Below are 72089 nucleotides of genomic sequence, written 5' to 3'. Positions count from 1 at the left end.
TCGGACTGCTTACGCCGAGTTGGAGGACTCTATTGCTGAGGGAGCCGAGGAGGCTTGGAGGATTTTTAAGGAGCAAGTCGGTGTCCTTGCTCCCGATTTGGATCTCTCTCCTTTGGACCCTAACAAAATTGTCATTAATGGGGCCATTGTGTCTCCTCCCCTACCTGTATCTGAGTCTGAGTTGAAGACTCGGGGTCAGAGAATCATAGAGTCTCCTCCCCATCCCGACAATGGTCCGAGTTCTTCCGAGACTCCCGAGACTTCTCTTCCAACTCCTGTAGGTGCCTCTCTCCCTGGTCCTGATGGCGCTCCGACTCCTCTTCCTGATTCTGGTGGTGATCCTACTACTCCCGGTGGTGATAGTTAAAAGTTTGTTGGCTATATGGGGGCCCGGCCTGTAGGTCCCCCTTTTTTTAAACTCTTTGTTGTTTATGGTGGTGGTGACTTGACTTTTTTTCTGGCCTTTTAAGGCCGTAAACAAAATATTTATAAATACCCTTTTTTGGATAAGGGTTTTATGTTTAGCAAAGAAATACCCTTTTTTGGATGAGGGTTTAAGTTACCTTTTGTGTGCATGCTTTTCTGTTTTTGTTTGATCTAGAAAATTTCTCCGACCTTTTGAAAAACCTTTTCTTTGGCTTGTCTGTCTTTATGAGCTTGACAGTCTTTTGGCCTTAGGTTTTTTTCGATCTCTCTTTTCCACTATTCCTTTATACTCAACTTTGTGGTTTATTGAGCTTCTATGTCTTAGGTTATTTTTGCGATGCATTTTTCTTCCACTCGGTTTTTCATTTCGATGTACGGGTCGAAGTGTTTCCGAGCTTTTCTACTCGGGTTTTCATTTCGACTTATGAGTCGGAGCGTTTCCGAGTTTCTTACGATCAACTCATATAACCTCTTTACACCGACTTGTACCTCGTCGTTTTATCCTGACGACCATCTAGGTCGATTCATGGGATTTTCACGTTTTGTCGAGTTTAAGTCGGCGCGTTTCGTAGAAAAGAAAGAGAAAACAGAAAGGAATTTATATGAGATATTTGTAAAATGAAAAGATCTTTATTTATTGGGGAGGTACTTTATTGCTACTAAGGGTTTTTGCCAACCTATTTCCCTTAACCCCTACTATGATGCCTCGTTAAAAACCCTTCTCCAGAAAAAACCCTTTGATTTTGGGAAAAAGTCATGAAGTTGGGAAAAGAGTACACCAGGGAGTAGAGTTCGCTTTTAACTGTAGTACCTTTTCATATTACAAGCATGCCACGACCTCGGTAACTCGGTGCCGTTCAAGTCGGTCACTTTATAATAACCTTTTCCTAATGCCTCATTGACTTTGTATGGTCCCTTCCAATTAGCAGCGAGCTTTCCTTCCCTCGATTTGTTGACTCCAATGTCGTTTCTAATCAAGATTAAGTCATTTGGGGTGAATGTTCTTCGAATGACTTTTTTGTTGTATCTTCTAGTCATCCTTTGCTTCAACCTGCTTCTCTTATCTAGGCTTGCTCTCGAACTTCGGGGAGCAGGTCGAGCTCCTCTTTGTGCCCCTGTATGTTCCCGATCTCGTCATGGAGAGTCACCCTTGGGCTTTGTTCATTGATTTCTATTGGTATCATGGCTTCTACGCCATAGACTAGTCGGAAGGGCGTTTCTCCAGTGGCGGATTGGGGGGTTGTCCTGTAAGCCCATAGCACTTGCGGGAGCTCTTCAGCCCAGGCTCCTTTTGCATCTTGTAATCTTTTCTTCAGTCCTGGCAGTATAATTTTGTTGGCTGCCTCGACTTGTCCATTGGCTTACGGATGTTCTACCGAGGTGAACTGGTGTTTGATTTTTATACTGGCTACTAGGCTTCTAAAGGTAGAGTCGGTGAACTGGGTTCCATTATCTGTAGTAATGGAATAAGTTATCCCATATCTTGTGATGATATTTTTGCAGAGGAACCTCCGACTTCTTTGAGCGGTAATGGTGGCTAATGGTTCTACTTCTATCCACTTTGTGAAGTAATTTATTCCCACGATCAGGTATTTGACTTGTCCTGGAGCTTGGGGAAAAGGACCTAACAAATCCATTCCCCATTTTGCGAAAGGCCATGGAGAAGTGATACTGATTAGCTCTTCCGGGGGAGCCACATGGAAATTTGCATGCATCTGACATGGTTGACACTTTTTCACAAATTTTGTGGCATCTTTCTGCAAGGTCGGCCAGTAGAATCCAGCTCGGATCACTTTCCTGGCTAGTGACCTTGCTCCGAGATGATTTTCGCAGATCCCACTGTGAACTTCTTCTAACACCTCGGTGATTCTTGAGGTCGGTACACACTTTAACAATGTCGTTGATATCCCCCTTCTGTAGAGAATATTTCTCACCAAAGTGTAATGTTGTGCTTCCCTCCGAATTTTCTTGGCTCTTTTTCCTCTTTGGGAAGGATGTCGAATTTCATGTATTCGACCAAGGGGTTCATTTATCCGAGGTTTAAACCGGCTACCTCAAGGACCTCTTGTTTGTCTTCTATTTTTACCACGGAGGGTTCCTGGAGAGTTTCCTGGATCAGGCTTCTGTTATTCCCTCCTGGCTTGGTACTTGCTAACTTGGATAGGGTGTCTGTTCTGCTATTCAGATCCCGAGCTATGTGTTTGACCTCAGTTTCCGCAAAGTGTCCCAGGTGTTCCAGAGTTTTTTCCAAGTACCTCTTCATATTTGGGTCCTTTGCCTGATACTCTCCACTTATCTGGGAGGTCACCACTTGTGAGTCGCTGTATATCATCACCTTTGTAGCACCGACTTCTTCTGCCAGCTTCAATCCAGCAATCAGGGCTTCATACTCGGCCTAATTATTTGAAGCTGGGAATTCAAATTTGAGGAAAATCTCTATTTGGGTTCCTCTTTCATCCACCAATATTATGCCTGCACCGCTTCCTGTTTTATTTGAGGATCCATCTACATAGAGTTTCCATGTAGTTGGCTTTTCCTCTTGATCTCCTGCGTATTCTGCGATGAAGTCGGTGAGGCACTGGGCTTTGATCGCCGTCCGAGTTTCATACCTCAAGTCAAACTCGGAGAGCTCTATTGCCCATTGAACCATTCTCCCTGCGACATCCGTTTTTTGGAGGATTTGCTTCATGGGTTGGTTCGTGCGAACTCTTACTGTATGAGCTTGAAAGTAAGGCCGTAGCCTTCGTGAGGCTACTACTAAGGAGTAGGCAAACTTTTCTAGTTTGTGGTATCTTAGCTCGGGTCCTTGTAGAACTTTGCTGATGAAAGACACTGGGTGCTGGCCGACCTCGTCTTCTCTTATTAGGGCTGACGCGACAGCCTTACCTGCTACAGATAAATATAGGACGAGGTCTTCTCCAGCTACAGGTCGGGTCAGAATCGGAGGTTGGCTCAAGAATCTTTTGAACTCCTGAAATGCCTCCTCGCATTCAGAAGTCCATTCGAATTGACATCCCTTTCTCAATAAGGAGAACAGTGGAAGGGATTTTAGTGCTGATCCTGCCAAGAATCTGGAGAGGGCTGCGAGTCGGCCATTTAGCTGCTGGACCTCTCTTAAACAGGTCAGGCTTTCCATTTCCAGGATAGCTCTACATTTATCAGGATTGGCTTCAATCCCTCTTTGTGTCAACATGAACCCTAGAAATTTTCCCGCCTCTACCGCGAAAGCACACTTTGCGGGATTTAGTCTCATCCCGTGTAACCTTATGGTGTCAAAGACTCGCGAGAGGTCTAACAAGAGGTCGACCTCTTTCTTAGTTTTCACCAACATGTCGTCGACGTATACTTCCATTAGGCTCCCAAGGTGGGGAGCAAACACTTTGTTCATCAGCCTTTGGTATGTGGCCCCTGCATTTTTTAATCCAAATGGCATGACCACATAGCAAAAATTTGCTCTGGGTGTGATGAAGGATGTCTTTTCCTGGTCTGGCTCATACATCGGGATTTGGTTATACCCCGAGTAGGCGTCCATGAACGACAAGTATTGATACTCCGAGCTGGAGTCTACTAGGATATCAATACTTGGTAGTGGATAAGGGTCCTTAGGACAGGCCTTATTTAAGTCGGTATAGTCGACACACATTCTCCATTTGCCATTTTGTTTTTTGACTAGCACTACATTGGCTAGCCATGTTGGGTACTTGACTTCTCTGATGAAGCCGGCTTCTAAGAGCGCCTGTACTTGTTCTTCTACTACTAGGGCTCGTTCTGGGCCGAGCTTGCGCCTTCTTTGTTGCATGGGTCGGGACCCGGGTAGACCGAGAGTTTGTGGGACATGAGCTCGGGGTCTATCCCGGGCATGTCGGAGGCCTTCCAGGCAAAGAGATCGGAGTTGTCTCTTAGAAGCTTAGTCAACCCTTGTTTCCCCTAGGTTGGCTCCTATGTGAGTATTTTTTCCTTCCTCTTCGCCTACCTGTATCTCCTCGGTTTTTCCTCCCGGCTGTGGTCGCAACTCTTCTCTAGCACTTGCACCACCGAGTTCTATTGTGTGAATCTCTCTGCCTTTTCCTCTCAAGTTTAGGCTTTCATTGTAGCATTTCCTTGCCAATTTCTGATCTCCCCTTACCGTTGCTATCCCGCTGGGGTCGGGAATTTCATACAAAGGTGGGGAGTGGATACCACCACTCCGAGTCGATTGAGGGTAGCTCTGCCGATTAAAGCATTATATGCTGACCCTACATCGATGACTATGAAGTCTACACTCAGAGTTTTTGATTTTTCCCCTTTTCCAAAAGTGGTGTGGAGGGGCAAAAATCCCAGTGGCTTTATTGGCGTGTCGCCTAGTCCGTATAAGGTGTCGGGGTAAGCTCTTAATTCTTTCTCCTCCAACCCTAGTTTGTCAAAAGCGGGCTTAAAAAGGATGTCCGCTGAGCTTCCTTGGTCTACTAGGGTTCTGTGGAGATGGGCATTTGCTAGGATCATAGTTATTACCACTGGATCATCGTGTCCAGGGATTATTCCCTGCCCATCTTCTTTTGTAAATGAAATGGTAGGGAGGTCGGATGATTCTCCTCCGACCTGGTAGACTCTCTTGAGATGCCTTTTACGAGAGGATTTGGTGAGTCCCCCTCCCGCGAACCCTCCTGAGATCATATGGATATGTCTCTCCGGAGTCTGTGGTGGTGGATCTCTTCTATCCATATCGTCTCGCTTTCTCTTCCCATGACTGTCCGACCTTTCTATGAGATATCTGTCAAGCCGACCTTCTCTAGCCAGTTTTTCTATCACATTTTTAAGGTCGTAACAATCATTTGTGGAGTGACCATATATTTTATGATACTCGTAGTAGTCGCTGCGGCTCCCCCCTTTTTTATTTTTAATGGGTCTGGGAGGTGGCAGCCTTTCGGTATTGCAAATTTCTCTGTATACATCCACTATAGAAACCTTTAGAGGAGTATAAGAGTGATATTTCTTTGGTCTATCGAGGCCGAGTTCTTCCTTTTTCCTGGGCTCCCTCTCCCTCTTTTTTGTTGAGGGAAGGTGTCCGGACCGCCAACTCGGATCTCTCAGCTTAACATTCTCTTCCATGTTGATGTACCTTTCAGCTCTTTCCTGTACATCACTTAAAGAGATGGGGTGTCTTTTGGATATGGACTGTGAGAAGGGACCTTCTCTAAACCCATTGACTAACCCCATTATGACTGCCTCGGTGGGCAGGTCTTGGATCTCTAAACATGCTTTGTTGAACCTTTCCATATAGGCTCGTAAGGATTCTCCGACCTCCTGTTTTATTCCCAGGAGGCTTGGCGCATGTTTCACTTTGTCTTTCTGGATAGAGAACCTCATCAAAAACTTCCTTGAGAGGTCTTCAAAACTGGTGACCGACCTCGGAGGGAGGCTGTCGAACCACTTCATCGCTGCTTTTGATAGGGTAGTCGGGAAAGCTTTGCATCGCGTAGCGTCGGAAGCATCAGCCAGGTACATCCGACTTTTGAAATTGCTTAGGTGATGCTTTGGATCCGTGGTTCCGTCATAGAGGTCCTCGCTGAAAGGGTCCTCCCCTCCTATGGGCGGCTCTTCTCGTTCGTCGCGGGAGTTCCAGCCTTTGAGGGAGGATTCCAACTTCAAGAGTTTTCTTTCTAACTCTTTTCGTCGTTCCATCTCCTCTTTTAGGTTCTTCTCAGTCTCCCTTTGTCGCTCTCGTTCCTATTCTAACTGTTCCAAGCGACTTTGGTGGACGTGGACTAATCCCATGAGTTCAGTCACGTGGGCTGGTCCATCTTTCTCCGAGTCGCGCCCTTCTGAAGAATTCGCCTTCAGATTTTTTACTCCGGAGGTACCTTCTCTGTGCTGATCGTTGGTTTCCTGGTGAAGGGTCAAATCTGCGTCATTGTTTCCGGTATCCAGATTCTCTTGTTCAGAATCCGATTCCACATGACCCTCTTCGGGGGATTTGTCCGCCATTACTAGTTGATCTCTCGGTTCCCCGGCAACGGCGCTAATGTTCCGGGGCTTACCTAGAACCGGACGGTGATTGGGCTTATTTGTGAGGCCCAAGCGTTGGAGGAGTGTGGTCTCCGGCTTTGTTTACGTCTGGGAGCCTCCTTCCGACTTGTGTGAGAGAGAATGGGGGTGGTACCTGCAAAGACACTCTGATGCCTAAGTCAGCAATGGTGTAAACAGGTCTAGAGAGTATTGGGCTTAGAGATACCTGAGGAATGTCAGTGTATTTATAATGGTGAACCAATAACCACCGCTGAAGTAGTTCTGCCTTTTAAGGTGGATAACTATTCCTTTATCTTAGGGAGGTTGAGATATGGCTCCTAGAAGTGGGTAGAGAGATTTTAGGGACAGTTACTCATTTGAATGAGTGATTATCTGCCAGCTAATCTTTGTCCCCGACTTCTTTAGGGTTAGTCGTGATAGGGACCGACTTTATAGGGAGGAAGTCGGTACAAGGCGAAGCTCAACCTTTTTGGATTGGGCCTTTTGTTGGGACTTGGGCCTTATCGTTGGGTCAGGGTATGAACAAAATGTATAAAACTCTACAATATTCACTTCACCGTTTATTATTCCTCTTAATGGTTAAAGAATTATTGTTTTGTTACCATTCTTACCGTCTATTAAAAAGCATGAACCTATGTATCTCCAATTTATAAGTATTGTAGTAAGCTTGAATGAGATAGCAAGAATTGAACCAAATGAGCTGCTATGAACAGCTGAGCATTCGGCAATGACATATTAACCATATGGCTTGTGTTCAAACCTCATTTTCTTGGTCATGTACAAAGCAATCTAAGTCAAGTGTATATCCAAAATCTTTCATATGCGTAATCAATACTTCCAAAACTTCAACAATCTGCTCATTTGAAGAAATAAATTCACCTCCAACAACAAAACTCTAAACCTGGTTTTTCAATTCAATCCAGCTCATCCCTGCCTCTTTCTTATTTTTAATACCTCTCATAAGCTTCCTTAAGCAGGAAACACCAGTCCAGTTACCTTCAGCAGCAAAAAAATTTGATAAAAGCACATAAGTTCCTGCGCTATTTGGCTTCATTTCCAACACCCTTGAAGCTGCCAGTTTGCCTATACTTCGTTGTTTATGAGCTTTACAAGCCCCAAGAAGGACAACCCATATAGATTCATCCGGCTTAAAAGGCATATTCTCTATTAGTTGATAAGCTTCCTTTACTCTACCAGCACGCCCAAGCAGATCGACTACACATCCATATATCTCTTGATCGGGTGCAACATTATAAAATCTTGTCAATAGTCTAAAATATCTCTGGCCTTCATCCACTAGTCCGGCATGGCTACAAGCACTCAGAACTGCCATGAACACTATCCTATTAGGTTTGATACCTGATCTGACCATCTCATTGAATAATTTAGTAGCTTCTTTTCCATGCCCATGATCCCGGTATCCAATCATCATGGAAGTCCAGGAGACCACATTTTTGCATGGCATTTGGCTAAATATTTTATGTGAATCTGTTATGTTTCCACACTTTCCATACATGTCAATAAGGGCATTGGATAATACCAAGTTGTTATTGAAGCCTCTACGAAAAATTCCCCCATGAAGCTGCTGCCCACAATACAGAAACGCTAACTTACCACATGCAGCTACCACACTGGTGAATGTGAAGCAATTTGGACTAAAACCTTCAGATACCATTTGAGAAAAGATGCAGAATGATTGTTTAGGATCCAATGTCTCAAAACCAGCTATCAAGGTATTCCATGTGATAGTATCTTTCTGACTCATTTCAAAGAATAATTGCTTTGCCTCGCATGCTGAACAAGACTTGAAATACATGTCCAGTATAGAATTCATGACAGGAAGATTGGACTCAAATCCATGATTAATCACTGCAGCATGTACCTGCTTGCCCAAATTAACCAAGCCAGTAGATGCACAAGCTCTAATAGCAATTGAAAAGCTGAAGGGGCACAGCTCTCCTTCCTCCTGTTTATCGCCAAGGAAATATGAAAACCCCATTATACTGAGCTAGTCTCTACCAAGAATTTTAATGTTTTCCTTGAAGTTGCTCTAAGGTGAGTTTATCTCGCAAATGAGAAAATTAGAGGTTACCTACCCTTAATCAATAAATGGTTAATGTTGTGGTTACCTCCTTAGTTTATCACCTTAGAGGAGCCTTAATCTTAAGAGAATACATGAGTTTTGTAGGATGGAACAAAGTGGTGGAAATCTCATAGCATCTGTTATATGAATACACAATTTAACATTTTGTTGAAAAGAAAAAAATGTGTTCTCTATTGATTTTCTTTGCTGCTATGAGACCCATCGTTTTGAGTAAAACAAACATGGATTTGGAACCAGAAAAGTTGAAGAAAAAGTGGGAACCTACCAGAAGCATTTGGCGGAAAGCTCGAAGGCCACCATAGGCATCTCCTCTATGAGTATATCCAGTTATCAAAGTTGTCCATGAGACAGCATTCTTGTTAAGGATACTCTCAAAAACCATTCTTGCACTGTCCATGCTACTACAGCAAGTGGCATACACATCCATTAGCGCATTATCAACATATATGGATGACCCTTGAGTACCATTCTTTATAGCCAACCCATGAACCAACTTCCCACACAAAAGTGTACTCAGCCCCTTACATGTCTTCAAAACTGCAGACAAGGTGAACTCGTTAGACCGCGTCCCGTATCTCAACATCTCACAGAACACGCTCCACGCACGACCATGGTGGTTGCAAGAATTGTAGCCAGTAATCATAGCAGTCCAAGTAACAACATCTCTATGTGACATTTCATCAAACAGCATGCGTGCTTCATCAATGGACCCCTTATCAAAATATGATTTGATGAGATCAGTGGCTAAACCGGAAATGTCTTTGGGGCAAAACGGTGCAAGAGAATTCAATTGGGTGTCATCAGCAAGAGAGTTATGGACAATGGTGGGGATGGGCCGGAAATGGGTTGGGGACAGTAACTTCCTAGTACCAGTCATCATCTTCGTCCTTGTTTATGAAGAGTGACCATAGAAAAAGTTGTTTATTTTTTCAGCATAAGATGATAGAAAAAGTTCTTCATTTTTTCCGCGTAAGATGAAGCAAATAATGACAAAATGTCAACAAAAATGGTTTAATTAATTGGGAGACTGACTTGAACCTGAAGAGCAGAAAGAAGCAGGTAGTTGTACAGACAGTACCTGTTTGTGAAAGCAGGTTTAATGGTTAGGGGTGTGTATAACAGCATAAGGAATATCTAAACTATAGTTATTAGAACTGAACCGGAATCGACACGATCAGAGTACTGTAGTTATCGGGTCACTAGTTCAACCGTTAGGTGATTAGTTGAATTGGTTGACCTAGTTATAACTTATAATTAAATAATTATAGATGATTTTTTTTTCATAGTAGGTAATTTTTATTTTATTTCTTTTAACATTGAATTAATACCACAAAACTAATTTAAACGTCTACCTGATCAACATAGTATAAACTAAAAAGTGTATATAAATGTTAATAAGATTTTAAATCAATATAGAAGAGTCAGACAGAAAAAACAACAGAAATTAGTTAATCATGAGATAAAACACAAAACTCCAATACACATCTTTAAATCTTTATTTCATTGCTTTCACCTATATCAACTTTCATTCATCGCATTGCCAAACTTCACTTAAGCTCTAACATAGTTAAGTTGAGGATTCGACCAAAGGCTGAAAAAGTACCTTACTATCTTATCATCCTCATACAGCACAATAAAAAGAATTTTCTTATTGATGATCTTGTCAAATCTGTCCATCACAAAATAAAAAAAGTAAGGATTTAAACACTTATAAATTAAAACCTCAAGCACAAAAATGGATCGATACAATGACATAATATCATAAAGTAACAGCAAAATGGTATACACAAGAAAGAAAAAAGATCAAAAAGAACAACAGATTAAATCAATTAATTTTACATACAAATACAATTCACGTAAACCTTATTACAAATGAAATTAGCCAGTTTCACATGCAAATACAATTAGCCTCAATACATTAAAACATCAAAAATTCAGTATAAAAAATTAATAACAATAGCTAAGAAAATCTCACCTACAGCAGAAGTAGAAAGCCAGAAACAGTCAGAGACGATTTTTCAATTTGGGAAAGTTGCTGTGTTGCACAACTGCAGAGTAAGCCGCCAACGAGAGAGAGCAGAGCTTCGGCGGAGGGAGAGCTTCGAAGAGGAGCAGAGCAGAATCTGCAGATGAGCCAACATGATGACGACGGAGGAAGCAGAGACAGACAAGGCACGAGGCGGAGGCATAGCAGAGCAAAGGCGGCCGGGGCGACACTGACGGAGGAGGCACAGTCGCGAAGGAAGCAGAGGCGAGCAAACACTGACAGCGCGAGGACGACGCAGAGGAGCCGGCGAGGAGAATGACGAGTGACGACCGGCAGTGAGCGTTCGGTGAGTGAGAGAGGTGAGAGCGAGTGTCTGAGTGAATTATTATTATTATTATTATTATGTTTGGATCAATTATTTACATTACCAATCCAATGCATCTACTAACAAAAAAGCCCAACGGTAACAAAAAGATTAATCCAACTCGTATAAATGATTAAAACCTCAAATTAATACACTACCTAGCATAATTACCTCTCTATATTTCGACCAACATTCTGCCCGCTGATGCTTCAGCTCAATTGATGTTTTTCCTGTCATATTAAAACCAACACGCGTCTTTTATATATTGTGTCCAATTCATTTCAGGAGGTGCTGAAAACAATCATTTACCCTTCTAATATAACTTTTTTATTTGAATCATCAGTTGTGATATATTAATACTCATGATTTTTTTCATTTATTATTTTAATATAATATCCATTTCAGCAAATATCTTTAAAATTTAATAAGTTTTTTAAAGACTTAGTAGACAATATTAATTATGTATTATAAATTTTGTTCTTCCAAAAAACAAAATTATAACTCTTCCAAAGCCTTCTATCACATTGCCTGGTCAATAATGGTACTAATACATTCTTCTTTTGGTACAAGATAAGTAAAATATATATATTACTTTTAAGAATAATATAAGAACTTGTCCTATCCGCAAAGTAAATATCTTCATTATATGTACTTGCTATTTTCTTCAAAGACAAATAATAATAATATGACCATAACATAAAATAAATAAAGGTATATGTGTAATAAAATTGTATTCCTTATTAGAACTATTTGTCTAAGTAGCACTGTACTTAAAAATAGTATCATATACTAAAATTATTATTGTTATTATTATTATTATAGAACTTGACATATTTATTGATTTTAAAATTTTTAAACAGAACAATAATATTTTATTAAATTTTATTTATAGATATCATACTTGAAATTTAAATATATAGAAGATAAAACTCAATAAGAAGTTTCTTACATTATTTATTGACATAAGTACTTAATAAACCAAAATATTAAACTTTTTTACTATTGGTGTAATTTTCATAACATTCTTTGAAACAAAATTTGTCTCATTTTTTTGGTCATTTTTTTTCAAGGATGCTTAATAAAGATCAATTAAATGCCTTTGAGTACGATAGGAACGTGACCAATGGTCCTTTCCACCGAAACGAAAATATTTATCCTCTGTTGATTTATTTTGCCAATTATTTCTTTCTTTATTACACTTCTAGTGAGATCATTTCTTGTGAACATATTTTTTCTTCCTTACATATTTTTCTTCTTATCAAAGCCTTGCCATTTATCTCTTCTCAGGTTATAATTTTCCGCATTTGCTTTAGATAATAGGGCGGCGCCAGTTGGGTGTGCTTCATAATTTATTAAAAGCAATTCATTATTTCATTCAACAAGAAGAAGGTAAAAAATTAGATCAAAATATTTTTTAAATTCTTTTTTCTCGATACTGCTGCCGCAAGAACAGTTTTGAGGCATGGAAGGTCGAGAAAGTTTTCTCTAACATGTCACTATTAGTTATCTTTTTCCACATCATTTTATTCGTGAGATGATTCGGAACATTGTTGAATTATATTCATTTATGGATTTAAAATCCTGTAGACGCAAATACGTCTATTCATATTGAGTTTTAAGAAGTATCACTATCTTTTGATGGTTACACATTTTTTTAAAATTCTTCCAAAGATACACAGGATCTTTTAATATGAAATACTTATTTTTCAATTCTTCGTCAATATGACCATAAAGGAAGATCATGACTTTAGTTTTGTCCTTCTTGGATGTTTTATTATCAATCTTGCTGGTATTTTCAAGATCTATTGAATCAAGATAGATTTCACCATCTAATATTCATGATAAATAGTTGTCTCCAGATATATTAAGAGTAATTTATTACTTGTATCTTTCTAAATTTTGATTAGAGTCTCGTGTTGATAACGTGTTGTAAAATAAATAAATAAAAAAATAAAATAAAAATAAAATAGAGAATTATAAATAAAAAACTCTAGTATTAATATACTCTAAAATTATTATCACAATATAACTGAGATAATTCATATGTTTCTTGATAATTTACTCTCTTTCATATGTCGTAGCATACATATATATAGAGAGAAGTATCTTATGCTAATTTTGTGTGTTCTATGTCAGACCATATATGCATACAAAATTTACTTTTTCAAATTTTATCAAGTTAATTCATTTTGGGAACTTGAGCCTTCTACTATTAAAAAATGAGTCGTCCATATTATAAAAATAGTCTCGTATCATTAAATGGGCATTCAAATTATAACATACCAATAATATAAATATATAATAACCATTTGACAAAAAAATATGATAAAATTTCATTTAATGTGAAATAATGTAATAGAAAGTAATAATGCATGTAATTAATATATATGACCAAGTAATTAATATAAGAGTAATTACCTTAATTAGTTACAAAAATTTTAAAAGCGGACATTTTAGGTTCCAAAAAAAATTAATACATAGATCTATCTCCAAGATTTTACTCCGGTAGACAAATCAATTTTCAGTTCATTTTTCGTCAAAGTAATTACCCAAATCAATCCCTAAGGATTTTAAAAACGGACATTTTAGTCCCCAAAAAAATTAATATACCGATTAATTCCCAACATTTTTCTCAGTCAGACATAACATTACTCTATCCAAAAAATAAAATAATAATAATAATAATAATAATAATAATAATAATAATAATATTATTATTATTATTATTATTATTATTATTATTATTATTAATTATACAATAATACTGTACCATAATTTTTTTATATTTTTTGGACAAAAATAATAATAAATTTATTAATAATAATAATAATAATAATAATAATAATAATAATAATAATAATAATAATAAAATTTTTTTCAGATGGAGGACTGTTATGTCTGAAGGAGAAAAATGTTGGGATTGATCTGTATATTAATTTTTTCGGGGACTAAAATGTCTATTTTTAAAATTCTTGGGGACTGATTTCGGTAATTATTCTGCCGAAAAATGTACTGGAAACTGATTTGTCTGTCGAAGTAAAATCTTGAGGATTGATCTGTGTATTAATTTTTCTTGAGAACTAAAATATCTATTTTTAAAATCCTTGGGGATTGATTTAGGTAACTACGCTTAATATAATTCAAACGATAAATCATCCTATCTCTTTCCAACTATCATCCTTGTTAGAAGTCACTTACAATAATATTAGGGTCAAGTACGATTCTAGTCTTTAAAATATAGGTTATAAAATTTTTTTCTCTCCAACCTTTTTTTGCATAAAAAATCGTCACTAAAATTTAATTTGATTTTAAAATCGTCTTTCAAACCAAAATACCATTCTCCTTTTTCACCAAAATACTCAATTTCTATTCTTTTTCTCCATCACAATAGCATTTCTTCTTCTTTTTTTTCTTCTTCAGTAATAACAACAATGAAGCAGAAATAATATAATAAACATAAAAAAATAGAAATATAAATAGAAGCAGCATCCAAAGCAAAAGAAATAAAAGAAGAAACAGAATTGAAAACAAAAGCAAAAAAAAAATTAAAAATAAAATAGGAACACAAACATAAGCAGAATCTGAAAAATAAAAATAGAAGCAAAAGAAACAGAACAATAGATTAACAAAATCAGAAATAGAATCAAAATTAGAAACATTGTGATTAACAATGTACTAATAAAATCAGAATTAGAAATAATGTGATTAACAAAATTAGAAACAGAAACAGAACTGGAACCTTAGGGCGGAGCAGCGGCACGGAGCAGTCGTCGTCGAGCAGCGTGAGGAAGACGAGAGAGCGCGAGCGAGAAAGGGTAGAGAGAGAGAGAACAGATCGAAGAAAGAGAAGGGGTCATTGCGTTATCGCCGAGCTTCTAACACCGTTGCCAAACCGCCGCCATTGAGTTCACCAAGAAGAAGGCCGACGAAGACAGTGAGTTCGGGAGAGAGCCATCGTCGAGCTTCTAACGCCGTTGCCAAACCGCCGCTATTGAGTTCACCAAGAAGAAGGACAACAAAGACAACGAGTTCGAAGAGAGGAAATGGGGGAAAAGACCACGCTGAAGTGGGAGCTGCCTCCATTTCTTCTTCTTTCTCCCTTTTGTCCGTTTTTGTTTTCTTTTTCTTTTTTTTATTTTATTATTTTTTAAATTTTGGGTAATTTGGTAATAAAATTTAAAATTTTAGTAAAAAAGACAATTTTAAACCAAGTTAAACTGAAAGAGACAATTTTGTATGAAAAAATGGTTGGGGACGAAAAATATTTTCGACTTATATCTTAGGGACTAAAATCGTACTTAATCCATATTGTTGCTATCTTTAACTTGTAACCATTACACAGTAATAGTATTATATATTTGATTTTTTACGGTATCTTTCAATTCAATAAGTTAAAAATTAATCTGTTGTGGATTGAAGCTCCATCTAAGAATTTGGAGTTGGCTAATGAATTATTGTATGTATAAGGTAGAATTCGAACTCTCAACACTTGTTTAAACAAACTAGTTTACTAAACTAAATTTAAAATCGGTAATATTAGAAAGACAAAAAACATCTAAATTTATCTTTTTTAACATTTATTAATTGTATCAACAAATAATAAATGCTAAATAAAATAAATTTAAGCTGTTTTGGCTAATTTTTTCTCTTAAATATAAAAAAATATAGGTAATTAACTCCTAACCAGCCAACTCTAAATAACAGTAATTAATAATTATTAATTTTATATTTTTAAAAAATAAAATTTAAATAATTACTAATTAGTGATAATTAATTAGTGTGGAGTGCAATTCAAAAATATTTGTTAGCTTATTGTTGGCTACATTCTTATTGATTACCTACCGGAATTTCCAAATATTATTGAATGCAATGTATACATTAAGTTGTCATATTAGCTTTTAATGTTTGTCTTAATAAAGCATCCAAAAATTCGGAAACAACATATGTAGAGATAATTTTCCATCTCTGTCTTGATAATCCTTATCACAATGTGACTCACATACATATATAGGTCCATATAAAGTCCAGAATGTACAAAGTAAAAAATTCATTAAAAGAGTAAATAAATTACAAAACCAAACCATGACAAGAAAGAAGGTGAAGTTGGCTTACATTCCTGATGACTCAGCAAGAAAAGCAACTTTCAAGAAAAGGAAGAGGGGAATTCTGAAGAAGGTGAATGAACTCAGCATTCTATGCGGCATTGAAGCTTGTGCTATAATCTCGAACCCTTTTGAATCTGAAGAAGCAGAGGTTTGGCCAGATCCAGAGAGGGCCAGAGAAGTGATTGAGAAGTACAGTAATTCATCTGTGATTGACGAAAGTAAGAACATGAATCAAGAAAGCTTCATGCTGCAGAGAATCGCTAAAGCGAAGGAGTTGCTGAAGAAGAAGCGTAAGGAGAATCGTGAAAAGGAGATGCTTCTTTCCATGTATAAGTACATGAAAAGTGATCAAGAACTACCGGATAACATGACTGTTGCGGATTTGAAACAACTTGATAATCTCATTGATCAGAGTATGAAGGACATTGAAATTAAGATGGTTCTTGAAGATGATGATGAATAGATATATGTGTATGTTCATGTTATTATTATGTTTGATGAGAAGTGCAAACCTTGAAATAAAATAAAACTTCTTGTATTCATGAGCTTTAATGTCAATGCGGAAGGGTTAGCCTGTTTTAAACAGGTTTAATTTTATCGTTTTATATATTAATTGATGTTTATTTTGTGTTGGATTCATGGCTGGGTCTATTCTATCTCCTGTATTTCTTTGTGTTATAAGGACTCCTTATTTTATAATGGTGATGTAATCTATTTTTGTGCTATATTGACATGTAAATTATATGTATATGCTATGATGATCAATTAAATGAACATGTATGTCACATTGATAAAATTATAAAAGTAAAAGAATTGACATTTGAAACCACAATTTACACTCGCCTAAAAAGAAATAAGTTACATAAATATGATCTTTAAATCGTATTTACTCAAAACACGTTATTTGAAGTGTCGTATTTTTTATTGATTAAAACATGCCAATCGGTCTATCACTTTCTTTATTAGAAAGGGCATGCGAAATGCGCGCTAAGTGTATATGTGCTTTCTTTCTCTTTGTTCACAACTGATGCATGCTTCTCTTGTTCCATGTGCACGCCTGACGTCTCTGCTTCACGCTTGTACATAGAGGCAGACACAAGGGAGGCAAGCATAAGCTTTGCCCTATACTTGTTAGAATCAAACCGGTAATTAAACTGGGTAGAATATTAATTTATTAGTTTAATTAAAAAATTATTGATTGAACCAATTAATTCGATTCTATATAGATAAAAAATATAAAATAATCAAAAATTTAAAATTAAAATTTAAAATACATATCTTCATTGATATTTTAAGAACAATCAAATCTCAACAAATTATAATCAATAAATTATAATTCAATTATTATTAAATAATTATATAAAATTTTAGTATTTTTTATAATATTTTTTTATTTTTATGTTAAAGTAACTATTTTTAATTTTAATTAGTAACTAACTAATTTATATTTATTAATTGTTATATACTATATGTATTTATTAAAAAATAATATTAATAAATATTATATAATAAAAAAATAATTATATTATAATTAATTTAAACATAAGTGAGTGTAAAATTAAAATAATATCTAATAAAATTATTGTATATTTTTACTATATAATTAATAACTATCATATAAAATAATAAGAAATAGCAAAGTCTAATGGTAAGAGAAGCATGTAGTAATAAAGAGAATTTGGGTTTAAATATTATCTTCATCAATTTTAAAATTTTTACCTGAAGTTGACTAGTTTTTGTCAAATCGGTCAATTTGATCCGATTCTTATAAAACTATGCTCTCCTAACCTTTTAGAAAAAAAAAGTAGTATTTAATTTAATATAAATAAAGTCTAATCTAAAAATTAAAAAAATATATATTTTGCACAAAAAAGTGCTAACAAGGCCTATGAGCCTATCATTAATTAATGGACTCTGAATAATGTGAAAGTATGACCCTTTAAATTGAAGTTAACAAGTATAACAAGGCCTAAAGTTAAAGGATTTAAATTGAACTCACAACGTTAAATCTTCTTTTGAGTAAATTTTTAGAGTAGTCTTCCAAAATTTGGTCCGTATACCAATGTTGTTCCTTAGTTTTTAATTGCATTAAATATACCCTTTAATTTAAACTCCGAGCTACATATAGATCCTTCTACCCAATTTCGACATAAGTCAGCAGGCGGAGCGCTGACCTAACGTTACCACTTCTACGTAGAACATCTGAAATGGCTAGCTGATGCGGAATACGTTCCAAAATTCTCCAATGTAGTCCTGGACACCAATCATAAACCCTAAACATAGTTCTTCCTCTTTCCTTTCTGAATCATAAACCCTAAACATAGTTCTTGCCATTGCTATTGCACCCATGAGTGGCAATCACATTTTAGGAAGGTCGAATCGCTCTTCTGCGACAGAAAAGTGGACAGGAAACAATGTGCGAAGCAGGCATGGACCATTTTTAGAGTGGTGCGAATGTAGGTGTCGGCAGGTTCCTAGATGGTCAGGGACAGAGACGCATCCTAATAAGCCGTTTTTTGGGTGTCCAAACTATAATGTGCTAAACTTGATGTATATTTGCAGACTAGTAGAAAGAATTGGTGCGGATTATTTGTCTGGGCAAATTTTATACAAGATAAGGTGCCAGTAAAATCTGATGAAAAAAATGAGAATGGTGAGATGAAGATGAACATTGCATGGAGGGTGGGTTAACTGGAAGTAGATGTAAAAAAATGTAAAAGTGATGATCCAAGTACTTGACTTAGGATTTTTTATAGTATTTGTGTTTGTGGTAATGTTGATGTTAAAGGTTTGAATAGAATCAGTCCTGCAATGCAGAACCATGATGTTAATATAATATATTTTATAAACATTGTAATTGATATAAGGTGGGTTTTGAAGCATCAAATGATTGTGCTCTTTAGTAGCTTGTTTCTATGGTTTTGTTTTTGTAAATGTAATTGAACACACAATTATCAAATGGATAAGCAATAATAACAAAAGTTAATATAAAATATCATTCATAACTGATCTACAATAACATTAGTTCATCTAAAGTTCTGCAATAATGCAATGATGACAATAACAATCAAAAAGATATTTAGCATTGTTTCAGCTATTTTTTGGTAACCTAATTACCATAACATAGTTGCAGAGAAGTCTATAAATCATCATGAACAAACAAAAAATAAATAGAACATTGTCATAATTGTTTCACAAAATAACACAAACTTTTAGACTGACATCCTAAACCTATGGACATTAATCACTTCTTTTTTGGGGCTTTGATTCCTAGGGTGGGCACAAACTTGAAGAAGCCTTCCAACCGTGCTGCAGTGGCTTTACTAGCTCTGCAGACCCCATTGGAAGAGGTGACCTTCTTCTAAGTGGTAGTTTTACAAGTCTAGTTGGTGTCTTCTTCTTAAGTGGATGATTCTGCAGTGCAAACATATGACACCATAAATAGTTACAAAAATCAGAATATTCCAAATATTAAAAAGACATAAGATGAAACCTTATGAGACAATACCTTTTGGGAGTCTTCTACTTTAGAATATGACGGCTGAGATAGATCAATCTTAGCCTGCTGGCCATCCACTTCCACAAGAGGGATAGGATTAGCAGTAGCAGCGGTAGCAAATGCTATTACAGTTTCAGTTGTTGTACTAAAAGCAGTTGCAGTGGCAGTTGTAGTGGCAGTTGCAGTGTGAGTCATAGTAGTTCTAGTTGCTGTAGCATTTGCAGATGCAATTGCAGTGATATTTTGAGCAGCATTCTTAGGGTCCTTTGCAACAGCCTCCGCAGCTTTGGAGCCAGTAGCAGTTTTTGCAACATTGGCATCTCTCTTTTTCTGACATCCTCTTTTTGTATGACCCTTTTGCAGACAATACTTGCAAGTAAATGGTCGTAATTGCCTCTTCAAAGTGGTAGTTGCCTTTGATTTCTTGTTAGATTGTCCTCCTTCATCCGCATCGTTTCTCCTCTTGGTTTGGAGCTATCCAAGTTTTCTCTTAACAAATGGTGTCAAAGGTCTATTATATTCAGATCGTTCCTATAATTGTTGGCCAGGTAGGGGGTTGATGTGGTGACTGTAAGTGACTTTATATGACTCCATAGTCAATAGCTTGTGATAGAAATTCTTTGGATGTTTGTTCACTCTAGCAATAGCAGCACAAGCATAAACACACAAAATTCCTGCAATAGTAGAAATAATAACCAAATAACTACTAAGTAATTAAATAAGTAATCAAGCAACTATCTAACTGATTAACCAGCAAAACATATTGGTGACTAAGTAATCACGAAACTTGTATCATAAATTTGGTGATAATTAAGTAACTAGGTAGACTAATTAACTATTAATCGAACCAAACATCAAAACAATAATCCAGTAACTAAGTAATGTATTTTTGACAGAGAGTTAAAAGTATTACCAGTTAGCATCCAAAATTGGCAAGTACATAGCCTTTTCCCTAAGTCAACTACATAGTTCGTAGGATGTCCATGCACTCGAACTTCTCATAGCCAGTGTCTCCAGCCCAAATTGGTTTCCAGTGTTTAGATTCCTTCCTCACCTTCTTAAGTCTGCTCTTGATTACTGGGGGAAGTATCTTCACATGATTATCCTGCTTCACCTTATTTTTGGCCATTGTCTTCATTATAAACATCCTCACTTCTTCAAGCAATGTGATTATCGGCTTTCCCCTAGCTTCCTTTATCTTTGTATTGAATACTTCGAATTCACGCGCGTTGTTACAAATTGAATCTAACTTTGGCTTGTGACTGAACTGTGATCTAGTCTAAGAATGTCTCGACCATTTTTTTAGGTATGCCTATGCATCCGCATTAAGCTGCTTCATCTTTTTCATATATTCCTTAAACTCTTTATAAGTAGTGGCACATGCACAATCCCATAATAAGCCCCTAAGTTCTAGATCTTTTCACTATTTATTATAATTTCTCCAAAGATGCCATGCACATAATCAGTGATGCACATTAGGCATCACCTCCTGCACAGCATGAATCAGGCCCTGCAACCCAAAGTTAACGCATATAATTAGGCATTCATATCCACAAATTGTTACAAATTAGAGTCCATAAGTATTCAATGTTGTGACCCATAGCAATCCCTCATATTGGGTTTCACTCACTATAATAGTCCCTCACATTGTTGTTCACTCACCATAAAAGTCCCTAACTTTTGTTATCGTGCACCTAAACAAGTCCTTTAAACATAGCAATAGCAACTAATATGATATAGTGCAAGCATCATAACAATAATAAGTTAAATAATATTTACCAACTCAGAATAAAGCATCATAGGCATAATAAGTTAAATACCTTTTGTATGTCAGAAATAAAGTACCAACTATGTGTCTTGTAATCTCCCAAATTTTGGTGCAACAGTTCTAGGAATCACTTCCAAATTCGCTGTGTTCTCAATTTCCACAATTGCCCATGTAATGACATATATGTGATGATTAGCATCCTGCGCAACAGTTGAAAGAATTTGGCCTCCAAACACAGTCTTTAGGAAAGCTCCATCAAGTCCAATAAGTGGACGACAGCTGGCCTTGAAGCCATTCTTGCATCCACTTAAACAGACATACGTATTCTCAAAAATTACCTCACCATTTGACTGCGGAATAGTGCAAATCTGAACAGTCAAACTCGAGTTAGTTTTCAAAGTGTCTCCTTATAGTCCCTTACTAAGGCATATTTTGCCTTTTCATCACTATAGATAACGTTTCTAGTATTAGACAATTCGCTTGAGATTGAATTCCTATTCAATGACAAATCATACTTGGTCTTGAAGAATGTATTAGCATTACAATATTTAAAGTTGGGATACTTTTTCACTTTCCTCACCAATTTACTAGCAACCCAGTTTCTGTTGGCTGTTTTGTGCTTATCCTCTCTTGCACAAGTATGATCATCTTTGAACGTCTTCACTTGCCAGCAAGTATCCTCATGTCCCTTCGAAGCAAGAATAATCCAGCTACATTCCTTCACCTTGCATATTGCCTTTAAGCTCTTCCTATCATTCTTCTTGAATCGAATACGCCTTCCCTCCTGGATGGTATACTCTCTAACAGCCTCTTTTTCATTCCAACCTCTAAATGTAACTCACCAAACCTAGCACCCTCCCTAAAAACTAGAATACCTCATCAGATTCAGCCTCTTCCTCTAGTTCATCTTCAGAATTCGGTGGAGTCATTATCTTCAACAAAAGCCAGAAGTTTGTACCATTAGAATCAGTCCCAAGATCATAGGCATCACAATTCTCAAACCTACCACCTCTCACAAATCCAAGATCTATTTCAAAATCAGAAACATCCTCTACAAAAGCATCGTTATCAACACATATATTCTCCTTCTCCTTGCTCTTGCCCTTACCCCTTCCATCACTCTTATTTGTAGTTTTCTTTCTATTTTTTTAGCTTATGTGAAGGAATAGGTCCCCAACACATGAATCAGATGAGCTGTCTTTCCTAACTGGTTTATAGGGCTCATCTTCTGAACTCTCATCAGAATTAGAGGAGTCTTCATTAGAGGACAACAATATTACAAGTATCTTGCTACCTTGCGCCTTTTTCTGACTCTTTGTGCAACCTATTCCAGTAGCAGTCCTCAAACAATTCCTCTTGTTCACTTTGGTTTGAGTTGGTTTGGGGACTATCTTAGTCTTCATTTTTAGTTGTTATTCATTAGGCACCATAACCGAGGCTTTAACCTCCTACTCACTAGATAGACTAATATTAATAGTGGGAGTCTTTTCAGCATTGGAATTGGCATAATGGTGTGGGACGGATTCGGCATTTTTCTTTGCTTGCTCTCCAAGATCCCTTACTTGATCATCAATATATATCATAACCTCCTTCCCTTGCAGCAGTTCAGGTAATGAAACCTCATGTTCAATAAAATTATCAATAAGACCCTGGTTTTGTGAACCCACCTCTATGTTCTTCTTAGGTACAAGCCACCAAACTTCCTTCATTCTGTTATAACCTAGTCTTTTAAGAGTTTCTCAGATAAAATACATCCAACCTATCCACCTCAAGATCACCCAAGCAGCTTCTATTATCAGGATAGTAACCCATCTTTCCGTCAACACCCTTTTCAAAAGTTCCTCCATGATGAAACATAATGTCCAAAACTTTATCCATTTGCAAGATATATAAATAAACAAATTAAACACATGTAGCACTAACAGTGTATCACAACTCCACTTGAGTAATATTAATGGAAAAAATTTTCTATTTCATACATAAAAAAATAGAGCAAACCAAACCCCACCCTAACATAGTAACCATAAAAAATCTAATAGCATAAAAATCTCAAAAAAATAGCAAAAGTAAATGAAATCACCTCAAACAACAACTCAAGTGAAGAACGATCAATGAGTACCCAAAAAGAAAAATTCTTTTCAATTCGTAACAATATTGCTAACCTTGTTGATACTCACGATGATGGTACTCTCTGGTTTAGCAACTTCCTAAGGTTGGTGTCCTTCCTTCTCCTGATAAAAAACTCAGCAAATCCTAATGTGAAGGTGCCCTACTGTGATGACATTCTCTGAAGGAAGAGGAGATGAAACAGTTTAAGAGAAGAAGAGAAAGACTTATGAATGATCACCTTACCCAAGAAACATTTCAATACCCCTGCACGAAAATATGACGCCGTTCTTCTTCATTCCTGCTACAAGCGAAACGACGTCGTTTTAGACATCCTACATGAAAGTGGCAGCGCCAGGTCAGTGCTCCGCCTGCTGACTCATGTCGAAATTGGATAGAAGGATCTGTATATAGCTCGGAGATCAAACTGGAGGATACATTTAGTGCAATCGAAAATTGAGAGAAAAATACAAAGGGACCGTTTGTCCAAAGAATCACTTGACTATGTATTGCTGGAAGATGGGTTCATATGCACGAGATGAAAAGTTGTTGATCTATTATTTTCAAGATAATTTAACAGGAGTTGCATCTAACTAGTATGCACACTTGAAACTATCTCTCATAAAGAGCTAAAAAGATTTAGCAAATGCATTCTTAAAGCAATACAAATACAACATTGACATGACACTTGATAGATTTCACTTGAAGAACATGACTAAAAAAGAAAGTAAAATTTTTAAGGAGTATACTTAAAGATAGAGAGAAATTGCTCCAGACGTGGAGCCTCTAATTACTAAAAAAAAAACTATCACCATGTTTATCAATATACTCGAATATCCTTTTTATGATAGGATGGTTGGAAGTGTATCATCAAACTTTTCAAATATAGTCATAATTAGAGAAAGGGTTGAAAGTGATTTGAAAAATAAAAAATTCGCGGAAGACTCAGCAGGAATGAATAATATAAAGAAGCTTCAAATACAAAAGAAGAAAGAAGGGAAGACCCATGTAGTAGAAAATAGAGTTAATAGTCACATGAGTTTCAATTCACCAAATCCTCCATATACACTAGCTCAAGCTCCAAAGCATTACACCTAAATGATGCATTATTCTAATCTTCCCATACTTCTACCTCAAAGGCCACCATTTATGCCACTTCAATATGCTTGGTTTTGGAATCAAAGTCTCGATAACAACCAAAGAAAGGTTTCAAATAATCTTAAAAAGAAACCTGAACAGTTTGACTTAATTCCCATGATTTGTTTTGAGATACTCCCACAATCAATTCAAAATTCATTGGTGGTTCTAATAACACTTCTTATAAGGTAGATTTATGATGGATAATTGAAAAGAAAAGAAAGTATAATAATAAGTAAAAGCGTGTCATAGACCAAAAACTGTGCTGATAACGATGAATTTGACCGCTAAGTTAAATTCATCTATATAAACCTTATTACTAGCTTTTGTTGATTTATTTAGCCTTGGTAAAATATTCTAGATATGATTTGGAGCCAGGATAGTCTCCGCTACTAATTTTTCAGTTTTCTGTTGTTTAAACCGATACGGTTTAAAAACAGTAATCTTACGGTTTAATTATTAAACTATATTCTTCTTTCTTTAACAATTTGGCCATAACATCAAGGAGTTATCTTCAATCAAAATTCATGAAGTCTCTAGGAAGATTAGCTAGAGAAAAATAAAGAACCAAAAAATTAAATCAAACTTGAACCAAACTAAACCAACTCCACTCTTTCAAAATCAAACCAATTTTTTTTATGAAGCCACAATTTTCTCTTCTCCACATTTTTATCATTACACCTCATCAATCTTATTCTCATCAAATATGATAAAAATTTTTTAAAAAAATTACAGTTAAACTTTACTTGCTAAGTTAGAATTTTTCTATAAATTTCTAACAGCGAGACTCAGTAATTAAAAAATACCGTTATAACTAATTATTTTGTAGAATAATTATTATCTTAAACTTAAGACCAAATTTCTTAATCAATTACAATATCTTTAATTATTCATTTGATGAATTAATTAAAGAAAAGTATAAATATATCATTAGAATTAGTTATTTTGCAATGGTAATTCTTGATAAGAGGACTCCCAATTATCATAAACTTTTTCAACGGCACATTGTTTTGCAAGCTAGGCTTTCCGATAAGTGGGTGTGTAATTGAAATGGTTCTGAATTTCTGTAATTACAAGCTTAACTTTCATTGACAGGTCAGCTGTTATCACAGGCTTTACGTATGCAGCCATTATTCCTGAATCAAGTTTAGAGTGGTCTTGGGACAACCTAGATTGTATACAACTGTGAGGTCCATTGTAATTTCTAACCTTCCAAAAGAACTTATTTTTTCTGTATGATACCCTAATGATCTATTAGTAAGATTGTCCGAACTGTTGACACCTACAATAATAAGTAGTTGGGGATGACTCTTTCACAATATAATATACCGATCTTTTTATACTGTACGCCTTAAGTCTTGCAATCACAACTTCTTTATTCACAAACATCTCACTAAAAACTAATTCATCATCATTCACAATGAAATGATCAATGTTCAAACCCTCGAGATACTCAGACGCACGTATAATGTCAAGGTCTAGTACACACATAAATACTAGACAGTCATATTGATATTTAGTATTAGGCAATGTGAAATTTGATACTTCTTTATCATCGTTATTCTCGTTTTCTCCGTCATTATGAAACCACTCATTTTGACATCTTCGTGTGAGACATAATCGTCAGACTCATCATCATTTTCAAAATCCAATCCTACTCCTTCAAATTCATGATGCTCAAACTCTTCATACATCTTCGTTAACAAAACAAGAAAGTTAATAATAATAATAAGATTATATTACAACAGTATATCTTAAATTTTATTATTAACAGGATATGTTTCTAATGAACAGGATCTTCAATACGAAGCAAATATAGAGCATATACTTTGTATCCAATAATAATAATAATAATAATAATAATAATAATAATAATAATAATAATAATTTAAACACTAACAATATTAATAAAAGATATGTCTTACCAAGTAAGAATTGCTTTTACCTCCACTTACATCTTCAAAATCAATATACAACTCAAGTGTAAAAAAATTTGTTTGAAAACCACTAAAATTACGGAACATTGTTCGCACATCATCGTCTCTATTTATCATAATTTCTCGAAAACTTATATTTCCATTGTTAAAACAGAATGGAAGTTTAAATCATATATTGACTACTCTTCTTTCAATATTTAAGTACTAGCAAATTAACATTTTTAATGCTTAAGATTGGATTTTTGCATCTAAAAATTATTTTTATCATCACAACTTATAACAACCCCATTAAAATATATTAATGCAGTAATACTTGTAAAATCTTTTTGTTTCATTTTTTTATGTGAAGAACTTTTTTTTGGTGATCAAGAGCTAAAACCACACAAAAAAAAAAAAATAATAATAAAGGGAGACGGGAGAACATACAAAAGAGAAGAGAGAATAAAACACAAGTTTAACCAGATGAAAAAATGAAGTGAAAAAAATTCAAATGTATATATACAGAATAAAGAACTAAAGTAGATATTTATAGCCAAAAATTAATATATTATAATTTATAATTTATTATTTAAAATTTTTAAATTTTTTATAAAATATATCATTAATATTAATATTGTATAAAAGTTGATCTATCATTCTATCACCTGTGTTATCAATGATAAATAATTCAATTTAAGATGTTACAGTAAAAAAAAAAAAAGTCTATTAGCATGCATACATAAAATAGATTAGGTGTTAATTCACACACGTTACTAACAATAATTATTTAATATTTTTTCTTATGAAGGATGTAGTGTTCTTTGTAAATTGGGATAAAATGAAACACTGGTATCTTTTATGTTGTGTTTCATGGAAAAATGAATTGCAGTAAAACGCTACACAGTGTATGTCAAGTTCTTTGAATTAAATCTAGCACTTTCGAAACATCACATTGATGTAATACTTTTTAAAATTTTTTATTGTTGTTAACAATTTTTCTTTTCTTTTATTTTTGTAAATGGTCCAGTATACTGATGTTATTAGAGTTTTAAAAGTGTAATTAGAATAAAATAATACAAAATGTTATGTCTGTATAAAGTATAAACCTTTAAATTAGTATAATATATTTTGTATATATATATTATTTAATTTATTTTTAATGTTATTTTATATTTTAATATATATTTTATATAAGTGATTGATTTTAATTTTTAATATACTCGTAATATGACTAAAAACAATGATGATAGAAAATTAGAATTTAGAAAAAAAATGAGTATATATATATGTGCACAGAAAATTAGGATTGAATGATTATAATCGAAAATTAGGATTTGCACGCAAAACTTAAGTTTGATGAGAAAAAATTAAACCATAAATTTAATTATTGATAATAGCAAAAATATTTTTAATAAAAAATTAAAAAAATCTTTTGTTTTTATTTTTTAAAATCAAGATATTATTATTGATTTATAAAAAAATGATTTACTTTTTTAAATAAAAATATTTGAAAAAGATGTATTTAAATATATTTAGAATATAATAAAATAAAAATTTTAATAAAAATTTTATAATTATTTTTATATAAAAATATTTTTATTATTAGATGATAATTATAAAATTTGATGTTGATATATTATAAAAATATTATTATTTTATTTAAAATATGATTAAATAAATAAATCATATTTTTAATACAAACATCTAGCCGCTAATTTTTTTGGATATTGTAAAGTAAATGATGTAATAAGGGTATGTTAGGTGTCTAAAATAAAATTAGCTTATTTTTAAAAAAAAAATATTATTTAATAGAAACACCCAAACAAGCACGTAGTATAAGAAGTTTGTTCCATCTCCTATGATATCGTTGTCGATGCTAGACTATGTTGTTTCGAACAAAGCTACCAACTAATGCTAATACTATTGTTTCCATAATTACTCCACAACACTCCTTTCCCATTCCCATTACTACACCCTCCTTCTTCCGTCATCTCAATTCTCCCTCCAATCTTCTTCAAGCAAGAAAACTCCATGCTCTTCTTCTTGTCTTTGGCTTCTTCCACCCAAACATACCCCCACATAACAACTCTTTTGCTTCTCAAATCATCAATGCTTATGTTCACTTCTCTCACATCAAACATGCGTACCTCGTCTTTTCTGAACTGCCCCACAAGACCAATGTTGCTTGGAATGCGATGCTTCGGGCCATGCTTTGTGTTGGTCACTACACACAAGCCATTGAGCTCTATAACTCCATGCTCAAGCAAGGGGTGAAACCTGATAACTACACCTACCCAATTGTTCTCAAGGCATGTTCTTCCTTGCGTGCAATTGAATATGGAAGATGGGTTCGAGAGACAATCATATACAACGAGGTGAAGCGTAATATAAGGCCTAATGCTTATGTATTGTGTTCTATGATCAATATGTTTGCTAAGTGTGGCAGCTTGGGAGACGCACGTAAGGTGTTTGATGAAATGCTGGAAAAAGACTTGGCTTCTTGGACTGCCATGATATGTGGGGCGGTGTGGAATGGTGAGTTGGTTGAAGCGGTTTTGCTTTTTAGGACGATGAGATTGGATAGTTTGAAGCCTGATTCGGTGATTGTAGCATCTCTCTTACCGGTATGCAGCAAATTGGAGGATGCCGAATTGGGAATGTCACTGCAAGGATGTGCTGTGAGGAGTGGCTTTGACAGTGATTTATATGTTTCCAATGCTCTCATTGACATGTACTGCAAATGCGGTGATCCATTTGAGGCCCGTTTTTTATTCGACAACATGGTTTGTAGGGATAGGGTTTCTTGGAGTACCTTGATTGCAGGGTACTCACAGAATTTCTTATACCGAGAGAGCTATGAACTGCTTCATAGAATGGTAAATATAGGGCTGAAAGCAAATGAAATTGTTGTCTCAAGTGTTCTTCCTGCATTAGGAAAACTCAGATTGTTGAAACAGGGGAAGGAGATACATAACTATGTTCTTAAAGAAGGGCTTGTATTGGATCCAATAGTGGTAAGCACATTGATTGATATGTACTCTAATTGTGGCTCCATGAAGGAAGCAGAAACAACATTTGAATACATGTCAGATAAGGATATTATGCTGTGGAATACGATGATTGCGGGATATAACTTAGACGGCAATTTTGACTTGGCACTTTCTACCTTCAGACAAATTTGGGGAACTCAACATAGGCCTAATTCCATTACTTTGGTAAGTGTTCTTCCTGTGTGTACCAAATTGGGAGCTCTTAGGCAGGGAAAGGAGATCCATGGTTATGCAACCAAAAGTAATCTAATATTAAAGACTAACGTTGGAAATTCTTTGATAGATATGTATGGCAAATGTGGATTTCTTGATCTTGGAGTAAAGGTCTTCAACCAGATGATGGTAAAGAATGTTGTAACATATAACACCATAATCTCTACTTATGGAGCTCATGGATTAGGAGGAAAGGGTTTGGCATTTTATGATCAGATGAAGATTGCGGGAATTAGACCGAATAAAGTCACGTTTATCGCACTATTATCCGCTTGTAGCCATGCAGGTCTAGTTGAAAAAGCTTGGCAGTTGTATAATTCCATGATTCTTGATTATGCTATTGAGCCGGATATGGAGCACTACTCTTGTATGGTGGATCTTCTTGGTAAAACCGGAGACATTGATGGCGCATACAAGTTCATAACAACGATGCCTGTGACTCCCGATACCAATGTTTTGGGAAGCTTACTTGGCGCTTGTCGAATTCACAACAAAGTAGAGCTGGCCGAGATCCTAGCTGAACATATCTTTCAATTGCATGCTGAAGATCCTGGCCATTATGTGCTTCTTTCAAATTTATATGCGTCTGGGGAACAATGGAAAAACATGTCAAAGGTGAGAAGCATGATGAAGGATAAAGGACTGGAGAAAAAACCAGCAAGTAGTTGGATTCAGATTGGGCACAAAATCCATGTTTTTCATGCTACAAGTAAATTTCATCCAGAGTTTGCAAAGATTGAAGAGATTTTGGATAGTTTAGTTTCGGTGATGAAAGGTGAAGATTGTTTGCCTGAAGAGCCCGAGGATTTATTCCCATGTCGATGATCAACCTCTTGTGTGAAACGAAATTCTTGCATACTACATTCATCCAAAATTTACTATCTAGTTTGGAAGGTTTTTTTTTTCCCTTCATATAACTCAGATACTTTCTCCGTTTCTCATTGCTGCTGAGTTGGATGAGAGGGGAAGGGGAGAGGAGAGTATTGAAAACGAAGAGATAAACCTAAAAGTAATCCTCGAGATTGGTCTTTTACGATAAATAATTCTTGAGATTTTATCTGTACTAGTTACATTTTTTAGATTGACAAAAGTATATTATGTTAGTCTCTTAGTCGTTTTATATCAAGTGACTTATCACACCATAATAGACTATGATGATATACTTTTGTCAATCTAAAAAATGTAATTGTAATTGATGCAATTGAAATGTTGGAAACTATTTTTTTACATACAATCAAGTTTAGAGACCATCTTAAAATTTAACTCAAAAAAATAAAAGTAAAGTTTAAAGTTGCAAATTTGTCATAGTCCAAAACTAAAAACACAAAAAAAAACCGCTTTTTAATTTTTAATTTTCAAACACTTACAAACTGGAAAACAAAAATGAATAACCAAACATTGATTTCTATAACATTTTGAGAAAACTAAACGAAACAAATCTTAATTATATTTGCTCGCTTTATTAGTAGTGTATCGTAGCAGGTTATATTTGATTTAAAAGTTACATGCAGTACGTATAGGTTTTTCTAAAGAAAAAGAGTTCCCATAAATTGAAGCGGTAATAAGAACATAAAACCATGGAATGTCTATGACTTAACAAACATAAATAAGTGTTAAGAAAAAGAAATAGATATTCACTATCTAAAGAAATAAACATGAAAAGTATTAAAAATAAATAGAATTATACTATTTTCATAATCCATATATATTTTTATGACTTATAATGGATGTTTTACTTTTCAATCATGCTACATAAATAAAAAAAAGATAAAGTATTATTTTAATTTTCAACGTTTGAAACAAATTTTAATTTGGTCTCTAATATTTTAAATAATCTATTTATGTCCCAAAAAATTTTAAATAGGTTTAATATTATCCTATCGTTAAATTTGACTTGGATAATTAAATAACCAAATTCTTTTAATTATGTTCACAAATTTAGATACACTTCCACTCTCAATTATTTTTTTTAAATAATTTAATATAAATGGTCATAGAATTAAAAAATTTTTAGAACTTTAAATAAGTAGTATCAGAGTCATCTATGTTTAAATCATCAAACAATAATAATAATTAAAAAAAAAAAGAAAAAAAATAGAAAAGGCATTGTCTTTGATCTCTAAATGAAAGGCCTTTGCCTTTATTGGTAACTTGTTTCTTAAAATCAATAAATAGGTTTCCTAAGAAGATAATGACATTAGATTTATATCTTTGATTTATGAAAGGCTAATTGACATAAAATGTAAACCTTTTGATAAGGATTTATATATATTTTTTGTGCTCTCTTTTGCAATACTGTTGTTGTGCATGATATAAATGAAATAAAAAATAGTTATTAAAAAAAACAACTTTTAATTTCCTTCGTGGATTTGATTTTTTTTTTTTTTTTACAGAAAATTTTTTCCGGTGTATATATAAAAGCTTGATTTGTTCTCAAGATTTTGTAAAGAATAATTTTGATTAACATAGATAGGACTTCTTAATTTTGTTGCCTCGTATTATGTGAATAAGGATTTTTATGATTAGAGCAACTTTATATATATTTGTGGGTTCTTTTTTAACAAATTACTTTCACATGTTTTATATGGATTCAATTATAATGATTAGTTTTTATTTTAGTGGATCAAGAATTATTAGGCATTTGAATTTGTTGCATACTTACGACTATATTTTTTTAGTCTCGAAAGGTACAATTGGAATTTAATTTTTTTTGTGATTTATATTTTTTTATTAGATAAAAAAAATTAGTAACAATTTAAATTATTGTACTATCTGTTCTATAAAATTTAGTTTTAAGATAAATTAGTTAAATATTATACTATTAAAGTAGTTTTTTTGTGAAAACGGATTTATTTTAGAATGTTAAGAATATGATAATATGTAATTCATGCGAATATTGATCAGTTCAAAAGAAAATTTATATTTTGCCAAATTACATGCACATATTAAAAGCAGCTATATACTTAAGTAACTAATTAAACTTAAATCAATACTAATTTATGTGTACAAAAAATTAGTTATTACAGACGGATATTTCTGATGGATTTTATCCCACGGAAATACAGAAAGAATTTCAGAGGGATTTTTTATCGGAAAGCCAAAAAAATGGATTAGCATAAATTACAAACAAAAAAAATCCGTCGATAATTTCATTGAAAAAATTAATTTTTTTTTCGTGGAAAATGGTTACAGACGGAAAATCCGTCTGTAACTAAATAGACAAAACGGTGCGTTTTGTTAAATTATTACAAACAGAAAATCTGTCTGTAATTTAAATTTTCCATCGGTAAATATTGAGATAACCCTAATCTTATCTCTATCCACTCGATCCATTTACACTCTACCCATATCAAATGAGCTTGTTCCTCTCTCCGTCACCGAGTTGCTTCTTCTCTCCATCACACCAGCTTCTTCTGCCGCTGTCGCCGCCGCTGGCGTCATAGATATCTCTCCGTCGTACCTTGCGTCGCACGGGCTCTCTCCACCCCCGCATCCAATCCTAACCCCAGAGCTTCGTCGCGCCTCCAACCCTAATTCCAAAACTTCGTCGCGCTTCCAACCCCTGCTTCGCCGCACCCTCCATCGACGCTCCCTCCGTCTCAAAGCCTCCGTCGTGCTCACTCTCTCGTAAGCCTTCAAACGTCGCTCCTTCCTCCATGGCTGAAACCCGTAACGCTCTGCTTTTCCTCCTGCGTCGCCAGTCTTTGTCTCCTCCTGCGTGTGGCTGTGCTGAAGCTCCATGGGAAGGATATACAACGGATTCCATGGGTGAAGCTTAACCACAGCTACAAAAGTACCGCGAGACTCGATTGAAGCAGTACAAGAACTACGAGAACCTCTCGTTCTCGTGAGGATCTCGACAAGGTGAACACCTCAGCTGCTTCATGCTTTCACTTCTGATTTAGATGAAATTATGAATACTAATTCTAATTCGTTTTTAAACTCCATGTTTATTTATTTATTTGGCAGGAGTGTTTGGAAGTGCAGAAGGAGAAGGCCTTCTGTATTGGCACCACTTGGGGTAATGATCACCACATGTTTGATATTTACCTTCATTTTTATCCCTTTGTTCTACGATACATTACATTACAAGAATGTGCTTTGTTTTATCCCTTTAGTTTTTCTATAAATTACTTATCTTCATATTCAGTGATGTGCATATTTTCCTTAGATGGAAAGGGTACTTTGTACTGTTCAATTTGTCTGTTTGTTCTATAACTTGAAAGCTTATGGTTACTTCTTAATGACGGTATTTCTGTTTATTTGGTTGTTTGACTTGTATTAGTTTCAGATTAGTTTTCCTTTTGCTAATATATATGTCTGCCACTAACCTCTCTTTTTAATTTAGATCTACAATTGCAGTTGTCCTGAGGTGAGCAGAAAGTATCAGTTTTCAGCATATTCAGAAAGGTTTTGTTATTGGAGGAACTCAAGTGAAGTTTGGAAGTTTAGAAGATCAGGGGTATAATTGTACTCAATCTACCTGTTACATAGAGCTCGTGAACTGTGTGAAGAATATTTTCATTCTTTTTCATTTAGTTTAGAAATGCAACTCATGATTAAGTTTTATTAGTTGCTTTAAGTTTCATGTTTTAGGCCTCTTATATATATGCTTTTGATGATGGTTTTGCAATTAAAATTTTATGGATTGGTACAATCTTTAGATTCACTTCGATGTATCAACTGTATATACATGCTTTAAGTTCACTTTAGCCCTTTATGGGGAAAAGTGTAGCAGCATATTTCTGCTTGTCATTTGCTGTTTTTTATTTTATTTTTTGGTGTTGGAAAATCTTGTAAGATATGTGGCTTGTTTCATAACCATGACGAATATTCTTGCCCAATGATTTATATAGCACTAAATGGTTTTTTCTTTTCTTGTAGTGTATGGGTTGTAATAAATGAAGCTCAAGCTCAGAGTTGCTCTTGCTATCGTCTTCGTCTTGCTCTCGATTCAGCACTCATTTTCTAGTTGGCTTCACAATTTAACTAAAATAATTGTCTCTTCCATCTTTTACATGTTTAACATCTATTATTCGTAAATCCAAAATAATTCTCCTTCTTACTATCTTATTGCTTGCCTTTTTTTTTTAATTTTGGCAGATGAGCCTTCTGACACCTATGGCCTAAACAAGTGGAAATGTACATGTGCTTTCCAAGGGAACCAGAGCTACTCTATTGCAAATTGTTCTAAGTCATATGATTGCCGTTCGGGTATGGTGGTGGTTTTTAAATTGAGCCATCTTAATGCCAATCCCGATTAGCGTATATGATTTATTTATTTATTACTGTTGTAGAAGTGTTTGATTTGCCTTTGTCCTGAAATTTAAATTCTCTTGTTTTGCTGTTGCCCGTGAGATGAACTGAATGAAAATCTTGGTGCAGGTTTAGCATTTTCTACCACGAAAGAGAAATTAGCTGAAGCCTTTTTAGAAATTAGCTGAAGTCGTGGAATAACTAAGAAAACAAGGTTAATGTATTTGATGGTAGGTTGGTGGATTAACCACTGGAGAAGGGGAAAAAAGATGGAGTGTAGGGTATTAGTTACTTATATACTTCGTAATATTGTTGTTTGGTGAATAGACCGGGCTATCATGATCCATAGCATCATGATTGGAGAAGAAATAGAGGTTCATGAGGTTATAGTCCAAGAACTCTATAAGGTGGCGGACAAGTCCTCTACCTTGGCAAGGTTAGCCTTTCCTCACCTCATTTGTCACCTCTGTTATTTAGTTGGAGTTGACATAGAGGGAGACATCCCTATTGATGAGGACAAGCCCATCACTAAGAAGAGGATGGAGCACACAAGAGACCCCACTCATCATGAGATCCCTGAGATACCTCAAGGGATGCACTTTCCTCCACAAAACTATTGGGAGCAACTAAACACCTCCCTAGGAGAATTGAGTTCCAACATGGGACAACTAAGGATGGAGCATCAAGAACACTCCATCATCCTCCATGAAATTAGAGAAGATCAAAGAATCATGAGAGAGGAGCAACAAAGACAAGGAAAAGACATTGAGGAGCTCAAGCACTCCATAGGATCTTCAAGAGGAAGAAAAAGCCGCCATCACTAAGGTGGACCCGTTCCTTGATTTCCTTGTTCTTTATTCTTCTGTTTTTCGAATTTTTTGTGTTTATGTTTATCCATGTTTGTGTCTTGTGATCATTAGTGTCTTAGTGTCTATGCCTTAAAGTTATGAATGTCCTATGAATCCATCACCTTTCTTGAATAAAAATGTGCTTAATTGAAAAAGGAAAAGAATTGCATGAATTTTGAATTTTATAACAGTTTAATTATTTTGATGTGGTGGCAATATTTTTGTTTTCTGAATGTATGCTTAAACAGTGCATGTGTATCTTGAATTTGTGGTTCATGAATGTTGGCTCTTGAAAGAATGATGAAAAAGGAGACATGTTACTGAGGATCTGAAAAATCATTAAAATGATTCTTGAAGCAAGAAAAAGCAATGAATATTCAAAAAAAAAAACGAAAAAAAAAGAAGAAGAAAGAAAAAGAAAAAAAAATAAAGTTGTGATCCAAGGCAAAAAGAGTGTGCTTAAGAACCCTGGACACCTCTAATTGGGGACTCTAGCAAAGCTGAGTCACAATCTGAAAGGGTTCACCCAATTATGTGTCTGTGGCATGTATGTATCCGGTGGTAATACTGGAAGAACAGAGTGCTTTGGGCCACGGCCAAGACTCAATAAGTAGCTATGTTCAAGAATCATCATATTCTACTAGGAGAATCAATAACACTATCTGGATTCTAAGTTCCTAAAGAAGCCAATCATTCTGAATTTCAAAGGATAGAGTGAGATGCCAAAACTGTTCAGAAGCAAAAAGCTAAAAGCCCCGCTCATCTAATTAATACTGATCTTCATAGATGTTTTTGGAATTCATTGCATATTCTCTTCTTTTTATCTTGTTTGATTTCCAGTTGCTTGAGGACAAGCAACAATTTAAGTTTGGTGTTGTGATGAGCGGATAATTTGTACACTTTTTGGCATTGTTTTTAGTATATTTTTGGTATGATCTAGTTAGTTTTTAGTATATTTTTATTAGTTTTTAGTTAAAATTCACTTTTCTGGACTTTACTATGAGTTTGTATGTTTTTCTGTGATTTCAGGTATTTTCTGGCTGAAATTGAGGGACTTGAGCAAAAATCTGATTCAGAGACTAAAAAGGACTACAGATGTTGTTGGATTCTAACCTCCCTGCACTCGAAGCGAATTTTCTGGAGTTACAGAAGCCCAATTGGCGCGCTCTCAACGGCGTTGGAAAGTAGACATCCTGGGCTTTCCAGCAATATATGATAGTCTATACTTTGCCCAAAATTTGATGGCCCAAACCGGCGTTCAAAGTCACCCTCAGGAATTCCAGCGTTAAACGCCGGAACTGGCACCAAAATGGGAGTTAAACGCCCAAACTGGCACTAAAGCTGGCGTTTAACTCCAAGAAGAGTCTCTACACGAAAATGCTTCATTGCTCAGCCCAAGCACACACCAAGTGGGCCCGGAAGTGGATTTTTATGTCATTTACTCATCTCTGTAAACCCTAGGCTACTAGTTTTCTATAAGTAGGACCTTTTACTATTGTATTTTCATCTTTGGACATCTAGTTCTTAGATCAGATCTTGGTTCTTCTGGTTCCCTCTCTGGGGCCGAAACCAATGATCACTCTTGTTCTTATGTATTTTCAACGGTGGAGTTTCTACACACCATAGATTAAGGTGTGGAGCTCTGCTGTACCTCGAGTATTAATGCAATTACTATTGTTCTTCTATTCAATTCCGCTTGTTCTTGTTCTAAGATATCACTTGTTCTTCAACTTGATGAATGTGATGATCCGTGACACTCATCATCATTCTCACCTATGAACGTGTGACTGACAACCACCTCCGTTCTACCTTCGATTGGGTGAATATCTCTTGGATTCCTGATTGCACGATGCATGGTTGATCGCCTGACAACCGAGTGCTCGCCTGACAACCGAGCCAACCATTCCGTGAGATCAGAGTCTTCGTGGTATAGGCTAGAACTGATGGCGGCATTCAAGAGAATCCGGAAGGTCTAAACCTTGTCTGTGGTATTCTGAGTAGGATTCAATGATTGAATGACTGTGACGTGCTTCAAACTCCTAGCAGGCGGGGCGTTAGTGACAGACGCAAAAGAATCGCTGGATTCTATTCCGGCCTGACCGAGAACCGACAGATGATTAGCCATGCTGTGACAGAGCATAGGAACATTTTCACTGAGAGGATGGGAGGTAGCCACTGACAACGGTGAAACCCTACATAAGCTTGCCATGGAAAGGAGTAAGAAGGATTGGATGAAGACAGTAGGAAAGCAGAGAGACGGAAGGGAAGGCATCTTCATGCGCTTATCTGAAGTTCCTACCAATGAATTACATAAGTATCTCTATCTTTATCTTTTATGTTTTTATGCGTTCATCACCATATCCCCTTGAGTTTGCCTGACTAAGATTTACAAGATGACCATAGCTTGCTTCATACTAACAATCTCTGTGGGATCGACCCTTACTCGCGTAAGGTTTATTACTTGGACGACCCAGTGCACTTGCTGGTTAGTTGTGCGAAGTTGTGTAATGCCATGGTATTGAACACCAAGTTTTTGGGGTTCATGACCGGGGATTATGAGAGTTGTGAAAAGTATTGTTCACAATTTCGCGCTACCAAGTTTTTGGCGCCGTTGCCGGGGATTGTTCAGTTTGGACAACTAACGGTTCATCTTGTTGCTTAGATTAGGTATTTATTTTTTTCGAAATTCTTGAAGAAGAATTCTAGAGTTTCATGATGATTTGTTGAAGTCTGGCTGGCTGAGAAGCCATGTCTAATCTCATTGGACCGAGGTTTCAACTTACCATCACAAAAGCTTGTTGATTTTTATCAATCTTGCTTTTGGAGCAGTGATCTGCTAAGGCTTGGCTGGCCATTGGCCATGTCTAGTGTTTTGGACCGAAGCTTTCTTTGAAAGCTTGGCTGGCTGTGAAGCCATGTCTAATTCCTGGACCGGAGTCTTAGACTAGCATTGCACTGATTCCTGGAATTCTCATTAAGAATTTTGATATCTTTCTCCACTTAATTTTCGAAAAAGCACAAAAAAATCAGAAAAATCATAAAATCCAAAAATTTCTTGTTTGAGTCTAGTGTCTCATCTTAAGTTTGGTGTCAATTGCATGTTTCTGTTTTTCTTGCATTCATGTGTTCTTAAGGATCTTCAAATAATTCTTGATGATTTCTTACTCTGATCTTTGAATTCAATTGACTTGAGAGTTTTATGTGTCTCATATGCATTCTCATTTTGTTAGTGTCAGTGGTATACAAACTGCTAAGTTTGGTGTCTTGCATGCATTGTTATTTGATTCTTGTTGCATTTTGATTTGTTCTTATTATTAAAAATCCAAAAATAATTTTAATTTGTGTCTTTTCAAGTCAATAATACAGAGAATTGAAGATTCAGAACATACAGCAGAGGAATTGCACAGAAAAAGCTGGGCGTTCAAAACGCCCAGTGAAGAAGGACAGACTGGCGTTTAAACGCCAGCCAGGGAACCTGGTTGGGCGTTTAACGCCCAAAAAGGTAGTGTTTTGGGCGTTAAACGCCAGAATGTGCACCATTATGGGCGTTTAACGCCAGGATGGCACAAGGGGGAAGATTTTGTTTTCAAAATCAGATTTTTTTCAAGTTTTCAAAGTTTTTCAAAATCAAATCTTTTTCAAATCATATCTTTTCAATCATGTGTTTTCAAAATCAATTTCTTTCCATTTTCAAAGATACTTACTATCAATTAATGATTTGATTCAATATTTCAAGTATGTTGCCTTTTCTGTTGAGAAAGGTTTAATGTTTGAATCATATCTTTTCTTGTTAGTCAAGTCATTGATTTTCAAAATCAAATCTTTTTTTTAAATGTTTTTCAAATCATATCTTCTCAATCACATCTTTTTAAAACTAATCATATTTTCTTAACCACATCTTTTTCAAAATAGTTTTCAATCAAATCTTTTTGATTTCTAATTTTAAAATCTTTTTCAAAAATCACTTGATTTCTTTTCCACTTTCATTTTCGAAAATCAAGTAGTGTTTTCAAAATGTTTTCAAAATATTTTACTTAATTTTCGAAAATTACTTCCCTTCTTCTCATATCCTTCTACTTATGGACTAACACTATACCTTAATGCAAAATTTGAACTCCATCCTCTTTGATAAGTTCGAATTTTCTACTTCTGTCTTCTACTTTTCTTTTCCTCTGACACCTAAAGGAATCTCTATACTGTGACATAGAGGATTCCACATTTTCTTGTTCTCTTCTCTTTCTTATGAGCAGGAGCAAAGACAAAAACATTCTTGTTGAGGCTGACCCTGAACCTGAAAGGACCTTGAAAAGAAAGCTAAGAGAAGCCAAAGCACAACTCTCTTTAAAGGACCTGACCGAATTCTTCAAAGAAGAAGAACATATGGCAGCCGAAAACAACAATGCCAACAATGTAAGGAAGGTGCTGGGTGACTTTACTGCACCTACTCCCGACTTCTATGGGAGAAGCATCTCTATCCCTGCCATTGGAGCAAACAACTTTGAGCTTAAGCCTCAATTAGTTTCTCTAATGCAATAGAATTGCAAGTTCCATGGACTTCCATTGGAAGATCCTCATCAGTTTTTAGCTGAATTCTTGCAAATCTGTGACACTGTCAAGACTAATGGGGTTGACCCTGAGGTCTACAGACTTATGCTATTCCCTTTTGCTGTAAGAGACAGAGTTAGAACATGGTTGGACTCTCAACCTAAAGAAAGCCTGGACTCTTGGGAAAAGCTAGTCAGTGCCTTCTTGGCAAAGTTCTTTCCACCTCAAAAATTGAGTAAGCTTAGAGTGGAGGTCCAAACCTTCAGACAGAAGGAAGGAGAATCCCTCTATGAAGCTTGGGAAAGATACAAACAATTAATCAGAAAGTGTCCTTCTGATATGCTTTCTGAATGGAGCATCATAGGTATTTTCTATGATGGTCTCTCTGAACTATCCAAGATGTCTTTGGATAGCTCTGCTGGAGGATCTCTTCATTTGAAGAAGACGCCTACAGAAGCTCAAGAGCTGATTGAAATGGTTGCAAATAACCAATTCATGTACACTTCTGAAAGAAATCCTGTAAACAATGGGACTAGTCAGAAGAAAGGAGTTCTTGAGATTGACACTTTGAATGCCATATTGGCTCAGAACAAAATATTGACTCAACAAGTCAATATGATTTCTCAAAGTCTGTCTGGAATGCAAAATGCACCAAGCAGTACTAAGGAGGCTTCATCTGAGGAAGAAGCTTATGATCCTGAGAACCCTTCAATGGGAGAGGTGAATTACATGGGAGAACCCTATGGAAACACCTATAATCCTTCATGGAGAAATCATCCAAATTTTTCATGGAAGGATCAACAGAGACCCCAACAAGGTTTCAACAATAACAATGGTGGAAGAAACAGGTTTACCAATAGCAAGCCTTTCCCATCATCTTCTCAGCAACAGACAGAGAGTTCTAAGCAGAATACCTCTGACTTAGCAACCATGGTCTCTGATCTGATCAAAACCACTCAAAGTTTCATGACTGAAACAAGGTCCTCCATTAGAAACTTGGAGGCACAAGTGGGTCAGCTGAGCAAGAAAATTACTGAACTCCCTCCTAGTACTCTTCCAAGCAATACAAAAGAAAATCCAAAAGGAGAGTGCAAGGCCATCAACATGGCCGAATTTTGGGAGGAAGGAGAGGCAGTGAACGCCACTGAGGAAGACCTCAATGGACGTCCACTGGCCTCCAATGAGTTCCACAATAAGGAACCATGGGAATCTGAGGCTCAAAATGAGATCATAGAGATTCCATTGGACTTACTTCTGCCATTCATGAGCTCTGATGAGTATTCTTCCTCTGAAGAGGATGAATATGTCACTGAAGAGCAAGTTGCTAAATACCTTGGAGCAATCATGAAGCTAAATGACAAGTTATTTGGAAATGAGACCTGGGAGGATGAACCCCCTTTGCTCACCAAAGAACTGGATGACTTGTCTAGGCAGACACTGCCTCAAAAGAGACAGGATCCTGGGAAGTTTTCAATACCTTGTACCATAGGCACCATGACCTTCAAGAAGGCCTTGTGTGACTTAGGGTCAGGTGTAAACCTCATGCCTCTCTCTGTAATGGAGAAGTTAGGGATCTCTGAGGTACAAGCTGTAAAAATCTCACTAGAGATGGCAGACAACTCAAGAAAACAAGCCCATGGACTTGTAGAGGATGTTCTGGTTAAGATTGAAGACCATTACATCCCTACTGATTTCATAGTCCTAGAGACTGGGAAATGTATGGATGAATCCATCATCCTTGGCAGACCCTTCCTAGCCACAGCAAAGGCTGTGATTGATGTTGATAGAAGAGAGTTGATCATTCAAGTGAATGAAGAATCCTTGGTGTTTAAGGCCCAAGGATATCCCTTTGTCACCATGGAGAGGAAGCATGAAGAGCTTCTCTCAAAACAGAGCCAAACAGAGCCCCCACAGTCAAACTCTAAGTTTGGTGTTGGAAGGCCACAACCAAAATCTAAGTTTGGTGTTGAACCCCCACATTCAAACTCTAAGTTTGGTGTTGGGAGGTTCCAACATAGCTCTGAGCATTTCTGAGGCTCCATGAGAGTCCTCTGTCAAGCTAATGACATTAAAGAAGCGCTTGTTGGGAGGCAACCCAATGTTTTATAATTAACTATTTTCTTTTGTTATTTTATCTTATTTTTAGGTTGATGATCATGAGAAGTCACAAAATCAATGAAAAAAGCAAAAACAGAATGAAAAACAGGAAGAAAAATAGCACACCCTGGAGGACGCACCTACTGGCGTTTAAACGCCAGTGAGGTTAGCAGATGGGCGTTTAACGCCCAGTCTGGCACCATTCTGGGCGTTTAACGCCAGAAAGGGGCACCAGACTGGCGTTAAACGCCAGAAAAGGGCAAGAAGCTGGCGTTTAACGCCAGAATTGGCACAAAACGAGATTTTGCTTGCCATTTGGTGCAGGGATGACTTTTCCTTGACACCTCAGGATCTGTGGACCCCACAGGACCCCCACCTACCCCACCACTCTCTCTCTTCTTCACCCATTCACCAATCACCTCAACACCTCTTCCCCAAAAACCCCTCACCTATCAAATCCCTTCTTTCTCTTCACCACTCACATCCATCCTTCATAAAACCCCACCTACCTCACCATTCAAATTCAAACCACTTTCCCACCCAAACCCACCCTCAAATGGCCGAACCCTACCCTTCCCCTCTCCTATATAAACCCTCCTTCACTCCTTCATTTTCACACAACTTAAACACCAATTCTCCCCCCTTTGGCCAAACACAGAGCCATTCCCTTTCTCCTCATTTCTTCTTCTTCTACTCTCTTCTTTCTTCTTTTGCTCGAGGACGAGCAAACATTTTAAGTTTGGTGTGGTAAAAGCATTGCTTTTTGTTTTTCCATAACCATTTATGGCATCTAAGGCCGGAGAAACCTCTAGAAAGAGGAAAGGGAAGGCAAAAGCTTCCACCTCCGAGTCATGGGAGATGGAAAGATTCATCTCAAGGGTGCATCAAGACCATTTCTATGAAGTTGTGGCCTTGAACAAATGTGTAATTAATTTTAATTGTAAGCACTATGTGCAGGATTCATTTGGTATTTTCTAGGACAATGACAGTTTGGCAGGTCTATTAGCTCTTGAACTTAAAGCCGACCTCCTCGTTTTATTGAGTGATGTTGAGGGCCTTTATAGTGGTCCTCCAAGTGATCTGAAATCGAAGCTAATTCACACATATGTGAAAGAGAAACATCAAGGAGAAATTACTTTTGGAGATAAGTCAAGATTGGGCAAGGGTGGCATGACTGTTAAAGTTAATGTTGTCGTTTGTGCTGCTTATGCTGGCACCCCGGTGATCATAACTAGGTGTGCAGAATTTGAAGCTGTCTTTCGTTGATATATTCCATTGAAAAGAACTTTTCTATGGAGAACTTGTTATAGTCATTTGATTTTTGGGTTGACCTTTGATAGAAGCACAATTTCGACAAACTAAGTTGTGGTCCTGAGTTAGAAAAAAAATAGAATTGAATTAGATAGATTACTTTAAGAAGCTATTTGCAACATATTATCCTTGATTGTCCTCCCCCTCTTCTTTTAACACAGCATTTAAACCAGTCTATGGATATGAGGTGACCTGCAAATACACTTTTTCACTTTGAAATAAACATAATGATCATTTATGTAAAGCTATCTATAGTAGCTCATAGTGCATGTAATGCTACAGGGAAAAAAATGATGCGTATTTCCACTTTTGTCAAAATCCCTTCCCTTTTATTTGAAGGAGGGTCTCTTATCCTCCTTATTCTTTGTATTAATCCTCATGCATTAATTATTTTATCCTTTTTGTTAAAGAAACTGAAATGGTAAGTGATAAGTAAAATAATAATTGGCTCTATGATATTGAACTGATTTAGCAATTTTTCTTTTTTCATGTGGTTAAACTATACAATTTTGTAACTCATGTTCTCTGATCTTGATTCTTGATCTAAGAAAAAGAATATCACTCCCTTTACAAAGAAAATGTTATCAGACCATACATTTTACTGTTAAACAATCAGCATTAGTTTTTACTATTTATACATTCTTTGTTCAGCTAGCTGATAAACTCATCTTGGAGAAAATATCATGTCCATTGGGAGTACTCTTGGTTATATTTGAGTCTCAACCTGATGCCCTTGTTCAGGTAAATTTAAGATTTCCATTCTCTTACATTCTTCTTTGGTCTTCAATTAAACTTCTGAGAATGACAAAGACATGAACACAAATAAAAGTTGTAAATCTAATATTTGTTTTGCTACATTACCAAGCTTCAATAAATCCTTTTAGTTTATAACATATCTGATAAGTGATTTCCTCCGTACAGGTATTCAACACTTACCCTTTTAATGTGTCTTGTGTTTTAGGCAAAAAATGCTTTAATTATGTTGATTTCTGTTGCACACTTATATATATATATATATATATATATATATATATATATACATTTCAACTGGTCATGCTGGTATTATGAATATTTATCGTCTAAATATGTAACTGATATGAATGACTCTCCTGATTTGTTTGGCCTAAATATACTCAATTACAAGAACATTAGTTTTCCTTGATGTACAACAAAACTTGAGCTCTCTAATTCTTGCTACTAGCCCCATCATTTTAGTTTGTCATTCCAGTTGCTAAACATGTTAGGATCTTCTATTGGTTATCTCTTACAGTGACTAGACATTGTTTTGCTGACATTGTAGGTTGCAGCACAAGCATTGCATGCACCAGAAGTTATCAGTGACATTCTGAATGGAAACTTGGACCATGAGAGGACTGAGTTCTCTTTACCACCTTTGATGACTCTGGTAAGCAATTTAAATCTCTTATACCCCCACATTTTCCTTTTACTTTAGGTTGAATGACTTTCTTATCAGAAGAATATGAAGTCTATTGATTAATATTCTGACTATATATCGTTTTTTAGTTACTAAGAGAACCAGGAACTGGTGGTTCATCTACGCCATCAATGGTTGGTGCTGTAAAAAAATGGCAAAAGTCTGACCCTCAGAAATCCCTGGACACATGGAGAAAATTGTCAGAGGCGAATTCGCAGTTAGAAATTCAACTGAACTTTTTGAGTAAATTAGCAAAGGAACAATGTGATGCATATAAATCTGTGATTAATAGCTGCAACAAGCTCAGATCAGAAAAGGTATTTCTTTCAAATCATTTGTGGTTGTTTAATTAATGGAAGTAACATCAAAATTAGAATTTTTACTCCTGTGGATGTAGAGTAAACTGATTGATAATACTCACTGTTAAATAACTAGAACATTTTGGCCTTATGGTATGCCTTGCATTAGATTAAATTTCTACATTCCTGTTTATTAGTTATTTTAATGAGATAGGACATCTTTACTATTAGACTTATACAATTAAGTTGACTTTTGATGGGTTTGAAAGAGATTATATATCCAACTTTACTGTTTGCCTGATTTTCAGTTTCAAGTGGTGTGACTGAATTTCTAATGCACATATGTGATATCATGTTCTTGAGACTACACTTCAGGCTCTCATGTTCTTGCTTTTCTTCTTGTGCTGATGTTGAAAATCCAATTCTCGCAGTGGATAGAGCAAGCTTCTGAACCCAACAAGGAAGCAGTTATTAAAGCATTGCTAGGTGCAAAAGAAGCTATGCTTGGGATTAGATATCATATGCGCCTAACGGGTGAGGCTGCAGGTGTTCCTGTAAGTTCCTTTCATTGATTTGGCACTTATTATTAGGCTTCTTCTATTTGAATGATGTTGATTACAAATTATATCTGCTGGTAGAATATCACTACTCTTTCCCTGCAATTCATGCAGATTGAACCATAATCACAAACAAAACTTTTAGATGCTACACTGAACTTGGAAGGAGTGTTGTTGGCTGGAGTTTCAGGAGCAGGAGGATTTGATGCTATCTTTGCTGTTACTTTGGGAGATTCAAGCAGCAATGTGACAAAAACATGGAGCTCACTCAATGTTCTTGCCCTTTTGGTTAAAGAAGATCCTTGTGGCGTTTCTTTAGAAAGTGCTGACCCTAGAACAAATGAAATCACTTCAGCTGTATCTTCAATTCATATTGAATAATTTATTGTAAATATTGTTTATTTTTAATACGATGAGTTTGTTTATTTTTTGAAATATTATAAATATTCGAATATAAATTAGATAAAAATTTGTATTAAATTTATATTTATTTTGTATGAAAACAAGTTTATTTTGTAATTAGAAAAAGTAAAAAAAATTCTATTTTACCTTACAGACGGATTTTCTATCTGTAATCATGATTTTCCAAAGTTTAAATTACAAACGAAAAATTTGTCGGAAAATTCGTCTGTAATTACAAACGAAAAATTCGTCTGAAAATCTGTCTGTAGTTACAGACGGAAAATCCGTCTGAAAAATTACCTGTAATTACAGACAGAAAATCCGTCTGAATATCTGCCTGTAATTACAGACGAAAAATCCGTCTGAAAATTTGTCTGTAATTACAGACGAATTAAGTTTGTCGCCTTCAAGAAATGGAGGGAGAATTTACAGAGAAAAAATCCGTCGGCAACTAGTAAAAATCCGTCGGTAGTTTTTCGACGGAAAAAATCCGTCGGTAAATAATTTTCGACGGAACTTTTACAGAGGGACAAAATCTGTCGGTAATTTCGTAGGTGACCAAAAATCCGTCTGTAATAAAGACTAAATCTGTCTGTAAATCTGTCTGTATTTATCCATTTTCTAGTTGTGAATTGGCTAAAAGAAGTTTATTATTTGGCCAAATAATAAACATTGAACTTTATTTTATTTTATATTTAATTATGCATCCACTAATCAGCCCGAAGAAAGGTTGGTATTTGACCAATTGATAAAAAAAAATATGTGGTAATAAATAGGTATAATTCTCATGTTTTAATGTGAACAATGAGTAAATCCAAAGATAGGCTTATTGTTTGACATAAAATTGTTGAGAATATTTAGTAAGTTGCACTAAATGAATTTATGTGTGCGTAGTTTATACGAGTACAGATCGACCCAAAGAAAATTCTGTACTTGACCAAAATATATGCGCATTTGTGATAATAAATATGTGATATTTATTTGGTTTCATGTAAACAATAAATTTGTCAAAAGATAAACTTATTGTTTGACATGTTTTACTATCAATGTTTGATTACTGTATTAAAATACCACTTAAAAATTAATATTTATTTTCAAAGACTAAATATTAATGTTGTGTTAGGTATTTGTGATGGACCCACCATTATATGATATGTAACTTGTGTGAATATATTATTTTGCTTTAAAATTGTATCTGTCAATGTTAGACTATTTTTTAAATATAATTTTTTTGGTAATTAAATTAAAATTTCTGTCATTGATGATTTATATTACTTCAGTGGGAGTAAGTATATTTTTACTATTTTTGAATGTCAATGGTATGCAGAATTGTAAATAACGTTATATAATCAACTCTAAGAGAGACAAGTATAGTCTCATTAGGTGCCTCAAGAAAGTTATAAAGTTCAAAAGTGCATAAGGTTTATTATGCTTCAGTAGTAGTTTGATAGATAATAAATTTGTACACTTACAGTTATTGTATACATTATTTATAAAATTCAAAAAATTAATAAATAATTAGTCAATAAATTAATTATTATTTAAAAAATAAAAACTTAAATTTTATGGTTTAATGAGATAGACTTATTTTTTTGGTTTACCCAAACGATATCCCCCAACCCGACATGTTAAGGACTAATTCGTCGCGGATCTGAGCTCCATTTAAGGGTTTGCCACTGGCCAATGGGTTGCTGCATGCACAAGGTGTGGTTCGAACTCCCGACATTTTCTTAAGCAGACGAGTGAGCTGACCACTCGACCAACCCAAGTTGGTTGAAATAGACTTAATTAGAATAAAAAATTTTACACTAATTTTAAAGAATTTGATCCAAAATTAGACTAAACGGACCAAATCGGACCCATATTGGGCCCAAACCAAACCCAACTCCACTTAATCATATGGGCTCCTCAATTGATGTTTCACGCTGCACAAAGAAACGGAAGGAGGAAGAAGAACTTCCAACTCTAACACCACAATCAATTCCACATAATTTCTCGCTTCGAACTCTGATCGTCGCATTGTTTGCGGCCACGCGTCCACAGTGACGAGCTCTATAAAACCCAGTACATTATGAGATAAGAAAACCACATTTTTATTTTCTATTTTCTCTTCTCCAATTTGAAAATTTTCTGATTTTGGGAGTTGAAATTTTTGGTTAATTGAATGTTTTAGGATCAAATTGACTTGAGGAATTAGTGGGTTTTTATTTAATTGAGGCACATACAAAGTAAGGATCATCAACCCTAGTCAATCCCTTGTTTATATGTGTTTGGATTTTGAAATTTTGTATATGGATGTGGCAAAGTGATTTAGGTAGAGCATATATGTAAATTGGAGCATAGTTGTAAATATTGGATGCTTGGTGGGCTTTGGGTGCTATCATCTTCGAGGTTGAGAATTCTTGGGACTAAGTTTTATGCTAATTGGTGGTGTCTTTAGGTTATACGAAAAAATCGGTCAAGGTATGATTTTGGTTTCTCGTATTTAATATATAATGTCTTGTGAAAACTTAGGTTAGACGACCTAGGATAAGTTGAATTATGACTTTTTGAGCTTGATTGATAGTTTTAGTTAACAATGTTTGTTGAGTTGATAAGGCATGATAGATTTAATGGTTTTATGATATGAATGTGGTTGAAGTGGTGAAACGATTGATGAATGATGATTTTTGATGGTGATAAATAAAAATATTTAATGTGGATATATGAATGTTAATAATTGTGTTGGTATGATCGAATATGTTGGAATGATATGTATTCAAAAATGAGGTATGATTGGTGGTGGTAGAGTGTGGAACTGTGTTTGGGTATGTTTTGGTACAGGGTATTGTTGTGTCAATATGATTATGAGTTATGTTTTTATGAAATTGGAGGTTTCAGGATTTTGTGAAAAATATGATTTTTGGTCGAATTTTGATGAGTCATAACTCGGCTTCCGGATCTCCAATCTTTTTGAAACTTATATCAAAATTAGGTCTGTCAAGTTTATGCCGTTCGAAGAACAGATGAAAATATTTTAAAATGAGAAAGTTATGCACATCGGAAGTTCGGTATGCAAAACTGAAATTCTGCAACATTTAACATTTTTACCCTTTCTGCAGAACTTGCGTACACGACCACCTGCACGTGACGCGACCAACCTTTTTGGGTTTGGCATCTTGCATACGCGAGTAAAGTGCATGCGTATGCGAGCAGTGACTTTAAGGGGTTGCGTACGCGACCACCTGCACGCAACACGACCAACCCTTTCGGATTTGGCATTTCGCATACGCGAGCAAGGCAAAACAAGCTCCCGCGTATGCGAGATCGTCCACGCGTACGCGACGCCCCTGTTTTTCAGCAAGGTAAATTTTTATATTTTAAAACCTAATTTTAAACCTCTAAACCTCTATTTTTACTCTTTTAGCCCCTAAATCATAGTTGTATGTTTAGTGATGAGGTGAAGTTAGAAAAGGAGGTACTTTAGTTGATAAGATGACGAAAGTAATGGTTGAGGCCATTAAGAAAATAAGGCAATATTGAGAATAATGAAATATGACTGATTGTTAAATCATTACGATTTATTGAGGAGGTGCGGTTGTGAGTATGCCAGAGATGCATATATGAGCTAATAAATGAATAAATGATGAAACATAATTATGATTGAATAAAGTTTAAGACATTCGTTGACCTTCTATACGTAAGATATGACCGGACACTTTAACTTTTTGGATTTTTTCATGGGCATGTATATATATATTATTGAGCTTGAGGTGTTGCTTTTCCCATGTCAGCTTGGGATCCTTCCCATGGATATTATTGAGCTTAGGGTGTTGTTTCTCCCATGTGAGCTTGAGATTCTTTGCATTGTTAAATTTTGAGCTTAGGAATGCATGTACAGAGGGAATATCCACAGTTATTTACTAGGACATGTCGGACTGGCTATGTAACTGACAGTTGATATCAACAGCCATAAGACAGGCATACATCATATGCATATATTTGTTTTATTTGATTGTGCATTAATTGGGCTTGCCTTTGTGAATTACCATATTTAATTGCCATATTTGCTATCTGCAGTACTTGTATTTTACCTGTGTTTGCCATTGTCTACTTGTTTGTTTGTATGGTTTCACTGGTATTGGAGGATTGGAGGAAAGACGGAAGATTTGAGGGTTTCAGTACGGTTTTGGTTAAGTTTAGAATCTTAGAGGACCACCTAATTTATGATTTCTGTTTTAGTTCTTTAAGTTTTATAGTCTGAGTGTCGGAGTTCTAGGATTGCCTCTGACTTTCTCGGGACCTTATATCTTATGTATGCGGCACATTTACCATGCTTAGAATCCCTGGTTCTCATTCCATACAAGTATATGTGGTTTTCAGATGCAGGTTAAGAGGCACCTCGCTAGGCATCGGGAGTTCTCTACAGTGAAATGGGCTTTTTGGAATTTTAATTTTTATTCTATTTTGTTATATCTATATGTATAGACTCTCCTTATGTATATATGTTTTACCTTTGCACCTCATAGAGGTCTATGGAGAACTAGGGTTACTTTTATGTATTTTTTGTTATGAATTTCTATATGTATGTATATATATATTCTCTGGCCAGCCTTAACTTCACAGGCTGAGTTAGGAGCTTGGCTATTTTGTACCCTTGACCTTCTATTCTCACTTTCTATATATGTATGTTTATGTACTTTAACTTTCTTCGTATGCAAGTAACCTTATTTTTCGAGCATTGCGCTTTTAATTTTGTGATTTCCCTTTTACTATCCAAGACTCCTTGTATATTACTTCTTTTCAACTACCATACGTTTATATATTTTATTTTACAGGTCGTAATACCACACCACCTCTATTTTACGACTAAAGCGTAAAGCTCTGTGTGTGGTAAGGTGTTACATTATTGGCATATTTGGCAGATATTTAAGTGAGTTAAGAATGAATCACTATTCACTAAATAGTAGATAAACAAATTTTATTATAGTAAAACATTACATATTCACACATATGAAGTCAGAAACTAAAGTTAAAAATCATTTAATATTCAGGTTCTGATTTTATTAATGTCTAGGTAATTTGATCCACTACAGGTATATTTATATATTCATTGGAAGAATTTTTTGAAAAGGTGTTGAGAAAACACTTATTATTCTTTCTACTAAAATACTTGAATATAGAACACCTTTAAAAGAGGTATCTATTTTCGTGACTACAAATACTTGTCACGAATTACGAAAATAAAATTGAAAGGCCACTTGAGTTATTTTATGATAATGTGTTAATAATTTAATATTTTAAATTTTTTGTTAAACAAAAAAAATTTAGAGTGTTTAAGAATTTTGTGAATAAGTTAGCACAAACTCCACAAATAAATGCATATTTGATTAGTAAAAAACAAACATCCGAAATCTTTTATGTGAAAACTATTTATATGGATATCATATATTTTATGATATTTTGTTTCAGTGAAAATGTGCATTTGGATGCTCATATAGTTTAGACAAATTTACGAAATAAAGTATTCAATTTTGTTTTCATTTTGATTTGTGATCTCATAAAGTTTATTAAAGTTAGACCAATTAAAAATAAGTATGCATGAGATTATTTTTGCATGTAAATTTTGAATTTTCTTATCCAAATTTGATCTATCGTTGAGTATATTAGTATGGTGATCATCGTGATTTTGTCGCGACACTAATATATTAAAATCTGTTATAATTTCATAACTAATATATAAGACGGATCAAATTGTTGAACTAATCAAGGAAATAGCATTTAGATGCACGCATAAAGTTTATAAGTGATTATCTCAAGAATAATGTATATGTATAGCCCAAATGAAAAAAATTTAGAAAATTATTATTTCTTAATCTATTTATGCAATGGGCAATACATATATTAATTATAATCGCAAATTAAGCTATTTCATATTATATGTCTTGTATAGTTGATCTCATTTATTATTATAAATGCTAATAGAATAATTCATTATTACTTTTAACTTAAAATTAAATGAAAATAAAATCAGAAATATTATTTTATTTGCCTTTAGGATTTAATGGGTGTCATATATTCAAATATAAATAGTAACTTTGGGGTTTTGACTTCTAACACATCCAGGGGTGGCAACGGGGCGGGTAGGGGTGGGCTTTTGCTCTACCCGATCCCGCCCGCCGTACAACAACCCGCATAGAACCCGCCCCACTTCTACTCGCGGGTAGTAAAACGTTGAACCCTAACCCGTCTTTGCGGGTATCCGCCCCGCTCCTATAATTATTAAAATCCAATAAATAAAATTAAATTTCAAAATTTATATAACTATCATCACATACATAACATAAATTAAAGTAAAAATTTAAATATGATATAATATTATAATCATTTACTAATTATTTTACATATATTATATATATTATATATTAAAATTATATATATTATATATATAGCGGGGCGGGTATTACATAAACCCGACCCTGCTCCGCCGAACCCGCCTCACTAAAAATTCGCTCCGGTACGGGGCGGGTAATTACTCGCCCCGAGCGGGTAGGGACAGAATAGATACCCGCGAGTTCGGGTGGTATTGCCATCTCTAAACACATCAAAATCGTTTTTGCAGTTTTTTTATTAGAAAAATTATGATTCAATTCTATCAAAAATACAAAAAATTTTAATTGAAAAAAATTAAATAATTAAATTTTTTTAGTTATGTTTACAAATTTAGATACATTTCTATTCTTAAATATTTTTTTAATAATTTAATATTGATGATTTCGGGATTAAAGAAGTAGTAGAATTTCCAACAATATTTACTAACAAGGTAGATATCAAGTGTATATAAAAAGAGGTATCTACACAACTTTTTAATGAAACAATCTATCCTAACCAATTGGGAAACAACCTCATTTCATAACAATCTATCTTAACCCATTGAGAAACAACCTCATTTCATAATAGACAAAATTTAAAAATACATAACACGGTTCTATGGTGTACAAATCTACAAACATTAGAACTAAAAGTACTCCTAATGTTTGATTAATATCGTCTTTATCTTTAACAAAATTTATCAATCTCTTATTCTATTTTTATTTTTTTATTTTATACAAATTAAAATTGGGAAAAATATTCAAAAGCGATATCAATCAATTTATTTAATTAAATAAAAGAAAAAGAAAAACATCATTTTTTATGGAGATATGAGCTAAACTAATAAAATAGTAATTAATAAAAAATGCGAATCACTCAGATAAAGACGTTTAAAATATTTTTTTAAAAGAATATTTTTTAGTAATTAAAATTCAATACATATAATGATTAAACTGTATTAATTTTGTCAAATTTAGATCAGACAAATTAATTTGGCCAAAAAATTAATAAATTACATTTTTAACCAATTTAAATTAATAATTTTTTTATAAAAAATAATTATAATATTCCTATTATAAAAAATGATTAAAATACTATTATTATTTTGAAAACCCTAAATCTTAACTTTTTTTTCTCCTCCCGAATACTTTGATTCAGTGTTAAAGAATTTTCTGTAGCTACCATATAGTATTCATCTATACTTGATGATAAAAAAAACATCCATATTCTTTTTGTATCACTATAGGTTAGGATTTAGGATTTTAAAAGTTTATATATATATATATATATATATATATATATATATATAATAAGAATATTTTAGTTATTTTCTATAATAAAATTATTATAGTTATTTTCTATAAAAAAATAATTTAGACCGGTTTAATGTTTAGTTTACCAATTTTTCAGTCAAATTAATTTATCTGATTTAATTTTGACAAAAAAAATACAATTTAATTAATTATATGTATTGAATTTTAATTACTAAAAAACATTTTAAAAAAATGTTTTTAATCGTCTTTATCCGATTAAAACATTACATAAAAGATGCATTATTGGCTAAAAAGATACATAGTTTTTCAGTTTTCATCCTTATAGACTCATGACTCATGACTCATGAATAGTTATGATTATAGAATTATAAAAGTAAACGGCAAAAATGTTTCATCGTATATATTATATGGACTACTCCATGCATGCATGTTGCGATTGATACAACATTAATTGATGTAGCTTTTATTAACACAAATCACAATAATATTTATTCAATAATGAAACACAATGAATTGATTAATACACCTACTTTAGAGCTGAGATATTATTGGTTGTTTGAAGTAGTGGCGGTTGTGTACAAAGATTGTTAGCCTTATTATTATTATTATTTCCAAGCATGGGATGAGTAGTAGTAGTAGTGAAAGGTGCATGAGACATTGGATTTGGCGGAATGACGGGTAAGAATTGGTTAGGGAAACCAAACATGCCAACTCCATTAGGTAGTGGTGGAATACTATTGAACTGAGCCATGTTGCAAGGGATGTTAATTCCAGGCCTCAAACCCATTAACTGTTGTTGTAATTGCTGGGTTGGAGAAGATGTAGGTAGCATCATTGGAGGCATGCATAGCCCGGTTCCCATTGTCATAATCTGCATCATCATCATCATCATCATAATTAGTAATAAGAGAAAGGAAAGCTTGTATTGGAAAGATAATAGTTTTTACTTTTTTTTTTATTAAAAAATATTATAGGATCAGCATATTTTAATATTTTTGTTCAGTAATTAATTTGTAATATTTAAAGGTATTGATTAAAAAAATGATATTAAACATTTGAACTACTAATAAACTAAAATTATTAGATCGTTGACTAAAAATGATAGTTAATATAAATTAAAATTATTGTCTTTTTAATTTTTTTTCTTTTCTATTTATTAATTTAAAATGGCCTAACCTACTTTACCTGTAAATGAAGTTTTAAGGCCTTAAGATATTCAATGGCATCATCAAGCAGTGAAGCCTTGTCTACCTATAAAACACATACAAGAAAAAATTAATTATAGGACTATTTATTTCACAAAATTTATAAAATGTAATATTACAAAATTAGAAAAAATTAAAATAAAGGAGTTTATATATATATGCATTATACCTTATTACAATTGGGTATGAGATCTTTCAGTACGCGCAGTTTCTTGTTGATCTTGTCTCTTCGCTGCTGTAATTCAATAAGAAAAAAAAATTGAGTTAGATGTTATGAAAATGAAATGAAGTGAGCACCCTTAAAAAGTAAACAACATTTTCAACTCTTTTGCTTTAATTTATTTCTCACCCTTTCATATAAATTATGAGTCTCAGCATTCCTGCTTCTTCTGACTCCATTATTGCCCTCCCGCCGAGCATTCTTAATATCCTTCGTAACATCTTCTATGTCTTCATCATTCTGCACCAATTCGTTAATCCATTTTCATGAGCACCATGCCAACTACCAAATAAGTATAAAGATATGTTTGTATTAAAAGTTATTTAAGCTTTTTCAAAACTAATAATCAATCTAAGTGATAGATAAAATAAAAAATAAGAAAAAAATATCACGTGTATAAAAAAATTAATTATAAATCAGTCACTATATATATTATTTAATTCTAACATATATTTTATATGAATAACTAATTTAGTGATATTTTTATATATGTTTTAATGTCATTAAAAAAGAATTTTTAAAATTAGAGAATTAGAGATAGAAAAAAATAGAATTCACTAAAAAAATTAACCAAAAAGTAAAAAGAAATATTTTAAGACATTTTAAGATTCACATATTTAATTCTCCTAATACAATTTCTAATTTCGATTTTAGTGTACATAATACGATAAAAAAAAACATGGGTGTGTGCGGTTACCTCGCTTAAGTAGGTGGAGTCATGGAGGTCTTGTTTCCGGCTATAAATGTGTGTATTGTTTGTTGACGCTCCAAGCGAACACACAGACGAATATTCTATCAAGGGTTCGTTACAGAAGCCGTTATCCACCACTTTCCTCTTATTATTATTACTAACAGATTTTAACTGCTTTTCAGGAAACGGTTCCTCTTTGTTGTTATCAGCCTCACGTGAAACAGAATTATTCTGACTAAGCATTGAAGGTCTTAAAAAAGCGGAGAAATTCATGAGCTTTCCTGCTGCAAAGTCTTGTTGGTTTAATAATGATGAGTCTGCTATTCTTGGTTTCTTGAAAGTAGTTGTTGCTGCTGACGATGATGAATTATACAAAGATGTGTATGAGAATTGTGATGCTGCTGCTGCCGCTTCGTGTTTATTATTATCTTTTTCTTTTGAGGGTGTCTTCTTCGTTGTTATGATACTACTACTTATACTTGACGATGATCCTTCTTTCACCACAATTTGCTCCAAAGAACAATCATTCGCGTAACTGAAAATTTAAAAAATAAATAAACAAGAGAGAGAGAAAGAGAGTGAAAAAAGAGAGGGAGAGTGGCTTCTTACATGGAGGTTGGGTTCATCCCAGCACGAAAGAGTTCAAGCTTCTTCTCAGCCATTAAAGAAAGAAAGAAAGATTGGAAATTGTTTCACATGTAAAATTAAGCTAGCTAGCGTTGCGTTTCGTATATATAGTCTTGATTTACTTTTGAGGAAGAAGGAGATTAATTAATAATTATAATAATAATAATAATAATAATAATAATAATAAATTAAGTTAGATGTTTCAGATTGTTAACTCGTATATTGAAAAATGCTATAGTAGTGGTGGCATGGAGAGAATATATATAGCTCCAAAGTATATAAATAGGTGAAAGAAGCATGGCATATGAGATGACTAGCTAGCTAGTCCAAATCGGAGGAAATTAATTAATTTAATTAATATTAGAACATGTGGTCCACATGTTAGATTGTCATATCTCAATTTAAGTTCCTAGTACTCATTTGTGTAAAATAAATAATAATTCAGGTATAGCGCCAAAGTCTATTATATCATATTTGTTTGCATAAATATTATCCACATCTGCCCCATTATGGGAGTTAGGTACCAACTGAGATAATGGGATGGACCAGTGTCTTGTCTAAAGAAAAAGAATCAAATCCATACAAAATTATATCTTTCCATACTCTTAATTATGAGATACTAGTTTTTTCAGGGTTTTTTTCTTTTCTTTTCGTACTTATACCTCAAGTTCTGATACCATGTATCTAGCTTCCTTCCAAATCAAATATGAGTTTATTTACGTAAAGAAATAAGGATAAGATCTAAAGATGGACATATAAGTATCGTTTTCAGATTATTAGTATTAGGATTAAATATTATTTTAGTTCTTATAATTTACTAAAATTATTCTCAACGTTAATGATATGATAATGTATAAAGAGACTGAGAGAATTAGATAAAAATATGAAAAAATAGAATTAAAATTCTTAAAATTAGAATTAAGATAGAAAAAATTTAGAATTTTTAATTATATTATGCATATTCATATTATTATATTTTATTCTTATTTATAGCATAATTCTCTAAATAAATTATAGGCTCAATACTATTTTAATATTATCCTCTCCTTTAAAATAATCTTGTTTTTAAGGTTGTGAAAATAATAATAAATGTGAATTATAATTAATAGAAAATAATTAATTTTAAAATAATATTTTTTATGTCACTGTTTAAAATTAAAAAAGTTTATTACCAAAATTTTATTGTTTAAAAAAAATTAGGTCCATAAAAAATTGTTTAATAATACTATTTAACATTCTGGTTGATAATAATACAAGAATGCTATCTCGAATGTTGGCCAATTTGCCATTGGATTGCGCTGCTGCCAAAGTCAAAACTACATCAGATCGTGCCCGATTAGTCTCCCAGCTGCCTCCCAAAAATATTGAGTCTCTGCTGTTTCTTTAGCATGCCACAACTTCTCAGCACAAGGGATCCACCAATAGCCATTCTCACTATTGAACATTAGAAGATCATCCTATTAAGTAATGTGACTTGAATCCAAGCTAGTGTAGAAGGTGGTGATCACTCTCGGCATGTAAGGCATGTAAGAGATTGAGAGAATATGATAGAAATCAAAAGGAATAAGATTGAGATTTTTAGAATTAGAGTTTTTAATTTTTTTTTTTATCAAAGATGGGGAGATTCGAACCCGCGATCTTTTAAGTAAGTATGGAGAAACTATATTATTTGAATTATAATTTGTTGACGAATTAGAATTTTTAATTACATTATGCATATCCACATTATTACATCGTACTCCTATTTATAACATAATTTTTTAAGTGAGTTATAAGTAATATTAATTTTAACAGTTAATTTTAGTTTAATTTTAAAATCATCATTCCAGTCCCAAATATTTTTTTAAAGACAAAATTGTCTCTTTATTTCTTTTCTTTTATCTCATTTTCACAAAATCTTTTAGGGACACTCTACTATACAGATTAAAGTTGTATATAGAGAACATAAATTCTTTTTATAGTTATTTTTTATTATTTTATTGTTGTTTAAAATGTAGGTCCTAACTTTTTTAATCTCTCTTTCATCCCATAAAAAGAAAGATCTATAAACTTACATCTTTACCGTATAATTCACCAATCTTTTATCCGTTCTTCATTACTCACAACATAACCAAAAAAATATTTACCAATATGATTGTTTGAAATTCTAACACAAATTCTTTTCTATTGAACTTGCCTCTGGTGTTAGGCTTTCGAGCAACTATATTTGTGAATGGTTTCTTTTATTACGTTATGATGAATGATGAAAGATGAATGAATGACTTCGTGGAAATGAGAAAAAAATAATAAAATAAAAGAAAAACTTTTTCTTTAAAAAAATGTTTGGGACCGAAAAGATAATTTTAAAATTAAACAAAATTTAACATTAAAAATTATTTTAAATACAAAAAAGTTGGAACCATTTCGATTTTCATTCAAAACTATAACAACCAAATTATTATTATTATTATTATTATTATTATTATTATTATTATTATTATAGTCTAAAAAAACATTTTTGTAAAATTTTGATTTTATCCTCACATTCGCGTTTTCTCTCTTTTTCCTCCATTTCTTTCTTTCATTTTGCTCACTTTGGAGTCCGTGGTGAAACTAGAATTTTTGCTTGGCTCAAGAGGACCAACATAAAAGACATAACTAGATAGGAGGCAAAAAAAATAAAATAAAATTAAGGAGCCAAATCATAAAAATAAAAAAAGTTTATATGTAAAATTTTTAAATTGGTAGGTCATTGCCCCGTCATATAAACTATGAGTCCTATCATTACTTGCAACACCACCCCTTCTAACATTCACTCTTGATCAGATTTGAAACGAGAAGAACAATAGAAAAATTATAACGGAAAAAAGATATTAAAAAAAAAGGAGTGCTAGGAGGGCAAATTTTATGATTTGTAGTTATTAATTAGTTATTATTAATATTTTTAATAGTGTGAAATTTTATTGTAGAATTATTTACTTTGTTTTTGTTGGTTAAGTATTAGTTAAATTTTAATAAAAATACTGGTCTTCTAGACTTTTTCTAAAAAAAATAACCGAAAGACTAAAATTGAATAAAATAAGATATTTAGAATAAAAATAAGATATTTAAAATATAAAAAAATTAAAATTTAATTTAAATATTAGGTATTAAAATATTACTTTATCCAAAATAAAAAATAAAAGAAGTATACCAATCCTAAAAATTCGAATTTACATATCTCTGGTAGGGGTGTGCATGGGTCGGGTAAAATCAGGTTTGATGTGACTTAGATTCGGCCCAAAATATATATTGGGCCTATTTATTAGACCCAAATTCGACCCTAGATCCGATGAAATCTATACACTTTCGGGTTTTGATTATACCGGATAAAAATCGGGTGAAAATCGGGCCGTTAACATTACATTATCTTGATACCTTCTTATAAGCTAGCATGTGAAAATATCCAAATTTTCAAAACTTCAATCATTATTTGACATGGTAAAATTCACTTAGAAAAATATAACAAGAACCAACTCTTCTCTAAAATTAAAGCATAATCATAATCAATACTAATATTGTCTAATAATACCAAATATTTAAATTAATACAAATAACACAATATTATGCATTAATTAGTCTAAAATCTTATGCATTTTAAACATAAAATATTAACTTATAGTCTTATAATAACTAATAATACAAAATATTAAGGTTTACAATACGTAAATTTCACATAAGAATAGCCATCATCCATTACTAATAACACAAAATATTAATTGTGTATGATGACTAGCCACCGGGTCGATTTCGGGTAATCCGAGCCATGATTCGGATTCAACCCGAAATAATGACTGGGTTTATTTTTGAGACCCTTATCCGATCCTAGATCCAGTAAAATCACACCAAATTAACCCCTAAAGTGTTCGGGACCAAACTGAATCTTTGGATCGGACAGGACCATACACACCCTTAATCTCTGGTCTTTTAAATTAATTTTTAAAGTGAAATGAATAAAAATAAATAAGAGAACTGAAATATTAGGGAAAAAATTGATGGCAAGTGATGATCACAAAATTAGAGATGAAGCTGATAGGAACTGATCATAAGCAAATGAAGCCCCACAACAAAGGAATCAAAGTTGAATAGTATGGGACGATGGAGAGGGAGAAAGAGAGTGAGCCCCATATCTTGTTCTTGTGTGGCAAATTAAAGTCACCAGCATTTTCTTCTTAGACCCGGGTCCCTTTCCATCGGTGTCCACCACCACCATTTGGTTGTACGGAGCCACAGGCTCTCCCCCACGTTTTGGAATGAGATTTTTTGAGTCTTAGGATGAGAAAAATGAGCGAGGGGTCACTTGCTTTCACGTGAAGTCCCATGTCGGATCCACGTGCATGTGCCCCTTCTTGTCTGTACTTTTGCCACTCATTCATGCATCAATGCATGGCCATTTAGCCAGCTGGCACTACTATTAGGATGCAACACCGCACACCACACAGTGGAACTGGAATTTGAATTTGATTGACCTAATAAGTCAGTTTCCAATGCACTATTGCTTCTTTCCTTGACACGTTGATCGATGTTGACATTTTCACTCACTACTTTATTTTATGTGATCGAACAAATAATTCTGCTCCTCCATTTCTGCGGTGTTAACGCCTAGTACGTAGTTTCAAGTAGGACCTTTCAACTTTCATCTCCCACTTCCTAATCATTTCAAAATGGATAATAATTTGGATGTTTTAAAAGCTTATTATCATAAATTTATTTTAAAAGGATATTTTTTAGATAAATGTATCTAATAGACACAATGTGTGTGGACATCAAAGAATAAAATTTGTCAAATATTTCTAAAAGATTTTATTTAATTTAAAGGAGCTTCCAGACCTAATTTTCAGGTCCTTCTTCGAAGCAACTACCAAAATCGATTATCTGGACTTGAGTTACCATCACAGTCTAGATAGGTTTAATAATTACAAACTGGGTTAAAAATTTTAAATTCTTAACCAAACATTCAAATTCAAATACCTCCTTTATTTTATTTCATTTTAGCTGACAAAATAAGATAACGGCCACAAATTATATAAAAAGAGTCAAAAACTCCCTTAAGTACGTCACACATTCCTAACTCTCACTTATACCTTTTAGATTCATTTTGAGTTGAGTGTCGGAGTGTCTTTACAGGTACCACTGCACCTCTCGTCACTCTAGAAGTCCGATCCATCACCACCAAAACCGGCCAGTCTCTGATCCATCTCACAACCCATACGAGTGACATCACGTACATTGGCGCCGTCTGTGAAAACTTGCCAAGTCTTGGCGGCCTGGCGAAATAATCCGAGGAGCGGTCCTTAAACCACCATGCATGAGTTAGACCCACCAACACCAGAATCGCGGGACAACGCTTCCCTCCCGCCGACTTATGAGAGGATAACCAGCACCATGCATCGATAGCCAACCCCCGATAGGCAGCAACCAAAAAAAGACATTCGTCAACCCGATAAGACCCGAGCACCCAACAACCTAAGAGAGAAGGCAATTTAGATAATCCAAGAACTCTATCAGAGAGTACAAACCCTTGAGGGTCAGGTCACATCCAAAGAGTGATACCATTCGGAATATGCAAGCCAAGCGACCTCCCAAGAGCCGATCATGGAGGGAAACCAAGAATGGAAGGTCACCTAAATGGCGACACGGGAAATGACAAGATCGCAGCGTCTCCCGGGAGCCAAAGCGCCGATGCGACGATGACAACAGAAGACACCGACGGAATTCCAAGCGGACAAGAAGCGAGCACGCAATAATGGGAGCCACCTTGTTCACCGAGAGAATCCTGAAGGCCAAACTACAAAGGGTTTTGACAAGTCGACCGACATGAAGTACGACAGGACAAAGGACCCCCAAGAACACCTCACGACCTTCGAGGCCAGAATGAACCTGCAGGGAGCCGCCGATTTGGTTCGATGCAGGGCCTTTCCAGTAGCCTTAGCCGGCCCCGTCATCAAGTAGTTCAACACCCTCTCTAACGGCTCGATAGCCAGTTTCGACAACGTCTCCAAGAAGTTCATAGTACAGTTCACTACCAGGATTGCCAAAGCAAAGCACCCGATCAGCCTGCTCGAAATCACAAAAAGAAAAGACAAACTCACAAGGAAATACCTCGACACGTTAAATGATGTATGCCTAACGGTTGACGGGCTCACGGACTCTGTGACCAGCCTTTACTTGACCAATGGCCTCATGAACAAAGACTTCTGGAAGCACCTCACTACCAAATTGGTCTGGACCACGCATAAAATTCAAAACGTCGCAAGAAAATACATAAACGACGAACAGATAAGCCAAGTTATTGCCACCAATAAACGGTAGCACGGCACTACAGCTGCTCTAAACAACCCGTCACCCAAAGACACCCCGAAAGAACATTTCAAATCCACTGTGCCTCAACCGGCCATCAAAGTGGAAAAGTTTCCGAATTATACCCCCTACCAGCCCCTATCATGGAGATCTATCACCAGATAGCATAACGGAGCATTCTCCCAAAGGCATGACAGTTGAAGGAATGGACAGACGGTAACAAAAGTTTGTACTGCGATTATCATCGAGGATACGAACACAAGATCTAAAACTGCTTTGATCTGAAAGACGCCATCGAACAAGCCATCTGAGACGACAAACTCTCCGAATTTGTCAAGATTATCCGTGAACCCAGAAAAATCGATAGGAAAAGATCACCAAAACGGAAAAGGCGCAACCCAGGATGGTAAGGCAAGCGCACTAAAGGAGCTTAGAAGTTCGACCTGTCATCATCAATACCAGCTAGTTCCTGATCCATCTCACAACCCGTACGAGTAACATTTGATACGAAGAATAAATTTATGAAAAACAAAAGATATATGTATTTTTGGAATTTTTATTGGTAAATTTATTCTTTGGATTAAACTTTTAAGGATTTTCAATAAATTGTTGTTTATTCATAGTAATTTTTTGTAATACTTTTGCCTCTATAATTTTTTTAAAAAAATACATTTATTACTTTATTTTGTTAAAAAATACAGAATCTACATAAAAAATAATATGTTAATTTTTTTTCTCAAAAGTATAATTTATTCGTTAAAAAATGAAAAATAAATGCCCAAGTTATAAGACATGGTAAAAGAAAGGGGGAGAGGGGATTCTCCGAATGGCACTAAACGGCCTTCGAAACAACTAAATAAATAGTATGTTAATTTTAATGAAATCCGTTATTATAAATGTATCCAAATATCAATATAAGTCGTAAAATACAAGATTCCTTTTCAATGGACCGTTCAACAACCGTTGTCCTCTGGTCTGAGATAATGACATAATAAAACAGTCTTTTCTTTTCTTTTCCAGTTTTGGTTTCCTTAGACATTAAAGATTTTCTTCTAAGATGACTTATTCCTTTTACCTTTTATTTTCCCTTTTCATTTTCTTGCTAAAATCTTCATGACGGATTGACGGTGACTAAGAGTTCTACTATTGTCATACATCGCTTAGCATTATCCTCAAGCTTTAATGCAAGTTTATTAGTCTCCTTCAGTGTAATTCAACTACCATCATATACTTCTATCTATTAGTTCTCCCTTTTGTTTTCTGCCACTGTCCGTAAAAGCCAAGATCCAAAACATAATCCTTTTATACTCTGTCAATCTGAAGAATATAATAAGCTACGAAGTAAAGACACTTCGTTGGCCTGTTTGCATGTCAAACACATTTCGTATCTAACCGTATTTTAATAAAAAATAAAATAAAAAATTGGACACATTTAGATATACCTAAATACTATCACATACCAGCGTGTTCATCTTTATTTTTTATATGTATTGTTGAAATAAATTTAAAAATAATATATATTATTATTTATTAAAACAAAAAATATTTTAAATATTTTATATAATTAAAATAAGATATTAAAAAATTAATTTATATTTTAATATCAATAAAATATCAAAATATCATTACTATTTTTTTATAAAGTACTTTATATTTTTCATATATGCATATTTCTGTGTCTTATAAAATTTTAAAAAAGTCATGTATCGATATATTCTATGTCATGTCTCATATATGTGTCATGTCTCATATCCATACATCATAAATAATAAGAAGAAAAATGAAAAAATAACCCACCAAATCGCTAAGTTAAAAAATTTGAAGATGAGCAAGTTTTTTTTACCTACAAATTAGGCAAAAAAAATATTTTTTCAAAAAAAAAATATTATCTACATACTAAAAATCAGCTATATATTTATATATAAATATATAATTTAATTTATTTTTAATATATATTTTATATAAATAATTAATTTAATAATTAAATTTTTGTATACACATAACGTTATTATTTTTAAAAGAATAAAAAGATAAACTTTAATAGTCGGTAAGATAAAGTTTTGGACTTCTGGTACAACATAGTTTATAATCCACACTATCATTATTTGGATAAATGATGAAAAATTAAAAAAAAAATTAATAAAAAATAAAGTAAAAATTATTTTTTGTTTAAATAAAAAAATAAAAAAATATAATAGAATAAAATTATGTTAACATTCTTAGATATTTTGTTTTCTTTATTAATAAAAAAGTAAATCTATAATTTTACTAATTTTTACCCTCTTTTTTTATCTCATTTTTTAACAGAAAAAATTTATATAAACCTCACACCATTTTTTTTTTCACCTAATTTTCACTTCTCATCCAAATAACATTTTATTAAGCTAGGAAAATTCATGCTCTCATTGTCTGTGAGACGGTCCATTGACTTAAGGCACAAAGAAAGAAAGCGATAATTATTAAGCTGGATTTTCAAAAAGTTTATGATAGAGTCAGATGAAATTTTGTGGATATTGTATTACAGAAAATGAAATTTGGCCAGAGATGGAGGAATTGGGTGAAGGAGTATGTCAGTACGGCCACCATGTCTGTCCTGGTGAATGGGTCCCCATCCAAGCTATTTAACATGGAGCGGGGTCTCCGACAAGGGGATCCACTTTCTCCCCCTCTGTTTGTGCTTGTAGTGAATGTGTTGCATCGGATGTTGGGGGAAGGCGTTAGAAATGGGCGCATTGATCCGCTATTGGTTGGCGGGGAGCATATAACATTGTCGCATCTCCAGTTTGCAGATGATATGATCCTGTTTTGTCCTCCGAAAACAGAGACAGTTGTGAATTATAAGAGGCTTTTGCGGTGTTTTGAGTTGATGTCGGGGCTGAGCATCAATTTTGATAAGTTGAATATGATCTCGGTGAATTGTGAGCAGGATTGGGTAGATCATGTGTGTGACCTACTAGGGTGCAAGCAAGCGGCCTTACCAATGAGGTACCTCGGGATCTTTTTAGGTGCGAATCCGCAGCTGGTGAAGACTTGGAAACCAATCATAGATAAGGTGGAGGAGAAGCTTAGCCTATTGAAAGCGAAGGTTCTAAACAAAGCAGGCAAGCTTGTCCTCATTAAATCGGTGCTGAATAGTCTACTGATATATTACCTAAGTCTGTACAAGATGCCAAAAGCAGTTGCCGATAAGCTGATTGCGCTGCAAAGGAGATTTATGTGGTGTAAAGGAGACGGTAAATGATGGAATCCCATTAGTGAAGTGGGAGATGGTTCAGGCATCGAAAAAGGCGGGGGGCTTGGGGTTGGGGATGCAGTGCTTCAGAACACAGCGCTCTTGTTTAAGTGGTGGTGGCGATTTTCAGCAAAGGATTACCCCTTGTGGAAGAAGATTGTGTGTTCGTGTAACAACTTGAACCCTGCTGTAACGCTTGTAAATCAGAAGCCACCGGTAAAAGGAGGACCCTGAAAAGACATTTGTCAGTTAAATATAAAGGACCAAAGGATAAAAGACAAGATGGTTGCTGGCCTGGCGATGGAAGTAGGGAATGGCAGGCGCACCCTGTTTTGGGAAGATAATTGGCTACAAGGGGGCCTCTGAAAGCGTTGTTTCCAAGACTATTCTCGGTTTCAAACCAACAAGGGACTGTGATAGGGGATTGTGGCTTCTGGGATGGCTTTGAGTGGATTTGGAATTTCAGTGGAGGAGAGAGTTATTCCAATGGGAGCTTGAACTCGTCCATCAGTTTCATGAGAGGCTAAGGCCGGTGCAGTTGTTAAATGGTAAAGAGGATAAGGTGGTTTGGAAGTTTGAGAGTAAAAGTATTTTTTCTACGAACTCCTTTATGTAGGTCCTACAATCGGAGACTCTGTCAGACGAGATAACGAGCTACAATTTCACAAGTGCCATCTGGAGAGGAGTGGTACCTCCAAGAATTGAGTTTTTTTACTGGTTTATGCTGGTTGGTAGAGTTAATACCAAAGAAAGGTTGAGTAGATTAGGCGTGATCAGTCACAATGATAATATCTGTGTACTATGTAAGAAGGAGGTAGAATCTGTTCAACATTTATTTATTCTTTGTGAAACAACATGGCAGGTGTGGTGCAGTTGGTTAAGATCCTTTGGTCAAGATTGGGTTATCCCTGGAACAATAAAAGAACTATTTGAAAATTGGATTGGCATGCACATGCGAAAATAGGTGCAGAAGGTGTGGTTGACTGGTTTCTTTAAAGTGATTTGGAACATCTGGATGGAACGTAATACTAGGATTTTCAAGGGAGAGGAAGCAGGTGTTGAGACCATACGAAGGAGAACAATTATGAGCTTTACAGATTGGACTGGTAGTGATCCGTTTGGGTGTTGATGACAATGCGAAAGATGAGAGAATTTCTTGTTTTTCTTTTATAGTACTTTGTTTGGATATTTGCTCCACTCTTTTGTGTTGAGCTTCTTATGCTTCAAAAAAAAAAAACATTTTATTTTTTCACTATTTTTCTTTCTTCACATTTCCTTTCCCCCCATATTCCATAAATCCAAACAACCCACAAGAGTTACTAGGACTAGGAGTAACCTAGTCAGTGGATAAAAGAACCCTTTGTGTGGTGTGTGCCAGTGACCACAGAAAAATAAAGTAAAATTAATCATCGGATATTCGTACTAAGGAAAATCATCTGTTTTATGCACCAACCACCAAGTGAAGAAAGTGCCTTTTGTGACGACCAACACCACCACCACTCAAAGAGTGGGAAAAGATAATATTAAGTACACATATATTTCTCTAGAGATACCAGCCCTAAGGATAAAGTGAAATGTCAATGTGCAGTTACTTCTGCGAAAAATTCCTAGCTATCAAGAAATCACATCAATTTAGAACACCATCTTTCAAGCACATAGCTATAACGCGTTTCAATTGTAGCAGTTTTCCTCTCGCCATCTGTAATCGGTTAGGAGAATAAAATCAGCAGTGAAACATAGTGTTGTTTTTGTAGACATAATTCCAATACTGTTTATAAATGATAACCAATAGCAGAAAAGAAAACCAAAAAAAGAGGCTATTGCCAAGAAAATATGACATGAGAACTTTAGTTATCTTTGCAACGCCTGATAAGTGTAATTATATATATAGTTGATGCATTAAATTTTAAGCAGCTTAATTATGTGATTCAATTAAAGTATAATTTATCATTATTCATATTAGTATGGTACACAGTACATAGTATAAAATATACTTGCCTCCTGGGCAGCTGTGATTTTCTTTTGAGCATCATTCAGTTGGATATCTACTTCTTCTTGAACTTGTGATATAAGCTTCTTATGTGCTACCCCTGGTATACAATATAATATACATACAAAATGTGGCCAAAACCAACATATTAGTACTTATCAATAGTGCCAAATTGTGATAGGTAAAAAACGTAGTAGCAATAATCCTTTAAACTAAAGGAGTCATTGCTAATCATAATATTATAAAATTGCAGAGATAGCTTATAAAGTAATTGACATAAATGATATATATAATACATAATTACATAAAATGTGTGCTACTTCTGTATTAAGATTTAAAAGGTTATCCTTTTATAGTAACAGCTACCAAATAACCATGGCTGGTATCCAACCCAAGTGTTTGTATACTTCCTTGAACTACTCAAGTGAAACCATAAAGCTAACAATGACTGTACCAATGCAATGAGCTGATATCTCAAAGATCTATGGTACAAAAGAAAAATGTTCTTATCCTAAATAGACGGTGTTCTTACTTTGTTTCTCCAGTGATCCCTTGATCTCTATCTGATCAGCATCAAGATCTTCAATAGTGCTTTTGCAATCCTGTAGATGCAAATTAACCTCTTCCTTGAATCTATCACATATCAACCTCAACTGTTTTTGCTGGTCTACATTTTTATCAGTAAGAAGAGTAGGTGAGAAAAGGTACCAAGGAAGGAGAAAACATCTCCTGTGAAAGTCATAGACCAATAGGACAATGCAGATACAGATGAAATTCAACAGCAACAACGAAATATGTGCAGGAAGCAATGCAAGTAGTTAAATGTTGCATTAGTAAACCAAATTGAAGAAATAATATATGGATGATCCAATTCATAAATAATAGGCGGATTAATATTTCCTCTCACCCTCAATGTTTGAGTTTCGTTAATAACTGTTTCCATGATATATTCAATAAATGTGTTTTTTGAATCAAGCTTTCTAAGGATTTCACAAGACGATCAAACAGAGATTATTCTTATACCTTTACCATAAGAGTATCATGACTTGTTGGTACTTGGAACTTAGTAACTCTACCGAGCCAGATGAAAGCTCTTCAAAATTCACAAATGTTAAGTGGCCAGCATTTTTTCCTTATCGTTTCGGATCAAGCTCTTCTAAAGTGATAAAGTAATACTTTAATCACTCCTGAATCAGATAGTGGGACTCATACATGATAAAACCTACAAATTCAATAGTGATTAAAATATTACTTTACCACTCTACCGATCTACACACTTTAGAAAATCTTTTTCTTTTCATTATATTTGCCTTGTATTTGAGCAAATACTAATCAACTCTATATTTTATTCCACGAAAAGTGCTCTCCCTAGCATTTCCCATTTAAATTTGCCTCAAACTAACAAGCACATTGTTTCACTCTATTAACTTATCAATTGCCATTATCAAATTAGAATGAAGGTTAAATTGGGAAAATAGACTACACAAACTTTTCATTTAAAAATATCCTCTAAGGTGATGAGAATCTATCTATCCAACATTAATTATAAATTTATAACATTATAATTACAACATATTCTATCACGTTTGGTGACTATCTCATTTGTCAGTGCCTTTTCCATTCATTTTTGTATTCTAATATAACAAGCGAAGTAAAATAAGAGTATGTTTTCATGTACATTAACTGAACCATTTTCTCAATTAAGTTCTTTGTTTCTTTATTTCTTATCTACCCCCAAAAAGTGAACCAAAATAAGTAATTACTAATTATGGACTTTTTGAAGCACATATTAAATCTGCTCTAAGAACATGCAAGTGCGTCCCAAATGGGAAAATATATATAGCAACCAGATCAATCGAATCAAAACACAAATATTTTCTGGTAAACACTCAGTTAAAATTTGCGATACCTTCAAATTTTGCTTCTATCCGTTTTCTCTTGAATTTACTGAGATTTGTAAGCTTCCCCCTGAAACCATTTTTTTTTTAAAAACTCATAAGAACAAGAGATATCAGAATCTTAAGAACTCATCAGGTTTATGTACCTACATTTCTGTTTGGATGTGGGAATGAACATTCTGCAGCTGTAGATCTATCTCTTCAGATACAGACTTCAAAATTTCTGAGGATTTATGGCATGCCATTGACCTAAGTTTGCTCTTAAGTTTGCTCAATTCCATCGCAAACAATCCAACAGCCCTAATAAATTATTAAGATTTATAAAATTAAAATACCATTTTGTAAATGAGTAGTAATTTGTAATTTTCTTCAGTCAGCAATCAATCCATTGCGGATAAATAGAAACAACTAGCAAATTCATCTTGATTCTGCGTGGGTGCCTCATCAATCCAATGAATTTCTTCTGTCCCTAATCGTAATTCATGTAAAAAAGTAAGTAGGATAATTTAAATAGGATATTCATCAGAACAGAACATTTGGACATAACATATATCAAGTACAAAGGTCAAGTTCTACCTTTTGCAGAGAGTGAAGTTGGGCTACTATGGTTAAATTTAACGCCTTCATGCTTCCGCAACCTTTTGATTGGATGAAGCATAAAAGTGTTCCCCTCAGCAGTATGCCTTTCTCTTGAACCTACACTCCCAAAATTTGGGAACAAGTGAACAACTAAGACAAAGGAGTTCTTAACAGAACAGTATATATAGTATAAGACAGACACGGATTGACATCGACTATTAATGAACATTAAAGACCCTGTAATACTAATGAACATTAGAGATTAGGCTATACTAATGCTACTACATTACATCAAGAATCAACCATATCAATGCTCATCTTTGGAACAATTTGATGGTTTACACGCTACAGGTGTCTATTCCTTAGAATTTCTCCTATGAGAACATATTTACTAGCAAAATGAGTAACACAGAGTTTTGAAACAAATACAAAATTGATAGATAAACCAAAGAAAAGGGGAGATAAATCGTCCCTAGGAAATTACATGCTCATTATTTCCTGTGGCTAATGCATGCTTCAAATCAGATCTATTAGATTACTTTAGCTCCAATTGCTACTATGTGTTTAAAGGATTAAACTTATTTTAAGATGCAATTTATGCTGGAATCAGGCAGTTAAGATTAAGAGTAATCTGAAAAAAAATTATATGAGCTGCATCTGATGCAAAATAAATAGAGTCTAAAAGCATATGCAAATATCTTCCTTTAACAAAGGGCAAACCTTCTTCACTTCCAGAGAAATTCTTTTCTTCAGATGATGAATCAGATGTGCCATCCTGCTCTTCTTTCTCATTAACAAAAATGTGTTTTCTGGAGATAAAATGCCTGAGCTCCTCCACATCCTGCATTATGTTAAGGAATAACAAAAAACAGAAACACAATACAACTACTTCAAAATCAGAGGACACAATTACTAACTTGACACCTATCAGTTGATAAGGATACAGAAGATTGCTTTTGTTCCCTTAGCCCATCGAAGTCTGGCTCCAAAGTTTGGAAGGCCCTTAGATACTGACTGGCTCCGAGAGAAAATCTTCTTTCAGATGATGCTGGAGTGCTACCGTCATTTAACTTTTGGTCTGTCTTCTGTAATGTGCTTGGAGAAGAATCTAAATTAGGTGTGTTAAGTTGAAATGTGGGACTTTGAAAATTATCTTGAGACTTGGTAACATTCTGTTCAACTGGATTACTTCCGTATTCTTGTTTGTTTCCGTTTGCCGAAACCTCAAGTTCTTCATCCTGATCTGTATCATTTGGTGTTGGTGGATTGTAAA

The 72089-nt window shown here is 34.4% G+C and overlaps 7 protein-coding genes and 1 non-coding gene across 9 annotated transcripts in view; 3 read left to right on the top strand and 5 right to left on the bottom strand.

Annotated features, from left to right (window-relative positions):
• Nucleotides 1–7180: 7180 nt before the first annotated feature.
• Nucleotides 7181–10903, bottom strand: LOC112710634 (putative pentatricopeptide repeat-containing protein At1g56570). The gene is made up of 4 exons (XM_072201873.1): nt 10512–10903; nt 10140–10205; nt 8802–9614; nt 7181–8398 (listed from the first exon to the last, which is right to left on the bottom strand). The coding sequence occupies exons 3-4, from the start codon at nt 9414–9416 to the stop codon at nt 7328–7330; spliced, it is 1686 nt and encodes a 561-aa protein (XP_072057974.1). The 5' UTR covers nt 9417–9614; nt 10140–10205; nt 10512–10903; the 3' UTR covers nt 7181–7327.
• Nucleotides 10904–15969: 5066 nt separating this feature from the next.
• On the top strand, nt 15970–16455 carry LOC112712936 (agamous-like MADS-box protein AGL80). The gene has a single exon (XM_025765784.2). It carries the CDS (start codon nt 15970–15972, stop codon nt 16453–16455), a length of 486 nt encoding a protein of 161 aa, XP_025621569.1.
• A 12158-nt stretch (nt 16456–28613) lies between these two features.
• On the top strand, nt 28614–30506 carry LOC112710632 (pentatricopeptide repeat-containing protein DOT4, chloroplastic-like). Its single transcript, XM_025762942.2, has one exon. It carries the CDS (start codon nt 28614–28616, stop codon nt 30504–30506), a length of 1893 nt encoding a protein of 630 aa, XP_025618727.2.
• Nucleotides 30507–35155: 4649 nt separating this feature from the next.
• LOC112708986 (phosphomevalonate kinase, peroxisomal-like) lies at nt 35156–46439 on the top strand. Its single transcript, XM_072201992.1, has 6 exons — nt 35156–35167; nt 43406–43648; nt 44390–44479; nt 45039–45143; nt 45263–45490; nt 45904–46439. The coding sequence occupies exons 1-6, from the start codon at nt 35156–35158 to the stop codon at nt 46042–46044; spliced, it is 819 nt and encodes a 272-aa protein (XP_072058093.1). The 3' UTR covers nt 46045–46439.
• LOC112713825 (small nucleolar RNA R71) lies at nt 40568–40675 on the bottom strand. Its single transcript, XR_003158785.1, has one exon. It is a non-coding gene; the product is annotated as a small nucleolar RNA R71 (small nucleolar RNA).
• An 8053-nt stretch (nt 46440–54492) lies between the features above and the next one.
• On the bottom strand, nt 54493–57429 carry LOC112710631 (uncharacterized). 2 transcript variants are annotated; one of them, XM_025762940.2, is made up of 6 exons: nt 56782–57429; nt 56179–56707; nt 55611–55721; nt 55431–55496; nt 55242–55307; nt 54493–54927 (listed from the first exon to the last, which is right to left on the bottom strand). In XM_025762940.2, exons 1-6 carry the CDS (start codon nt 56832–56834, stop codon nt 54583–54585), a joined length of 1170 nt encoding a protein of 389 aa, XP_025618725.1. In that variant the 5' UTR covers nt 56835–57429; the 3' UTR covers nt 54493–54582. The 2 variants fall into 2 exon arrangements, with proteins under 2 accessions (XP_025618725.1, XP_025618726.1); XM_025762941.3 differs by having other exon boundaries at nt 55431–55493; nt 56782–57175.
• A 10376-nt stretch (nt 57430–67805) lies between these two features.
• The window catches only part of LOC140172949 (meiosis-specific protein ASY3-like), a 5512-nt gene continuing 1228 nt past the window's right edge, over nt 67806–72089 (bottom strand). Inside the window, exons 1-6 of the mRNA XM_072201991.1 lie at nt 71716–72089; nt 70388–70542; nt 70249–70307; nt 68872–69006; nt 68348–68439; nt 67806–68048 (exon numbers count right to left, since the gene is read on the bottom strand). The exon at nt 71716–72089 is cut by the window's right edge and continues 1228 nt beyond it. Coding sequence (XP_072058092.1) covers nt 67977–68048; nt 68348–68439; nt 68872–69006; nt 70249–70307; nt 70388–70542; nt 71716–72089 — 887 coding nt within the window. The 3' untranslated portion in view covers nt 67806–67976. The remainder of the gene's footprint in view (nt 68049–68347; nt 68440–68871; nt 69007–70248; nt 70308–70387; nt 70543–71715) is intronic.
• LOC112708984 (uncharacterized) lies at nt 70528–71716 on the bottom strand. Its single transcript, XM_072201872.1, has 3 exons — nt 71537–71716; nt 70814–70933; nt 70528–70706 (listed from the first exon to the last, which is right to left on the bottom strand). The coding sequence occupies exons 1-3, from the start codon at nt 71661–71663 to the stop codon at nt 70618–70620; spliced, it is 336 nt and encodes a 111-aa protein (XP_072057973.1). The 5' UTR covers nt 71664–71716; the 3' UTR covers nt 70528–70617.

This window comes from Arachis hypogaea, chromosome 9 (genome assembly GCF_003086295.3).
Source record: "Arachis hypogaea cultivar Tifrunner chromosome 9, arahy.Tifrunner.gnm2.J5K5, whole genome shotgun sequence".
In the NCBI taxonomy this organism is placed as follows: Eukaryota; Viridiplantae; Streptophyta; class Magnoliopsida; order Fabales; family Fabaceae; genus Arachis; species Arachis hypogaea.
The sequence above is the reverse complement of the archived record's forward strand: the minus strand, read 5'-3'. Positions and strand labels throughout refer to the sequence as shown.

Coding starts and splice junctions, on each gene's coding strand:
- LOC112712936 (XM_025765784.2), top strand. CDS start 15,970: ATGACAAGAAAGAAGGTGAAGTTGGCTTACATTCCTGATGACTCAGCA.
- LOC112710632 (XM_025762942.2), top strand. CDS start 28,614: ATGCTTCGGGCCATGCTTTGTGTTGGTCACTACACACAAGCCATTGAG.
- LOC112710634 (XM_072201873.1), bottom strand. CDS start 9,416: ATGATGACTGGTACTAGGAAGTTACTGTCCCCAACCCATTTCCGGCCC. Junction 8,399..8,801: donor CTTTCCGCCAAATGCTTCTG/GTAGGTTCCCAC, acceptor GGCGATAAACAG/GAGGAAGGAGAGCTGTGCCC.
- LOC112708986 (XM_072201992.1), top strand. Junction 44,480..45,038: donor AACCTGATGCCCTTGTTCAG/GTAAATTTAAGA, acceptor CTGACATTGTAG/GTTGCAGCACAAGCATTGCA. Junction 45,144..45,262: donor TACCACCTTTGATGACTCTG/GTAAGCAATTTA, acceptor ATCGTTTTTTAG/TTACTAAGAGAACCAGGAAC.
- LOC112708984 (XM_072201872.1), bottom strand. CDS start 71,663: ATGCAGGATGTGGAGGAGCTCAGGCATTTTATCTCCAGAAAACACATT. Junction 70,934..71,536: donor TTTCTCTGGAAGTGAAGAAG/GTTTGCCCTTTG, acceptor TTGGGAGTGTAG/GTTCAAGAGAAAGGCATACT. Junction 70,707..70,813: donor AACTTCACTCTCTGCAAAAG/GTAGAACTTGAC, acceptor AATTACGATTAG/GGACAGAAGAAATTCATTGG.
- LOC112710631 (XM_025762940.2), bottom strand. CDS start 56,834: ATGGCTGAGAAGAAGCTTGAACTCTTTCGTGCTGGGATGAACCCAACC. Junction 56,708..56,781: donor GGGATGAACCCAACCTCCAT/GTAAGAAGCCAC, acceptor TTAAATTTTCAG/TTACGCGAATGATTGTTCTT. Junction 54,928..55,241: donor CCTTAAAACTTCATTTACAG/GTAAAGTAGGTT, acceptor ATGATGATGCAG/ATTATGACAATGGGAACCGG.